The sequence below is a fragment of the Dermacentor albipictus genome, chromosome 2 (genome assembly GCF_038994185.2).
Source record: "Dermacentor albipictus isolate Rhodes 1998 colony chromosome 2, USDA_Dalb.pri_finalv2, whole genome shotgun sequence".
Taxonomy (NCBI): Eukaryota; Metazoa; Arthropoda; class Arachnida; order Ixodida; family Ixodidae; genus Dermacentor; species Dermacentor albipictus.
In genome coordinates, this window is record NC_091822.1 from 55,885,968 (window position 1) to 55,958,056 (window position 72,089).

Genomic DNA, 72,089 nt, shown 5'->3' on the forward strand with positions numbered 1-72,089 from the left:
AAATAGTCGCTGTAAAGTGCGTAAAATCTACGTGCTATAAAATTATGGCGATGATTAATGACGAAGACTGTGAAGATTAAGATGATGTGTAGTGTTTTATGGCGCAAGGGCCAGGTTTGGCCAAAGAGCGCCATGACATATGGTAGTGTTAACGATGTATTATGGAAGATGTGACTTGGCTGTAAAGTGGCCTAAAATAGTCGCTGTAAAGTGCGTAAAATCTACGTGCTATAAAATTATGGCGATGATTAATGATGAAGACTGTGAAGATTAAAATCCATCGTAAAAGAATGATGCATTGTTTAAAATATGCGAGACGTGAAATTGCTTACAGGACTACAGCCTCGCCAGTCCCCTTGAACCACAAGGGCCTAGAGGCATGTGCTTATTCAAAATAATTATCGCAGCGACATCCTCAGAAGAGAGGAAGCGCTACGAACGTGTGGGGTTAATAACATGCAACACAACATCTTTCAAAAAACCTAAGACGGCGTTGGTGTGAAAGAGTGGTTCTGGGCCAAGTAACATAACAGGATGAAGGGGGATGTGGTGCCTGTATGCTAAGAGAAAATGTTTTTTTCTTTCAGGTTCGGCTTCCCGACACCCCAGTAGGACGTGGAGGACGGTCAGCCTCTCCCCGCATCTACCACAGGTTGGAGGCTCGTTTCCCGTGAGTAAAAAGTTGTGTGCCAAAAGTGTGTCTATTCTTAGGCGGCAGAATAGCACATCTGTCCGGCGGCATTTTGTTACAAAAGGCCAGAAACCTAATTGTGGCTTTATTACATGCAGTTTATTATTGATTTCTTCGTCCCACATGCGTTGCCAGTGGCTTCGTAGTTTCCTTCTTAAGAAAGGCTTCAGGTCTGTGACAGGGACCGAAGCAGTAGGATTAACTGCATGCAATGAGATTGATGTGGCCATCTGGTCGGCTAGAACGTTTCCCTCGATGCCCCTATGTCCAGGCACCCAGCATATGCTCACATGTTGGTTAGATACATATGCTTTGCACAGTGCGGAGTAGAGCTCATTAAATACTGGATTTTTGTGATTACAGAAAGACATCAAGGCCTTCACAACACTGAGGGAGTCCGTATATATAATTGATTTCTGGAGTTGTGATTTATTTATATGCTTTACGGCCGACAGCAGTGCGTAGGCCTCAGCCGTAAAGATACTAGTTTCCGGGTGCAGTACGTCGGATTCCGAGAAGGATGGACCGACGGCTGCATAGGATACCCCGTCGCGTGATTTTGATGCGTCTGTGTAGAACTCCGTGCAGGAGTATTTGTGCTGGAGTTCCCGGAAATGCATCTTGATTTCAATCTCTGGAGCATGCTTTGTGACTTCCACGAACGATATATCACAATGTATGAGCTGCCACTCCCAAGGAGGTAGCAGCTTGGCTGGATGCATTAGGCGAAGCTCGAGGAGTGGAACGTGTATTTCTTCGCTAAGCTCCCTCACACGCAGCGGGAAAGGCTGTCTTACGGACGGACGATTGCGAAAGAGTGTAGCACATGTCATGTCATTAGTGGTATTATAACAGGGATGTTGGGGGTTAGAGTGGACTTTCAGAAAATATGTATGGCTGATGTATGTTCTCTGCAGTTGAAGTGACCACTCATTTGATTCTACATATAAACTTTGTATGGGACTCGTTCTGAAAGCGCCATTGGCCAGTCGGATTCCTAGATGGTGGACTGGGTCTAGCATCCTTAGTGCGCTTGGGGCGGCAGAGTGGTAAATCACGGCGCCATAGTCTAGTCGTGATCGAATGAGGCTTTTATAGAGATTCATTAAGCACTTCCTGTCACTAACTACCCCACGTAGTCTGGGATAGAAGTTTGATTATGTTCATTGTTTTTAGACACTTTTCTTTGAGATGTTTAATGTGGGGGACGAAGGTGAGTCTGTAGTCAAGTATGACACCTAGAAATTTGTGTTCTTTGTTTACAGGTATCTGTTGTCCACGCAGTTCTATGCAAGGATCTGGGATAAGTCCTCTCTTTCTTGTAAAAAGAACACACGAGCTTTTGTTAGGATTGATCTTAAACCCATTCTTGTCTGCCCACATTGACACTTTGTTCAGGCCATGCTGTACCTGTCTCTCGCAGACTGCGAGGTTACAAGATTTGAAAGCTATTTGAATGTCGTCCACGTAGACAGAGTAAAAGATGGCGTGTGGTAGTGAAGCACGAAGCGTGTTCATCTTCGCGATAAAGAGCGTGCAGCTGAGCACGCCTCCTTGGGGTACACCCGTTTCTTGCGTAAAAGGACGTGAGAGTGCATTGCCGACTTTTACCCGGAAGGTACGATTTGACAGATAGCTTTTTATTATATTAAACATATTACCGTGGATGCCCATTTCTGACAAGTCTCTTAAGATTCCGTAACGCCACGTCGTATCGTACGCCTTCTCCATATCGATGATGTGTGGTTTTTTGTGGCGCAAGGGCCAGGTTTGGCCAAAGAGCGCCATGACAAGTGTTAATGTTGACGGTGTATTATGAAGATGTGGCATGGCTGTAGAGTGGCCTAAAAATATTCGCTGTAAAGTGCGTAAAATCTACGTACTATAAAATTATGGCGATGACTAATGAATACTATGAACATTAAAATCCATCGTACAAGAATGATGCAAAATATAAAATGTATAAGATGGTAACATTACTTGGAGCACTGCTGCCTCGCCAGAGCCCTTGAAAACAAGGGTCTAGAGGCATGTGCTATACCAAGGAGCTATCACAGCGGCGTCCTCTGAAGAGAGGACCCGCTATGAACATGTAGGGCTAAAAACATGCAAGACAACATCTTCCAGAAAACTCAGGACTGCGTTGGTGTCAAATAATGGTTCTTGGCCGAGTAACATAACAGGATGAAGGGGGATGCGCTGCCGGTAGGCTAAGGGAAAATGTTTCTTTCTTTCATATTCGGCTTCCCGACACTCCAGGAGGACGTGGAGGACGGTCAGCCTCTCCCCGCATCTACCGCAGGTTGGAGGATCATTTTCAGTGAGTAAATAGTTATGCGTGCCAAATGTGTGTCCTATTCTCAGACGACAGAATAGGACATCTGTTCGGCGTGATTTTGTTACAGAGGGCCAGAATCCTAACTGTGGCTTGATCACGTGGAGCTTATTATTTGTTTCCGCGTCCCATAGGCGTTGCCAGTGGTTGCGTAGTTTCCTCCGTAAGAAGGGCTTCAGATCCGTGACAGGAACTGCAGCGGTGGGATTAGCAGAATGCCATGCAACTGACGTGGCCATCTGGTCCGCCAGAACATTACCTTCGATGGCCCTATGACCTGGCACCCAGCATATAATCACATACTGGTTAGATGCATATGCTTCACATAAGACGGAATAGAGTTCAATTATTACAGGATTTTTGTGCTTGCAGAACGATATCAAAGCCTTCACAACACTTAGGGAGTCCGTATATATAACTGATTTTTTGAGTTTTGATTTCCTTATATGCTTCACGGTCGACAATATTGCGTAGGCCTCAGCCGTGAAGATACTAGTTTCCGGATGCAGTGCATCGGATTCCGAGAAGGATGGCCCGACGGCTGCATAGGACACCCCGTCATGTGACTTCGATGCGTCTGTGTAGAACTCCGTGCAGGAGTGTTTGTGCTGGAGTTCCCGGAAATGCATTTGGATTTCGATATCTGAAGCGTGCTTTGTAACTTGAACGAAAGATGTGTCGCATTGTATCAGCTGCCACTCCCAAGGAGGTAGCAGCTTGGCTGGATGCATTAGGGGGAGCTCGAGGAGTGGGACATGCATTTGATCACTAAGCTCCCTCACACGCAGCGAGAAAGGCTGTCTTACGGAGGGACGATTGCGAAAGAGTGTAGCATATGTCATGTCATTAATGGTATTAAAACAGGGATGTTGTGGATTTGAGTGGACTTTCAGAAAATATGTTTGGCTAATGTATGTTCTCTGCAGATGAAGTGACCACTCATTCGATTCTACATATAAACTTTGTATGGGACTCGTTCTGAAAGCGCCTGTGGCCAGTCGGATTCCTAGATGGTGGACCGGATCTAGCATCTTTAGCGCGCTCGGGGCTGCAGAATGATAGATCACGGCACCATAGTCTAGTCGTGATCGAATGAGGCTCTTATAGATATTCATTAGACACTTCCTGTCACTACCCCACGTAGTCTGGGATAGAAGTTTGATTATGTTCATTGTTTTCAGACATTTTTCTTTAAGATATTTAATGTGGGGGACGAAAGTGAGTCTGTAGTCAAGTATGACACCTAGGAATTTGTGCTCTTTGCTGATAGGTATTCGTTGTCCACACAGTTCTAAGGAAGGATCCGGAACCAGGCCTCTGGTTCTTGTAAAAAGAACGCAAGAGCTTTTGTTAGGATTGATCTTAAATCCATTCTTGTCTGCCCACACTGAGATTTTATTGAGGCCATGCTGTACCTGTCTCTCGCAGACTGCGAGGTTACAAGATTTGAAAGCTATTTGAATGTCGTCCACGTAGACAGAGTAAAAGATAGCGGGTGGTAAGGATGCACGAAGCGTGTTCATCTTTACGACAAAGAGCATGCAGCTGAGTACGCCACCCTGGGGTACCCCAGTTTCCTGTATAAATATACGCGACAGTGCAGGACCTATTTTCACTCGAAATGTACGGTTCTCTAGGTAGCTCTCTATAGTATTTAACATGTTCCCGCGGATACCTAGCGCGGAAAGATCGCGCAGGATTCCGTACCGCCAGGCTGTGTCGTACGCTTTTTCCATATCCAGAAATACAGATAAGAAAGATTGCTTGTGCACGAAGGCATCGCGAATGCTCGCTTCGATCCGCACAAGATGGTCGATTGTAGATCGCCCTTCACGAAAACCACATTGAAATGGGTCAAGCATTTTACTGGACTCGAGGAGATGCACGAGACGGCGATTGATCATTTTTTCAAATACTTTACAGAGGCAACTTGTCAGGGCTATCGGGCGGTAACTTGCCACTGAGGAAGGATCTTTGCCTTGTTTCAAAACCGGGATCACAATGGCTTCTTTCCATGCAGTCGGGAAGTATCCCGCAGCCCAAATCGTGTTGAAAATTGTGACTAGTGTAACTTGGGTGTCTTTATGTAAGTGTTTGATCATTTCGTACATGATTCTGTCAGATCCCGGGGCAGAGCTCTTGCATGCGCTCAAGGCAGCTCTCAACTCGGCAATGCTAAAAGGACAATTGTATGGTTCATTCTGTTGGCATTTTCTCATGAGTGGTTTACATTCTTCTATTTGTTTATATTTCAGAAAGGATTGCGAGTAATGGTTGGCACTTGACACGCTCTCAAAGTGCTCCCCAAGTGAGTCCGCCTGATCTTGTAGGGTATCGCCTTCTGTGTTTACCAAAGGGAGTGCATGTGCTTGTCGCCCTCTTATCCTATTGACCCTGTTCCAGGCTTTCGCCTCATCTCTGAACGAGTTAATACTTGATAGAAACTTCTGCCAACTTTCTCGTCTGGCCTGTCGGCGGGTTCGCCTGCCTTCGGATTTTACTTTTTTAAAGTTAATAAGATTTTCCGCAGTGGGGGAGGCGCGTAGCAACCCCCACGCTTTGTTCTGATTTTTACGTGCGATCCTACAATCGTCGTTCCACCACGGAACACGCGGTTTGCACGACAGGCCATTTACTTGTGATATACATTTAGACGCAGCATCTATTATGAAGGCTGTAAAATATTCGACAGCAGCGTCAATTCCTAGCGAGGACATGTCATCCCACGAAATACAAGATAGAGTTCGGAATTTTTCCCAGTCGGCAGTGTCAATTTTCCACCTAGGAGTTTGTGGTGGATATTCCTTTACTTCAGGTGTTCTAAGCAGGATTGGGAAGTGGTCGCTTCCGTAAGGATTGTTCATAACTTCCCATACGATTTCAGGCAGTATACACGGGGAAACTAGGCTGAGGTCAATTGATGAAAATGTTCTGTTGGCGAGAGAATAATATGTGGGTGCCTTCTTATTCAGCAGGCATGCACCAGAAGAGAATAGGAACTGTTCAACAAGACGACCTCGCGCATCTATACGAGAGTCACCCCACAGGCTGTTGTGCGCATTGAAATCCCCAAGTACCACGTAAGGTTCTGGCAGTTCATCTATGAAGGATTGAAATTCATGTTTGCTTAGTTTGTAGTGTGGGGGTATATAAATTGAGCAAATAGTGATAAGTTTGTTTAGCAGAACAGCTCGCACTGCCACTGCTTCAAGGGGCGTTCGTAGCTGTAAAGGTTGACATGCTATACTTTTATGGGTGAGAATGGCCACACCACCGGATGATGCGACGGCATCATCGCGATCTTTGCGAAAACTTATGTACTGTCGGAGAAAGTTTGTGTGTTTGGATTTTAAGTGTGTTTCCTGTAAACACAGCACTTTGGGATTGTGTTTATGGATAAGTTCTTGAACATCATCAAGGTTTCTAAGAAGACCTCGGACATTCCACTGAATTATTTGTGTATCCATTTTTAAAGTAAGTTGGTGCTGTGTGTACGGAAACTGAAAGATGTCTTAGATTACAGAGCTCTTTCGAGGCCCTGTAATCGGGGTTTTGCCCTTTCTGGAGCGTTCGAGGGAGCCTCGCCGCTCCTTAGGCGCTTGGCGCGCCGTGAAGACAGGTGTAGTGTCCATTGCCTCGTGTGAGGTGCCGGACACGTGCTCTTGCGAGCGAGAAGTTACTAGAGAGGGTCCCACCTTGGAGGGCAAGACCCCTGCGCCCACCAGCCCGGAGGTCGATGGGGTTCCCTGAGGGATTTGGCTGCGCCGGCTGTTGCCAGCGCAGGAAGGGGCCGGGGAGGCCGGGGAGGCCGGGGCAACCTCGGTTGCGCCAACCTTCGGGGTCGGTGATCCCTCATTCAGGGTTGACGGAGCAGCGCTAGCTGCAACCGCCGTGGGGGCAGACGGCGTAGCTGCCGACTCACTGCCTGTGGGTCGGACAGCCGCCGGAGGCCGTTGTGACGCTGCCCCCTGACGCGCCACTTCGGCAAAGCTTTTCTTTGGCAAGTATGCTACCCGCCTGCGTGCCTCTTTGAATGATATGTTTTCCTTTACTTTGATTGTGACTATGTCTTTCTCTTTTTTCCAGGACGGGCACGACCGCGAGTATGCGGCGTGCTCGCCTTCACAGTTTACGCAATGGAGGGTGTTCACGCAAGCTTCAGAAGTATGTTCGTGTGCACTGCACTTCGCACAGGTTTGACGGCCTCGGCAGCTCTGCGAGCTGTGGCCGAAGCGTTGGCATTTAAAACACCTAAGGGGATTTGGCACATATGGCCGAACACGGAGCTTGATGTACCCGGCCTCTACAGACTCGGGCAGAATGCTTGAGCCGAAAGTCAATATAAGGTGTTTGGTCTTGATTTCTTTGCTGTCACGCCTGATCTTAATTCTTTTAACATTGATAACGTTCTGGTCACTGAAGCCCTCCAAGAGTTCATCCTCAGTGAGCTCCAGCAAGTCATCGTCCGAGACAACACCGCGGCTTGTGTTCATGGTACGGTGCGGGGTTACTGTTATTTGGGTCTCGCCAAATGCGACAAGTTTCGGCAGCTTTTCATACTGCTTCTGGTTTTGGAGCTCCAAAAGGAGATCGCCACTTGACATTCTCGACACCTTATATCCTGTACCGAAAACTTCGGTCAAAGACTTGGAAACAAGGAACGGTGAAATGGATCGCACTAGTTTGTCTGGCTTTTCTGAGTGAATGACGTGGAATCGAGGGAAGTTGTGGACTTGTCGTCCGAAAAATTGAAAGAGCTCTTCGGTGCGCCCTCGTTTCTGAGGGCGATCAGGAAGTTTGGGGAAAGTGGTTTCCATGAAAATGTATAAAAATTCGGCAACAGCGCCGACCACCCACCACGGAGCCCAACGAGGGGACGCGGCAGAGCTTGCATGCAAGTCTGCACGACGCCAGCCGTACGCCGCCACTATAACCAAATATGGTGTACCCAAGATTGGATAGCCACACAGGGTTAACCCTTGCCGCCAAGAAGAAGGAAGTAAATAGAAGAGAGAAGAAGACAGGAAAGATGTAAAGTGAGAGATAAAGACGAAGGTTTGAGAAGAGAGAGACAGGAAAAGGCGACTACCGATTTCCCCCGGGTGGGTCAGTCCGGGGGTGCCGTCTACGTGAAGCAGAGGCCAAAGAGGCGTGTTGCCTCCGCCGGGGGGCCGTAAAGGTCCGAGCACCCGGCATTGGCTCAACCCCCAGGATCCCCCTTTCCCCGGACACGGCTAAGCCGCGCACGGCTACACGCGGGAGGGTCCAACCCTCGTGTGCTCGGGTCCGTGGTGTCGCAACACACCAAACGCCTGCTTGCGCAGACGCCCCTGCGGGGTCTCCATATCGAGGAATATGGATAAGAAGAATTGTTTGTGTACAAATGCGTCCCGGATATTTGCTTCTACTCGTACAAGGTGGTCAGTTGTGGAGCGTCCTTCTCGGAAGCCGCACTGATAAGGATCAAGAATTTAGCTCTGTTCAAGGAAAAAGATGAGTCGCCGATTTATCATTTTTTCGAACACCTTACAAAGGCAACTTGTGAGGGCTATCGGGCGGTAACTTGCCACTGAGGAAGGGTCTTTGCCTTGTTTCAAAACAGGGACTACAATGGCTTCCTTCCACGCGGTTGGAAGGTACCCTGCATCCCAGATGGTGTTGAAAAGTGTGAGTAGTGTAAGTTGGGTGTCTTTATGTAAGTTTTTGATCATTTCATACATGACTCTGTCAGATCCCGGGGCAGAGCTCTTGCATGCGCTCAAGGCAGCTCTCAACTCGGTAATGCTAAAAGGACAATTGTATGGTTCATTCTGTTGACATTTTCTCATGAGTGGCTTACATTCTTCTATTTGTTTATATTTCAGAAAGGTTTGCGAGTAATGGTTGGCATTTGACACGCTCTCAAAGTGCTCCCCAAGTGAGTCCGCCTGATCTTGTAGGGTATCGCCTTCTGTGTTTACCAAAGGGAGTGCATGTGCTTGTCGCCCTCTTATCCTATTGACCCTGTTCCAGGCTTTCGCCTCATCTCTGAACGAGTTAATACTTGATAGATACTTCTGCCAACTTTCTCGTCTGGCCTGTCGGCGGGTTCGCCTGCCTTCGGATTTTACTTTTTTAAAGTTGACTAGATTTTCTGCAGTGGGAGAAGCGCGTAGCAACCCCCACGCCCTGTTCTGTTTTTTACGAGTGATCCTACAATCGTCGTTCCACCATGGGACACGCCGTTTGCAGGCCAAGCCTTTTACTTCTGATATGCATTTATATGCGACATCTATTATGAATGCTGTAAAAAATTCGACTGCAGCGTCAATTCCTAAGGAAGACAGGTCAGCCCATGAGATACTAGTTAGAGATCGAAATTTCTCCCAATCAGCTGTCTCAATCTTCCACCTAGGAGCGTATGGTGGATATTCGTTTTCTTTATATGATCTTAGCAGTATAGGGAAGTGGTCGCTACCGTAAGGGTTGTCCGTAACTTCCTATTCAAGTTCAGGCAGTACAGACGGGGAGACTATACTAAGATCTATTGACGAAAAGGATCGGTTTGCAGGAGAGTAATATGTGAGCTCTTTCTTATTGAGAAGGCACGCTGCAGAAGAGAAAAGGAAGTGTTCAACAAGGCGACCTCGCGCATCTAAACGAGAGTCGCCCCACAGGGAGCTGTGCGCATTGAAATCGCCAAGAAGAGCATAAGGTTCTGGCAATTGATCGATCAAGGAGTGAAATTCATGTTTGTTCAGTTGGTAATGCGGGTGTATGTAAAGGGAGCAAATGGTGATGAGTTTGTTTAGTAGGACAACTCGAACCGCCACTGCTTCAAGGGGCGTTTGTAGCTGTAAAGGTTGACATGCAATACTTCTATGAGTAAGAATCGCAACACCACCCGATGATGCGACGGCATCATCGCGATCTTTGCGAAACGTAAGATATGTACGGAGAAAGTTTGTGTGTTTAGATTTTAAGTGTGTTTCCTGTAAACACAGCACTTTTGGATTATGTTTGTGGATGAGTTCTTGCAAATCATCAAGGTTTCTAAGGAGACCTCTGATGTTCCATTGGATGATTTGTGTATCCATGTTTGAGGTGAATTGGTGCTGTGTTTACGGAGACGGAGTGGATGCCTTATAATACAGAGCCCTTTCGAGGCCCTGTAATAGGTGTTTTGTTCTTTCTGAAGCGTTCGAGCGATTCTCGATGCTCCTTAGCCGTTTGCTGCGCCTTGGGGACAGGTGTAGTGTCCATTGCCTCGTGTGAGGCGCCGGACAAGCGCTCTTGCGAGCGAGAGGTTTTCAGAGGGAGTCCCGCCTTGGAGGGCAAGACCCCTGCGCCCACCAGCCCGGAGGTCGATGAGGCTCCCTGAGGGATTGGGCTGCGCTGGCCGTTGCCAGCGCTGGAAGGGGCCTCGGAGGTAGGGGCAGCCTCGGCTGCACCCACCTTTGAGGTGGATGGTCCCTTCTCCTCGGTTGACGGAGCAGCGCTCGCTGCAACCGCCGCGGGGGCAGATGGCGTAACTGCCGACTCACTGCCTGTGGGTCGGACAGCCGCCGGAAGCCGTTGTGACGCTGCCCCCTTACGCGCCACATCGGCAAAGCTGCTCTTAGACAGGTATGACACCCGCCTACGTGCCTCCTTGAAAGACATATTTTCTTTGACTTTGATTGTCACAATCTCTTTTTCTCTTTTCCAGGACGAACAGGCGCGCGAGTATGCGGCGTGCTCGCCATCACAGTTTACACAATGTGGAGTTTTCTGGCATGTTTCGGAGGAATGTTCAGTGTCACTACACTTGGCACATGTCAGCCGGCCTCGACAGTTCTGTGAACTGTGGCCGAACCTTTGGCACTTAAAGCATCTGAGAGGATTGGGCACGTATGGCCTAACACGAAGTTTGATATAACCGGCCTCGATGGACTCGGGGAGGACACTTGAACCGAAAGTGAGTATCAGGTGTTTCGTATTGATCTCTTTACCGTCTCGCCTGATCTTAATTCGCTTAACATTTATGACGTTCTGTTCACTGAAGCCCTCCAAGAGTTCAGCTTCAGTGAGCTCTAGCATGTCATCGTCCGAGACAACGCCGCGGGTGGTGTTCATGGTACGGTGCGGAGTTACTGTTATTTGGGTCTCGCCAAATGAGACAAGTTTCGGCAGTTTCTCGTACTGCTTCTTATCGTGGAGCTCCAAGAGAAGATCACCACTTGTCATTCTCGACGCCTTATATGCTGTTCCAAAAACTTCAGTTAAAGACTTCGAAACAAGGAACGGTGAGATGTTACGCACTAGTTTGTCTGGGTTTTCTGAGTGGATCACATGATATCTAGGAAAATTCTGGACTTGTCGTCCGAAAAACTGAAAGAGATCTTCGGTGCACCCTCGTTTGTGAGGGCGATCAGGGAGTTTAGGAAAAGCGTTTTCCATGAGTACAGTAGGGTTTTCGGCCGCGATGCCGACCACCCACCATGGAGCCCAACAGGCAGGAGTTCCTGCTAGAGAAACCCTGCCAACGCCAGCCGTACATCGCTGCTATAACTAAATACAGCATAACCAAGGCTGGCTAGCTACACAAGGTTAACCCTTGCCGCCGGGAAACTAGGAAGTGAGGAGAAGTGATAAGAAGACAGGAAAGATGAAAAAGGCGAGAGAGAAAGACGAAGATTGGAGAGGAGGACAGGAAAAGGCGACTGCCGATTTCCCCCGGGTGGGTCAGTGCGGGGGTGCCGTCTACGTGAAGCCGAGGCCAAAGGGGTGTGTTGCCGCCGCCGAGGGGCCGTAAAGGTCCAAACACCCGGCATTGGCTCAACCCCCAGGATCCCCTTTTCCCCGGACACGGCTAAGCCGCGCACGGCTACACGCGGGAGGGTCCAACCCTCGTGTGCTCAGGTCCGTGGTGTCGCAACACACCAAACGCCTGCTTGCGCAGACGCCCCTGCGGGGAATGTGTATGAACTTAGTGATAGCTCTTGCATGTTAATGTGCACACAGTTGGCCTGTGAAAGGTATCATGACATTGCACACATCAGCTCCTGCATGCCAAGGAGAGAAAAATTGTTAATGTCTCTTCACAGAGTAGGTAGCATTTCTGTTTTAATGTCTCTGGGCAGTTCCTGCTATGTTGCAGACCTACCCAACTTGCTTGAGAAAGACTAGAACAAGTGGTAGTCCATTCAATAACAGGCAAGTCAACAGCAGTTGACATTGAAGAATTAGTGTACCATGTAGTTTGTTGTCCCTTTTTTTGTTATTTGGGAGGGTGGAAGGCTCCCCTAGAATACCTTGGCTTTCTTTCTTTGATGTCAACCACTGCTGAGTTGCCTTAACTTCACCTGTGCCATCACACCCTCCTTTAGTACCGTCTTACTCTTACATAGAGCCCATTTACTTAACCTTTACTTCTTTTTTAGATCACCACTTCCAGATATGTTCCACATGTTTCACTGCGTAAAACAACCTTTCTTGTTCTAGCTTTAGGTATATGCAGTTTGAGCGAGCGCATGTGTGTTTAATCTGAGCCTTTCGCTAATTATGCATTATTACTGCCTTGTACATAAGTTCTTCACTAACCTGGAGCATATTTGTTTTCCAAGCTTCATTTAGATGGCCTTCTCTGTGTCCTGCATACATTAGAAGCCCTAAAATCCTCTAATTTATGAGACAAAGGTGGTTAGATACCCAGATCCAGCCGATCTCCAATGAATCTGAATCGCCAAAACATCTTCAAGACATGATTGTTTTGTTATATTAATATTAGTATTGTATTGTTATATATTGTTAGCCAGTTCAGTGGCACCAATCAAGAACAACTCTTCTTTAGCTGAAGTGTGCAATTTTTACACTGCCCACATTCTATTATTTATTTGTTTGTTTGTTTACTTAAATGACAATGGTGTAGGCTGCCTTTAGAAGCTCCAGCAGAGCGATTACATAGTATGACCAGAATGCATATTTTCCCTTCAAGAGACTATGAAGAAAAGCACAATTAATAAGATAAACATTGCAAATACACATGCTGTGCATAGTAGCAACGCAATAGTCTTGATGCTGTTACATTTCCTGTCAAAAAGATAGCTGCAAAAGAGGGCTCAGTACACAAAACAAGTGTATCAAATTACCAGTGCATCTGGACTGCAAATAAAAAGGATTTGGGAGTGCTAGAGTTGACAAGATCTTGTGAAAGGGTGTGCCATTAGCTTATTGGTTGAATAATGAGCTATAAACATTCTGTGGTTCTTGCCTATGGCACTAAAAAATGACAATGGTGTAGGCTGCCTTTAGAAGCTCCAGCAGAGCGATTACATAGTATGACCAGAATGCATATTTTCCCTTCAAGAGACTATGAAGAAAAGCACAATTAATAAGATAAACATTGCAAATACACATGCTGTGCATAGTAGCAACGCAATAGTCTTGATGCTGTTACATTTCCTGTCAAAAAGATAGCTGCAAAAGAGGATGGATGGATGGATGGATGTGTGTTGTTTAGTGGCGCAAGGGCCAGGTATGGCCAAAGAGCGCCATGACTGATAATGTTGTGTTAAGCGCTGATTTGTGAGTGGCGATGGTGGGATGTAACATGGCTGTAAAGTGGCCTAAAATCAATCAGTGTCATGGAAACGTAAAATAGTATATAGCATAAAATTATGACAGTGATACATGTAGTGGTCTGTGGATATAGTACGCGTGATAAGTGATCATGGAGCTAAAATGCGAGAATATGTAAATAGCACTAATGCCTCCGGGGGGCCTTTGAGCCCAAAGGCTGAGAGGCAGGTGCTTTCTTTTATTGCACCTACCGCAGCAGAAACCTCTGTTAGAGGCTGTGCTACGGATTTCCTGGGGCTATAATATGAAAACTATCTACATCTTTTAAAAATCTAAACACGGATTCATGTTTGAAGAAAGGTTCTATACCTATAATCATTTGAGGATGGAGTGGAATTAACTGCCGATGTGGTAATGGAAAATGCTTTTTACTATTAGCGTCTAATTGAGTGCATTGCAGCAGGATGTGAAGCACGGTAAGTGGCTCACCACATTTACCACACATGGGGGGATCGCCACCGGACAAGAGGTATGCGTGTGTGCTGTATGTGTGTCCTATCCTGAGTCTGCAAAGTGTTACTTCTGTGTGACGGTTCTTTGATACCGGCGGCCAGTTGCCAAGATAAGGCTTGATAACATGTAGTTTATTTTCTGTTTGTTTGCCCCACAAGCGCTGCCAGAAATCTCTTAGGTTTTTTCTTATTGAGGGTTTGAGGTCCATTACAGGGATAGTCGTGGAAGTGTCTGCAGCGTTCGCGTTCACGGATGTGGCTAACTGGTCCCCTAACACGTTTCCATCTATCTCTCGGTGCCCCGGCACCCAGCATAGGACGATATGCTGCTTAGACGCATAGTTTTTTAGCAATGCTGAGTAGAGAGAAATAATTACAGGGTTTTTATATTTCTTGACAGTTTTCAAAGCATTTACGACGCTCAAGGAGTCTGTGTATATAACTGCCTTTGGGATATTAAATTCTTTAATGTGTTTAACAGCAGCCAATATCGCGTAGGCCTCTCCTGTGAAAATACTTGTGTTAGGGTGCAGAACACCAGCATCGGAAAAGGATGGACCGACCGCTGCGTAAGATACGCCAGAATTACACTTCGATGCGTCTGTAAAGAATTCAGGAGAGGAGTATTTGTGCTGTAATTCGAGGAAATGCATTCGTATATGCGCGACAGGCGCGTGCTTTGTAACAGTTACGAAAGATATATCACAGTCTATTGGTTGCCACTGCCACGGCGGGGGCCGTATAGCAGGGGACATAGGGTGGTATTCAAGCAGTGGAACCCTTGTTTCTTCAGCCATGTCTCTGACACGCAGTGAGAAAGGCTTTGCCACTGTGGGCCGGTTGCGAAAAAGTTGACAACTGGACAAATCGTTTATGGTGGAGAACGCGGGTTGCTCACTGTTTGCGTTCACTCTCAGAAAATACATGAAAGAGGAGTACGTTCTCTGCAGATTAAGTGACCACTCATCCGATTCAACGTAAAGGCTTTCCACTGGGCTTGTTCTAAAGGCGCCTGTGGACAAGCGAATGCCTAAGTGGTGGACAGGGTCTAGCATCTTCAGAGCAGTTAGAGTAGCCGACTGGTAAACTATGGCTCCATAGTCTAGTCGTGTGCGTATGAGGCTTTTATACAAGTTCATGAGACATTTTCTATCACTGCCCCAGGTTGTGCGTGAGAGCACCTTTAAGATATTCATTGTTTTCATGCACTTGTCTTTAAGATATTTTATGTGCTGCACAAAGGTTAGCTTCGCGTCTAAAATTATGCCTAAGAATTTATGTTCCCTGTTTACGGGCAGACGCTCACCATGCAACACAATTTCAGTATCAGGGTGCAGGCCTCTTTTTCTGGAGAAAATGACACAGGTGCTTTTTTGTGGGTTCAATCTGAACCCGTTCTCATCAGCCCATTTGGAGACCCTGTTAAGACCAAGCTGGACCTGTCGCTCACAGATTGCAAGAGAACTTGACTGAAATCCTATCTGCACGTCGTCAACATACGTTGAATAGATGTTATGTGGTATGTGTAGACGAAGAGAATTCATTTTAACTATAAAGAGTGTGCAGCTGAGCACCCCGCCCTGCGGCACTCCAGTTTCCTGTACAAACTTCTGTGACAGAACACTGCCCACTCGAACACGGAATGTCCGATTGGACAGATAACTTTCTATAACATTGAACATATTTCCGTGTATACCTAACTGTGAGAGGTCTTTCAATATCCCAAACCGCCACGTTGTATCATAGGCTTTCTCCATATCTAAGAATACTGATAAGAAAAACTGCTTATGGACAAAAGCTTCACGGATACGTGCCTCGATACGTATGAGATGGTCAGTGGTGGATCGACCCTCCCGAAACCCGCACTGGTATGGGTATAGGAATTTGTTTGATTCTAGGAAGTGTAGTAGGCGACAGTTAATCATTTTTTCGAATACTTTGCAGAGGCAACTTGTTAATGCTATAGGTCTATAACTTGATACAGAGGAAGGGTCCTTTCCGTGCTTCAGTATTGGAATTATAATAGCCTCCTTCCAAGCAGAGGGAATCTCGCCGGAAGACCATATAACGTTGTAAAGGGAAAGGAGGGTTTTCTGTGTTTCGGATGGTAGTTGTTTTAACATCTCATATATTATGCGGTCGGAACCTGGGGCGGATGTATTACAGCAGTTCAGTGCTGCCTGCAGTTCCGCTATGCAGAATGGTTCATTGTACGGCGCACTTTTTGCATATTTCCTTTCTAGCTTTTGGTTCTCTATTCGTGTTTTGTACTTTAGGAATGTTTCGGTGTAGTATGAGGAGCTGGATATGTGTTCAAAGTGTGTGCCAAGAAAGTTGGCTTGATCTTCCAGGCTTTCTCCGTGACTATTTACTAAAGGCAGGGAATACGTTTGTTGTCCATTAACCTTTTTCACTCTATTCCACACTTTTGTCTCATCTGTGTACGAGTTGATGCTTGATATAAACTTCGCCCAACTCTCTCGTCTTGCTTGCCGGCGCGTTCTCCTTGCCTGGGATTTGACATGTTTAAAGTTTTCCAGGTTTTCAGCTGTAGGAGAATCGCGAAATATCGCCCACGCTTTGTTCTGGTTCCTCCGTGCTTGCCTGCATGCATCGTTCCACCAGGGAACACGCCGCTCGGAACCCATGCCGCTCGTTCGTGGAATACATTTACAGGCGGCATCCAGTATAAAAGCTGCAAAATATGCAACAGCATCATGTATGGGTATACCAGACATCTCAGTCCACGTCATGTAAGTAAGAGTTCGGTACCGTTCCCAATCAGCTGAGTCAATCTTCCACCGAGGGACCAGCGGGGGAAGTTGATCTTGTTTCGGCGTAGTTAGGATTATTGGGAAGTGGTCACTCCCATACGGGTTGTTAAGCACATTCCATTTAAAATAGGGTAAAAGCGTCGGCGATAAAATGCTAAGATCTATGGCAGAGTATGACTTGTTGGACAGGTTAAAATATGTGGGCTCCTTCGTGTTCAAGAGACATGTTCCGGAGGAAAAAAGCACCTGTTCAATGACGCGACCTCGCGCATCACAGCGTGAATCGTCCCACAAAGTACTGTGTGCATTAAAATCGCCAAGAATAAAATAGGGGTCCGGGAGCTCATCTATTAATGATTCTAAGTCGCGTCTGTGAAGGTGATGATGTGGTGGTATATAAAGAGAACAGATTGTAATGAGTTTACTTAAAAGTACGGCTCGAACGGCCACGGCCTCAAGGGACGTTTGGAGCTTTAGATGCTGACACGCTACACTTTTGTCAGCAATAATAGCTACACCGCCAGATGCTGCGACAGCATCCTCGCGGTCTTTGCGAAACGTAACGTGCTTTCGGAGAAAGTTTGTGTGTGTAGATTTTAAGTGTGTCTCCTGTAAACACAGCACTTTTGGATTGTGTTTATGGATAAGTTCTTGAACATCATCAAGATTCCTAAGTAGACCTCTGACATTCCATTGAATGATTTGTGTATCCATATTTTAAATTTAATTGGTGCTGTGTTTACGGAAACGGAAGGGATGTCTTAGATTACAGAGCCCTTTCGAGGCCCTGTAACCGGGGTTTTGCTCTTTTTGAAGCGTTCGAGGGAACCTCGCCGCTCCTTAGGCGCCTGGGGCGCCTTGGGGGTAGGTGTAGTGTCCATTGCCTCTTGTGAGGCGCCGGACACATGCTCTTGTGAGCGAGAAGTTACCAGGGAAGGTCCCGCCTTGGAGGGCAAGACCCCTGCGCCCACCAGCCCGGAGGTCGATGGGGTTCTCTGGGGGATTTGGCTGCGCCGGCCATTGCCAGCACTGGAAGGGACCTGGGAGGTTGAGGCAGCCTCGGCTGCACCCACCTTCGGGGTGGATGGCCCCTTTTCCTCGGTTGGCGGAGCAGCGCTAGCTGCAACCACCGTGGGGGCAGATGGCGTAACTGCCGACTCACTGCGTGTGGGTCGGACAGTCGCCGGAGACCGTTGTGACGCTGCCCCCTGACGCGCCACTTCGGCAAAGCTTTTCTTTGGCAGGTATGCAACCCGCCTGCGTGCCTCCTTGAATGATATATTCTCTTTTACTTTTATAGTTACTATTTCCTTTCCCTTCTTCCAGGAGGGGCACGACCGCGAGTACGCGGCGTGATCCCCGTCACAGTTTACACAGTGGAGAGAGTTATTGGAGAGAGAACACAGTGGAGAGAGAACACAGTTGGAGAGAGAACACAGTGGCGTGTTCAAGGGCACTACATTTCGCACATGTTTGGCGGCCTCGGCAGCTCTGCGAGCTGTGGCCGAAACGCTGGCATTTGTAACATCTCAAGGGATTTGGCACGTATGGTCTTACACGAAGCTTGATGTACCCGGCCTCGATTGACTCGGGCAGGACACTTGAATTGAAGGTGAGTATTAGGTGTTTGGTCGCAAGTTCTTTTCCGTCTCGCCTCATCTTGATTCTTTTGACGTTTATGACATTCTGTTCGCTGAAGCCCTCCAAGAGCTCAGCCTCAGTGAGCTCTAGCAAATCATCGTCGGAGACAACGCCGCGGGAGGTATTCATCGTGCGGTGCGGGGTTACTACTACTTGGGTCTCCCCAAATGATACTAGTTTAGGAAGTTTCTCAAATTGTTTTAGGTCGCGGAGCTCCAAGAGGAGGTCACCGCTAGCCATCCTTGACACCTTATATCCTGGGCCAAAAACTTGGGTAAGAGACTTAGATACAAGGAACGGGGAGATTGTTCGCACTTGCTTAGGTGGTTTTTCTGCGTGGATCACATGAAAACGGGGAAAATTGTGGACTTGACGTCCGAAAAACTGAAAAACTTCTTCGGTGCGCCCTCGTTTCTGAGGGCGATCAGGTAGTTTAGGAAAAGCATGTTCCATAAGTAATGTTGGGTTTTCGGCCGCGATGCCGACCACCCACCATGGAGCCCAACAGGGGGACGTGACAGGAGTTCCTGCTAGAGAAACCCTGCCAACGCCAGCCGTACATCGCTGCTATAACCAAATACAGCATAACCAAGGCTGGCTAGCTACACAAGGTTAACCCTTGCCGCCGGGAAACTAGGAAGTGAGAAGTGATGAGAAGACAGGAAAGATGAAAAAGGCGAGAGAGAAAGACGAAGATTGAAGAGGAGGACAGGAAAAGGCGACTGCCGATTTCCCCCGGGTGGGTCAGTCCGGGGGTGGCGTGTACGTGAAGCCGAGGCCAAAGGGGTGTGTTGCCGCCGCCGAGGGGCCGTAAAGGTCCAAACACCCGGCATTGGCTCAACCCCCAGGATCCCCTTTTCCCCGGACACGGCTAAGCCGCGCACGGCTACGCGCGGGAGGGTCCAACCCTCGTGTGCTCGGGTACGTGGTGGCGCAACACACCAAACGCCTGCTGACGCAGACGCCCCTGCGGGGAGCTGCAAAAGAGGGCTCAGTACACAAAACTAGTGTATGAAATTACCAGTGCATCTGGACTGCAAATAAAAAGGATTTGGGAGTGCTAGAGTTGACAAGATCTTGTGAAAGGGTGTGCCATTAGCTTATTGGTTGAATAATGAGCTATAAACATTCTGTGGTTCTTGCCTATGGCACTAAAATTGTTTTAATGTGTTAAGGCTATTACATTTATTGTGTTTGTCACAATTTATTAGGTTGAATGTAAGAGTGAAGTCTTATTTTAGTGCAGTTAGTGCTCAACATCTGCAAATTATGTAATTTATAGCAAGCTTCTAGTGTCTGGTATCTGTTACTGAGATATGTGTGTTGTATGCCTTACCTGTAAACCTAAGTGCTTTCTTTCTATGCATTCTATGGTACTTATGTCTGTCTGTGTGCTGGTCCTAGACGGCACTCATGTATGTGAGCAAAGGCCTCATAGTCTTGTTTATCTTAGCTTGGTCACACTGTGCAATGCTTCAAGCGGTGTTCAATAACCAGAACTTTTTCATCGCCGCTGTGAAAACATATGGGCTATGTACATTATAGCTCATCTTAGAATCAACAGTTTCGAGTCGTTGCAAGTTCATCAGCTTGCCAAATGTCTACATTGTCTATCTTGTACTTAAAACTAGCTACTTTGTCTTATGTCTAATTACCATGTGTGCGCATTTTGTGATGCTTAGAGTAATCCTCAATGATGGGTGACATTCGCTGTTTATCACTACCAAGTACTTGCTTAATATTGGATTGGTCATCGAGAGACTGAATGCTTTAGCATGATAGTCATTTGGAAAAAGAAGAGAAAGCAACATCATGTGGTAGATAGAAGAGATACATTGTTCTGATAAATAAGAAAAAGAAGTAGCAGTTGATCACATAATTTGCTTGTTTTTCCCTTTTTCAATTCATTGTGGCTGTTTGAATGAAGAAAATAAAAGATTTGGAGCAGTAGTTTTCTTGGTGATGGACCATTTTCTTTAACACCGCTACAACTAATTTGACACTGAATATATTGCAATTTTTCATTTTCAGCAACTTCATCCTGAAGCTTATTCTTGTGCGTCATATAAAAACCTCAATACATGATGGCTCAAAATTGTGCTGATTGCTAACTATCCTCATAAATGTCTCCCAAGTTTCACTCCTCCTGTAGCAGCCTACCTGTAATGTTTTATCACCGAAGCTAGTACAAACAGTGATTTATCTGTTTTGGTAGGCAGTATTCTTTAGTGTGGTAGTTGGTGAACAGATTATATATAGCATTAGCACGAAAATTTGCCTTTTATTTCTTCCATATCTTTGGGATACTTTCTTGAGGCCATCTACTGGGTATCTCAAAGAAAATCAAGTGCAGCAGAATATCTTACGGTTAATTACAAACATATAGGTTTGTTTCAAGGTTACTAAGAACCTGCTAATTGCCTTTATAGTTACGTTAGGCACCATGTAATTGGGAACTTGATGCTAGCAGGTATGTACAACATGCCTATTTGATGAATAATTGCATAGGTCACTGAAGTTTTGACGTTTACTTACAAATTTGAGGCAAACTTCATTGGTGTCTTACTTGATTTCTCCCCCCATAAAACAACTTTTTTATACATAATGGGAACATCAACTCATTTTTCTTTACTATCTTTGAATCTGCAACTAAACACAGAGTGTCTATCATATAACCACACCTGAATCCTGACTGGCTTTGATTTTGTTATGACATTATGCCACCCAAGACTGGAAATTAAGATGTTTATACATAGCTCTCATTTTTACTAATTAGCTTGTCAGTAATGTGATGTATGCCTGAAATCCACCCAGCCACGAATATATGTTACCAAAAAAATCATACCTTTTCATAACTAAAATTCTATAATTTTAATATTTACTTCAACTCCTCATTAAAAATTTCGTATAAAATGTTCTCAAGCATATTTCTGTAATTGTAATAGGAGCCATATCAAAACTAATATGAGACTTATTAGGCTAATAAAAGTTTCAACAAGACTATACAACCTAATGAAACTTATAGAACACTAGTAGGATAATACAAATGTCAACAAGACTAATACAACCTAATAAGACTGATAGAACACCTATTAGGATAATACGAATTTAGTTCACTAATAAGAATAATAAGACTGACAGAAGGATGTATTAGACTAATATAAATGCTAATAGGTGCTGCACCAAAACTGATACAGAACCTATTAGACCTATAGAAATTTCTACAAGACAAATAGAACACTAATAAGACCAATAAAAAATGTATTAGACTAATACAAATCTCTATTAGAATTTTTGCTAGGGATGAGAGCTCAATTATTTTGTGTACTTTGTTGCTATCTGACCACCTGGCGGTCATTACTAGTCAGATGATGAAAATTTTTATATTTTTACACTTCCAGAGTGTTCATTTTGATAGGTGAATTCACCTTGAAATGCTGCATCAAACAGTCATATTTCATGTGATATGAATTGTGATGTGATATGTTGAATTACGAATGTGATATGATATGTTGTTTTATGAACAGTGCATTATTTATGTCATGGGCACTTTGAATGTTTACTTATTCTTTGTAATTTGGTTCGATCTTAGCACCTGTTGGTTGCTCTAGTCATGTGATGAATGTTTATTTTGAAAGATTGTTTTTAACTTCGTGTGTGAGCGCGATATTTATGGCTTAATGTAATGTAAATTGTAACACGCACCAATGTTATGCAAATTCGTAAGTGTCATCATGATCATCATCATCATCATCAGCCTGGTTACGCCCACTGCAGGGCAAAGGCCTCTCCCATATTTCTCCAACAACCCCGGTCATGTACTAATTGTGGCCATGCCGTCCCTGCAAACTTCTTAATCTCATCCGCCCACCTAACTTTCTGCCGTCCCCTGCTACGCTTCCCTTCCCTTGGAATCCAGTCCGCAACCCTTAATGACCATCGGTTATCTTCCCTCCTCATTACATGTCCTGCCCATGCCCATTTCTTTTTCTTGATTTCAACTAAGATGTCATTAACTCGCGTTTGTTCCCTCACCCAATCTGCTCTTTTCTTATCCCTTAACGTTACACCTATCATTCTTCTTTCCATAGCTCGTTGCGTCGTCCTCAATTTGAGTAGAACCCTTTTTGTAAGCCTCCAGGTTTCTGCCCCGTAGGTGAGTACTGGTAAGACACAGCTATTATATATTTTTCTCTTGAGGGATAATGGCAACCTGCTGTTCATGATCTGAGAATGCCTGCCAAGCGTACCCCAGCCCATTCTTATTCTTCTGATTATTTCTGTCTCATGATCCGGATCCGCAGTCACTACCTGCCCTAAGTAGATGTATTCCCTCACGACTTCCAGTGCCTCGCTGCCTATTGTAAACTGCTGTTCTCTTCCGAGACTGTTAAACATTACTTTAGTTTTCTGCAGATTAATTTTTAGACCCACTCTTCTGCTTTGCCTCTCCAGGTCAGTGAGCATGCATTGCAATTGGTACCCTGAGTTACTAAGCAAGGCAATATCATCAGCGAATCGCAAGTTTCTAAGGTATTCGCCATTAACTTTTATCCCCAATTCTTCCCAATCCAGGTCTCTGAATACCTCCTGTAAACACGCTGTGAATAGCATTGGAGAGATCGTATCTCCCTGCCTGGCGCCTTTCTTTATTGGGATTTTGTTGCTTTCTTTTTGGAGGACTACGTTGGCTGTGGAGCCGCTATAGATATCTTTCAGTATTTTTACATACGGCTCGTCTACACCCTGATTCCGTAATGCCTCCATGACTGCTGACGTTTTGACAGAATCAAACGCTTTCTTGTAATCAATGAAAGCTATATATAAGGGTTGGTTATATTCCGCACATTTCTCTATCACCTGACTGATAGTGTGAATATGATCTATTGTTGAGTAGCCTTTACTGAATCCTGCCTGGTCCTTTGCTTGACAGAAATCTAAGGTGTTCCTGATTCTATTTGCGATTACCTTAGTAAATAACTCTAACTCTTAGTAAATAACACAAACGCTTACTCCTATCTTATGGGAATGGACAAGAACCTTATGTGCGACTCCTGTAGGTGCGAGAAAACTATCGCGCACCTATTATGTACCGGCCCTCGTTACAACATAGAACGCCTCTGTCTGCAGACAACTTTAAACAGACTGGACTCGAGGCCGTTCTCCGAGTCAAAGATACTCGGACCGTGGCCACACCTGCCACTGGCACGAAAAGCGATTCGTGCACTAGTACAATACTTGAAGTGCACCGGCTGGAGAGACCGCTTTCAGTGGTCTCTTAAACACTCGGTGCTCACTTTCTCCCTCTTTTCCTCTTTCTATTCACCTTCACATAATCCCCAATGTAGGATGGAAAACCAGGTGTTCGTCTGGCTGACCTTCCTGCCTTTCCTGTACTTGCTCTCTCTCTCTCTCTCTCCGCTGGGGGGCCTTGAAGGTCCGAACACCCGACATTTGCTATACCCCAGGATCCCCCTTTCCCCAGAAACGGCTAAGGCGTGCATGGCTACGCGCGGGAGGGTCCAACCCTCACGCGCTCGGGTGAGTGGTGTCCCAACACACCAAACGCTTGCTCACGCAGAGGCCCCTGCGGAACTGTCCAGAAGCGACACCGGTTCCTCTCGGCCATGCTAGAAATGTGCGTTCGCGAATACGACGCAACCATGTAGGGCAACTCTGGACTGACGGCAGTTACGCCACGACTACAGCCGGTAGTGCGGCACACCGCCGTCTGGGTCCTTGTGCATGCTTCCCAGCGGGTATTCTGCCCTCTACAATTTACGCAATGGATGCTGCTCTACGATGGCGACTCGACGGACGTGGTGCTGAGGATCGCACGGGAGGGTAGCCTCAGTGTGCACGTTTGGAACTATAGCTCAGCGGTGGTTTCGCCTTGAGGATAAGTTCCAGCTTGGCCTGCGACGTCCTGGCGTGTAAGAATTGTGCGCTGATTTACGATGTGACGATTCTGAAAAAGCTCGTTTAGGCGCCGTGGAATACAATTCACCACTGTTGGCTCACGTAAGTTTAAAAAACGCTGGTTGTACGAATATGCGATTAGCATACGCAGCGCCTTGGAACTTTTGTTAGCCGGCAGTGACCCATTACATTCCACTGCTCCTAAACGACATCGCAATGTGATTGCTTGCTCGCATGCTCGCATTACCTGCCTTATCGCTATTTCAATTCCTTCTTTACCAATTTACAAGGGGCACATTATTTCCCATAACATATATATGCAGAGCATAGATTTGCGTGCAGCGGTGTGAACGGGCAGAAGGAAGCCACTCCATGCATGAAAAGAAAAGCGTCAAAGCAATGACAAGTAGCATGTTTTGTCCCTCTTTCTTTCTTGTACCGCTATGTGCGGTTTTTCTTTATCTTCTAAACATACAACACAGAAACGCCTTAAAACGTGGCAAAAGCGCAGGTGTTGCCTGCGTCTCGACTGTACACACGTGTACGGATCAAGCTGTCTAGAACGAGTTCATCCGTAACGAGGACCCGCGTCACTCCAGGGAAACAATGCACCCGCAGGTTTTTATTTTTTATTTTTCTTGCGTGTCCGAGATTCGCTCCCGGTATGTCGGCGCCGCACAAGCTGCGTCGAAAGTACGGCATAGAGAAACGTCGAGAGCTTCCTTCCCGCCGAATGCGCAGCTGTTCACCGCGGGTGGCCTTGTCGCCTCACGACTCTCCGAGCAGGCATGCAGAGAAAACGCGGCAACAGTCGTGTAGTACACACACAGACACGACGCATCGGCGGGCGACTGTGTAATGCTTCTCGTTAATAACAGTTCTCCACGGAGCAAGGTGCTCATTGCAAGCCGCCTATCGTCCGCAGCTATTTGGCTGCCGCTGCGTCCAGACGAGCAGCCGTCGCGAAGCGAAGATGGTCCGCGCAGTGCGGTCACTTCTTTGTTTATTGCTCCTGCCGCTGACGGCATTGGGATCATGGCAGACGCCGGTTGTGTCGAGTTGCTTTGGAGCTGACGGCAGTAAGTATATTTGATTGAGTTTTGATGAATCCATTGTAGTGCAAATAATACAATCACAAACTACAGTATGCAGCACACGACGGCCTCTATAGTGCCCTGTCTTCTGTTCTTCCTGTCTGCTTTGTTGGCGCCACAATGGCTTGCACAGGTATCAACCCCAACTTTCCAGGCAACAATTCTCCTTGGTTGTGTTTTCTGGCCGCGGAGCATGTCCTCCAATCAACGATTGAAACGTTCGTTAGCTTTGCTGTACATTGACTCTTGAGCACAGCTTACACCTGATCGTCACTGCCGTTTAGAATGCATGGGAGGGAGCCGAGAGCTAAAGCCATGCAAAGAAATGGGCTAACAGCAGAACCGCGTGAAGTGCGTTCGTTACGGTAAAATATTCCTACTAAAATGGTCTCCCCGCCAACAGAGGCGTCCTAAAGTCAGCTCGACATTCATATGTAACTAAGCAAATTGTAAAAATCTATGTGCATTTTAACGCAACGCTCGTGTGCGTCGTACACTTTGTGTTTCGTTCCTTTTGCGCCATACAGATATGCCTGCATTTCACAGCGAGAATGTTAGTGCGACTAGAAGTAATCGAAAACGTCTTAGATGCGTGTTTCCCTGGTGTCCTCGTAGAAATAAGGGAAGCACCGAGATAAAATGTGGAGAAAATGGGTGAAATGCTCGGCGGGATGTGCGGGAAGATAATGAAATTTTATTAGGGGACGAATAAAAATCGCTAAGTGAAAATTTCTGAACACTCGTTTTCTACTTGTTTGGAGGCCTTATAAGAAACGCCAGAAAGCTCCCTCGGTGTCCTGCGCGAAACAAATGTAGCAGAGACTTTACATAGACAAGACACAGGGGAGGGGGACACATATTGCTGATGTGCAACGAAACTTTAAAGCATTCAGGTTAATAAATGGACTAGTAGCGTACGGTGAGGAGCTAGTTGGTATGACATTATGAGGACAAAGAAAAACTGCGCAAAAAAGAACAAGACAGAGAAAGAACCACACGACACAGGCGCAGTGTCGGGTGTCGGGCACAGGCGCCTGTGTCGTGTGGTTCTCTGTCTTGTTCTTTTTGCGTAGTTTTTCTTTGTCCAAATAAATGGTTTTGTGAACAATTAATAAATACTTATTTCATGCTGCTTAAAAGGCGTTATACGAAGTGTATTCCTTATTTGCCCGGTATGCCGAGCGAAGTAAACAGAGCACCGAGTTTAAATTTGGTAAAAATCCGGGACACGTTATGACCGACGTGTGTGCAAAATGACGGCGTTTGTTGTGAAGTACCTGTGTAAGTGCTCGAAAGCGTTATGCTCGCAGCGATTATGCGTGTTGCGTCCCAGCGTCTTGGGTCAACTAAAGGAGGCACCCAGTTTGCTCTGTAGGAACAGGGCGGGGGGGCATGGTTGGGGTGATCACGCTATGAAGTTTAATGCCTGGATGAATTACGGGCTTTACAGGTATTTAATGAATACCCGCATTCTCTCTATTTTTCAGGCGTTATACGAGGCGCGTAGTTTTCCCTGGTGTACTCAGAGAACAAACCTGTCAGCTAGTTCACATTTGGTGGAAGTGCAGTATAGGTTACCGGTGTTTAGAAAAATACAATGTTGGGATACTTTGGCGCATAGCTGTCGATGTTTGTGAAAGGACGCCGAATGGGCGCTCTCTCTGTGCAGTTTTTACCATTGTTAACCTTTGCGCCACAAATATCGATGGGTTATGGGTGAGACGTGCAGCCAGATCGCCTTTGCGTAGCTTTTCGAAAGCGTTAATGCAGCCGTTATGCGGCAGTGTTGTGGTATATGTGAACGTGGCACCGTTACCATTTTTGATGAAAATGGGGGAAATGTTATGGCTCATTTATGGCAAACCTTAAGGTTTGTGGGGTACTTGCGGGATTTTCAGTATACTGAGAAATTTACAGCTTGAAAGCGTTACGCAAGCACAATATATACGCCTGTTCTCACGTTGTCCTCGGTAAAAGAAATCTGACCTCTAGTTAAAACTTGAAGGAAATAACAGGCAGCCTATTTTCGGAAGTGCGGATTGTATACACAATAAATACAGAAAAAAAAAGATTCTCCGACGATTGCGACGCTCCCTAATGCGAAATTTGAGCGCAGCTCCACACGTGTGTTTGCAGGTCGCGATGTATTGGCTGGCGCGGGCAATCTGTCCCGTGCGGCACATTGCAAATGGAGCGAAGCGTGGCGCGACTGCCTCGCTAGTCTGGAGATCGCGAGAGGCAGCGCGTGGGTGACGCGTGGGCGCTATTCACTGCAGCCGCCGCCGACAGACCTTCCAGACGACGCGCGCTACTGTGGCGTCATCTCGTAGCTATCGTCGCCCCAGTACGCTTTTCTTCGCATGCTTTCGCCGTACCCTCCTCAGCTTTGCGTCGCGTGGTTCGGCTGCTCCCTTTTTCACCGCTTCCCGGTTCGCGTCTTTCATCTCCCGCCGCGTTCCGCATTCGCTTTCATCTTCGCTGTGCTCGTTCGCTCGGTTACGCCGACGCACGCTGCACGAACGGGCGCCTAGGAGCTGCGCTCTAACAATCTGCATACGGACACGGGAAAGCAAGTGGAACGCACACACGCAGAGCTAGTTATATTAAGAGTCAAAAGCGCGCTGTACTACATGCTTATCGCAAACCGCTTCCCAGATCACGTACAAGTCGATTATCTCCCCCTCCCCCCCATAAAAAAGTAATAAAAATAAAAAATACAACTAATTAGAATTAACCTTAAATTCCCGAAGTCACAATCTTGACAAAAATACCTAAAAATGTCATCACTTGAGCAGGAATTACAGTTTTGCCAGATATCAAAGCAATCGGAGAATTGTGATTAAGCAAACCATCCATGTCGTTGTATGTTACAGAGTTGGAATTGAGAGCCGACACCGCGAGGCGCAAGATGGGCCGCAAGGCTCTGTCGTCGGAAATCTTGTAGCGCACCTGGCGTTCCAAAACTCAAATGAGTAAAGGGAGCAGGCACGGGCAGTAACAAAACTATTCGGAATGTGCTTGCTATTCGATTCAGTTTGTTTCTGCCACTGTTCGATCCCTAATGGATTTGGTTTCAAAAATAATATTCCGACACCACCTATCCAATCTCAACTTGAATTCATACAGCTTTTCTCAAGGTAGAACAGTCCGTAAGAGTACCTGACAGCCAATCGCGCTGTTGGACATGCTGTTAGCGAAATCTAGCGGCCAATAACAAACGGCCCTTATATGAAACAAAGGGTTGGTTAATTTCGCCCCAGAGATTCACGGCAACGAATTTCTACGGGGTTTATTGCGCTGACCTACGACAAGTACAGTTACGTGCGAAATTTTTTCAAAACGTTCGACATGATATCGCAGCGATATACCGCGGCTTTTGTTTTGGTATATCTCCCCTTCCTACATTGCCCTCAATATTTTCCTGCTTGTCTGATCTTTGTATGGCCACGAAATCACTGGCTCGAAATGCCCTCCGCTAGTATAGTTCCTTATGACGTAATAGTTCTGTGGAAACCCGCAAGGTGGAGAGAAGTAATTAATAAAGGAAAAATGGAGACATCCACTCAAAAGTAGCTAAGTGCTACAAGGGAACCCATACAGGTACGGGTTTCCTTTGTAGCACTTAGCTACTTTTGGGTGAATGTCTGCATTTTCCCTTTATTAATAGTTCCTTATGTGTTACTAAATAATCGGCAGATAATGATTACTTGGCCTTTCCCTCGGTGGATTATTTCTTTAAAGAATATAGTTATTCAAATATCCGGCGCCTGCTTCACATGGAAGTTAAAGATATATGTTTAGTCTGCGAGCGTTTCAAATGTTCCTCCTTGACTTGTTTTCACGGAAAATGGGTATAAACTTTTTACAGAGGGATTCCTTTTATCATTTTACACTGGTCATGAGCTGTTCAGAATCCTAACGAAGTTGATAAGCAACGCTTGGCCGAGCTTTGCAATTTTTTAGTAGTCCGTGCCCAAAATAGTAAAGCCAAGCATTGAGAATTCTCGTAACAGATAACCATTTGTGGCAACTAAGCTCGAGCTCCGTACAGTTGTAGGGACAGGTGCTTTGCCGTAAATGGGAAACCATTAGTCACCAACGCGGCCATTGTCAGGGTGTAAGAAAGCAAGAAGTGTTTGTTTAAAAGAACTCCGCCTGCACGCATTTTATCTTCCACACGTGTTCTGGTTTTCCAGGCACTTATCCGGTTCGGTTCAGTGCAGTGAGGGTATCGAACGCCATTTATGGTCAGGACATGACTATGACGTTCACAATAACAAGCGACGACGAGCTCGGCGACCAGCCAACGGCGACGATAGACGTGCTGAAGCCCTCCGCCTACGATAGGTCCTGCCAGAAAAACTTCGGTTCGTGGTAAGCAGACGAGAACTTCAGAAGGCTCAGAACTAAAGCTATTCACGGTGGTCTTCTCTTTTAGCCCCGCAAAGTGCGATCGTAAGAATGCGGTGTACGTATTCGGTTCGTTATATTATTGCTGCTACTAGTGTAAGTTCACCAAACGTTCCCATTTAGGTGAGACAGGTCGTCTCACTGCCCAGACCAAACTGTGTTTTTTGTCACGCTTCCGTTGCGCTGTCTGCACCAAGCTACAGAACAACGCATGTCTGTAGCCAGTGCTGTTATGGCTTGTTGCTTCACTGCACCCGAACGCAACTTCTGGCGTCGAATCCTTCGCGTAATTTGTTCATGGGGTGTATATAACGTCCCAAAGCTATATACTAGGGCTGTGAGATAGAGGGGGGGGGGTGCTCTGGATTAATTTTGATAACGTGTGGTTCTGTCTCGTGAACGTAAGTCTCCATATATACGAGTGGTCGATGGATCGCTATGGATATACAGCGGATCGCTTAGTAGCGGGGCAGAAGCGGTAATGGTTTTGCATAAGTGCGCTTTCACTGAAGCAACAAGCGGCGCGCCACCGCAAGCTCTATCTCGTTCTTTTAGAGCGATGCACTTTTGGAAGGTGGCGTGGCCTGGGTCAAAGGGTGACCCCACCCTGAACGGCGGCGCTGCTATACTCGCGGACAACTTTCTGTGGCTATGAAGGGAAAACTACGGGGGCGGAGCACTGCCAAACGCTGGCGGTCTACTTGACGCGGTAACATATGTGCAGAAGCACATGTGTTACTGCGTCAAGTAGACCGCCAGCGTTTGGCAGTGCTTTTGGTTGCACGGAACAGACGCTGAATCGACACAGCTTCATGGTGCGACGGCTTCGCATTTGCCCAGACGGGGAAGAGAAAAACCGCAAAATAAGTAAACTTTTACATTCAGTGGTGTGTTTTGTCTTATTTACCTGTTGCTAACAAGGTGTTCACGTCTTCTCTTCGCCAGCTTAAACTAACATGGATGAAAACGCGGGACTCATCCAAATCGCTCTCACTTGTGCGCGCTTTGCCTCCGCAACTTTCCCTTCATAACCAGAGAAAGTTGTCCCTGAGTATGGTGAGGAATCCTAATCTTTCTAGACACGCTGCGCCAACTAGTGCCGCTGCCGAGAAATCCCCGCGCAGCCTCTGAGACTAGAGGCATGGCGCGCCGATGCCTGCAAACGCTGAGAATTGTTCCCCCGTTTGCCGCACACCCAGCTTCACATACTCAGTGACCCAAGTTGACGAAATGTACATTGAAGAGCGTCACATACCCAGTGGATTCATGGCGCAGCTCCCTAAAGCGATGGCGTGAAACACGTCTCATGTGCAACTATGGAGCAGCCAGCTAAAGTTTTGGGTTGGTGTCCTTGAGGAACCCTTGCGACGTGGTTCGATTCCACCCAGCGTCGCATAAATTTAAAGCAAAGTATTCGTCATTGTAGAGTGGAAAATTCCCAGGGGCGTATGCCTAGTTGCCCAAGTTGGTGTCAACAATGTTCATAGAAGAGTGGCACACACATACTGGCACATGCACGGTGCTCCAAGTGGGTGTCATAGAGGTTCATTAAACAGCGGTACCTACACAGTCCCGCATCTGCAGTAACCCATATCGACGTGAAAGAGGTTCGTTGAAGAGCGGCACATGTGTACACATTGTCGCACACTGCTGACCCAAGTTGGTCTGACGGTTGGTTTCGAACCATGTTCCCTCAACACAGCAACCAGATACGCTATCCATTTGACCATGGAGTGCCGAGTGACCAGCTGAGCGGGAGAACTGCTAAGCCTGTTTCACATGCAAGCGAAAATGCTCGCGATTCCTGCCGCCGCGAAGGCACTAGCGGCTAGAGCGGCGAGTTTCGGGCAAGTTGGAATTTCACCGCGGCGGCAGAGCGGCAGCACCGCTTCCGAACCAATGACGGCCCGCCTCGCCACGTGACCAGTGGAGGACTGGTGCGGGAAAGCCTGCGCATAGGACGATGTTTATTTACTTGCTGCTTGCTAATATCAACTGTGGGGATTCCCTCTCTGAATGCCAGGGAGACATCCTGAATTTGTATCCCCGATGTCATTTACCTGGAAGAAAGCGCAGGAGTAAATCTGGCGTACTCGGATCAGCGATTTATCAATGAAAGGCGGCGAACTACCTAGTACCTAATAGTCATTACAAGTCTTGCGCGTGGCGGTATGGGTTCCAGCACAATGAAGGACTTCGTGAGGGGCCATTTAACAAGGGCATGGAGCGCCTCAAGCTTTTCTGCCAACAATTCATAATAATCCTGAAAACAGTCGGTGTCGGCGTTCATGAGCAGCGGCATCTGTACAAAAATATTGCAGAGTAAAGTACTGTTTCCGTGCAAACACAACCCACCGCGGTGTGGAACTCGGATTCCCCCTTCCGATTTTCCCAGATAGGTCTCACCCACCAGCGCTGTAACCCGGAGTTTGAACAAAGCCTTTTTTTTTAAAGGCGAGCAAAAGGAGATGCGTGTAAGAATCATCATGTGGCGCACATAAATCCATCTCCGTTGACACCATGATCGTGGTTGACACGCTAGCGTTTGTTATGTCAGAGTTTGCGCGCCGCATATGCGCATTTTTTTTTTACAAACAAAACACAAAAGATGAAAAGTAAGCACGATTTAGATACTTAGAACGCAGGATATGTATCTATAAAATAAATATTTGAGATGTAGGGACGAAACAATGCTTATGTTGGTAGTCGCAACTACTGAAACTGGCTGAAAGTCCCGCGTTTTTTGCCAGCAACATTGATATTCACAGCGGCGTAAAACGCGCGGCGCGAATGCGTGTGAAACGAAACCTCGCGAAAAGCTTCGCAGCACCGCGCCGCTGTTCGCTCCATTCGCTCAATCGCTTGCATGTGAAGCAGGCTTTAGACACAAACATACGAAGATAGCTAGCCTAGTAAGTGCGTGAAGTACCCTAAAATGCTAACGAATTGAAAAAGAACGGAAAGCCATACAAGTTCCTCATTTTTATTCGTTTATTTCACAATGATTAGCTGTCATTAAGGTAAAACCCGACTGTAGAACGTTGATTCATTATCGTTACTACGCATTGTAATAAAATGCAGCAGATCCAACGAGTTGGAATCTATATACAGCGAAGCTTTGTGTCTATGCAGAAAGAGTCAAAACACAAGTAGAGACACACCCACACATGCGCGCACAAACACACACACAAGTGCGGGCCAGACAAATTATACCAAGCCTTTTCTTAAGCGGAGGTACTGACTGCTAATGAGCACGACGGTCGCCTTGAACGCACCATGGTTTCAGAGGCAGCGTACGCATACCTACGTAGCGCAATTTGAATCTTTTCTATCCGCAAGGAGCGCTTACTTCCTCATTACTCTGCAGCCCCGGAATCGCGATGGCGAGCTTTCTGGTTCTTTTGTTTTACTTACCCCCGCACGACCGGAGCCAATGTGGTTGCGTGGAGGCGAGTGTCATCTGCTGGTTTCTGCAAGGAAACCAGCGGCGCTGTGGTTGGTTGGCCCATTCGGTAAAGGAGCAGCTTTTTAGGAGCAGCCAGATCGCAGCACCCACGGTCACAGAACCCAGCGAGGTTCGCAAAGAAAAGCTTCGCGTTTAAAACGTTTTACCCCTAAAACGCGCTAGTTTGTCCCATGGCGAACACCTTAACTCTAAATGAGTGCTTGCATGATATTTTTGAACGTTCATTTCTGTTAATGCGTTAGTATTCTTAGGGTACCCCCGCACTTTCCAGGAGGCTATCTATCTGTCTCTGTGTTTGTATCTGTATCTATGTTTGTATCCGTTTTCCCGTGTACCTGAGTCACTGGGCATACCCGTCTGTGTGCGAATGGCTGGCGCATCGTGCTGCTGTGCTGAGGTAAAAGGGTTCGAAACCAGCCATGGAACCAACTTGGGTCGCTGAGTATTCGGCAATGTGTACACACGTACCACTCTAAAACGTATCTCTTTCACGCCTACATGGATCACTGTAAGATGCAGAACTGGGTAGGTACCATTGTTCGAAAAAACTCTTTGATGTGGACCACTGGGTATATGCCACTCGGTCCGTGCTGGTGTTCATGAACCTCTTCGTTACCAAAGTTTAGTGATTGGGTATATGCCAGTCGGCCTTTGCGGCCCTTCAATGAAGGTTGTGTTGAAGTTCTTGGCGACGCATCGAAAACGACGGCGAAGCACGTTAAATATATGCAAGCACGTGTGCTCGTGCAGTGAAGAAAAATAGAGAAGACAAACACCTACGAATAAACAAGCGCCACAAAAGAGCGCTCATCGAATCGGAAAATAACGCGTGGCTCGAGAAGCCTACAGAACTGGATGAGACTACATCGGCAGACAGACGGAGCTGAGAATCGGAGCATGGAAGACGCGTTGGCACGGGTCGGACGTCAACTTGGCGTTCGGGAGGCCAACGATCTTATACTTAGCAGCTAGTAACCCAATTTCAGCATGATAAACTACTTTTTGAAAATGTTCTGTCAGTTCCAGTTAAAAGAAGGAGCGCCGTAGCTCTGCTACGCTGCTCTGAAAACAGCTAAAGGAGAAGGCATCGTGCCTAGTATCAGCGGCGAAACTCCGTATGGTAAGGGATTCATGAGCGTGAAAGGGGTCTGCTTCAAAAAGCTTTAGTTCGCCCGTCTGTCAGGAGTGTTAGCCATGACACTGATCTTTTGCACCATTAAGGGCACGAAAATTTTTACTGTGTACCTACCACGTGACGACTTTCATTATTGAATTGTTATGCGTCTTGTCGGATCAGCAAATGTGTATCAATGCTTTAGTATAGCAGCAGTTGCTAGTAAGGGCCTTCGCAGTCTCTTTCACTTGTCATTTTCAAGCTGGTTTTCCTAGCGTTCACTGTACGTTTTTGTGCATTCTCAAATATAACTGAGCAGTGTGCACGTTCTTGCACCAGATGAAATGTTGTAAACTGCGTGTATCTATCCTGCATATTTTGTAAAAAAGCGCAAGTAAGCATCGTGGTTTTCTTCCAGTGAATATCCTATGTGTGACCTGTCTGGAAACAGGGAATCTAATGACTTGATGGATTCCATGGACACAGAATGTCCGATTCACCCTGGCGTGTACACAGTGACAATCACAGCGACCGTGCCAAGTGCGGTGGACCTTAGGAAACGCTTCAAGGCGAGTGCGAAAAGAAATAAAAAAAACAATCTAAAAGTCAAAGTTGAGTTCATTTATTTGCTGCTTTTTTAAAAGACTTGCAGAGGCGACGAGGAAGGAGATGAGGCTGTCTGTTTGGCTAAAGCCACAGAGCATAATGCAGAAAAATTGCGCAAGCTACAACAGCTAAGGGCAAGTATTATGAACTTCTAACATTATCGTGGCGTAATGTGCGAGTCATACCTGTAACAGAAAGCGCACAAACAGACACAATCGCACGAGTCTTCTTTCCCTCCCTTGTAATTGTGTCTATTTTGGCGCTACCTTCTGCTTATATAATGTTATAAACATGTTGTTGAAGCTTTTACAGGTACTGTTTGATAATAACCTTGCGAAAATTTTAACTAATAGGGCCACGTGGCTGTAGCAGACGGATTTTCAGAGCACGGCGCCGAGGGCAACAGATCCGTTGGTTCGTGGACTGATGGCGCTGGTATTTTGAACCCTCATTTCTCTCTTTTCTGTGGTGCTCGATTTAGAGCACAGGCCTGTTGTGCCGCTAGGGCAGCACTTCGAAGCCACCGGTCAACACAGCACAACAGCACATTTCAACAGCACATTTCACGCCGCTGCTCTCGGCTTCGGGTAGCTGCAAACCAGAGCATCTCCTATAGTGAATGCACATACGGGGCGACCATTTCTAAGCTCTCCGAAATTTTTAAACATAGACTGTTGCAAATGACCTCATTCTGGTCCTTAGCTGCATTTTTAAAAGCGGCCGACATTACTTGCACGAGAAATCGAAACATATCTAAGTAATGTACAAAAAGTTACAAATTAACTTAATCAATTTACGCCACATGTTGCAAATTACGAATTCTATCCGGTCAGTTAGCGAGGCGCATCCACTTGGAAGGAATTTCCAGAATGGCACCAACATTCAAATGTGCGCCATCAAACTCACCGTAAAGATGCACTGTTCTTCCACTTAGTTTTTAACAAAAAGCTATGCATTGAAGCTCAAAAGTAACTGCAAAGCCCATGTAGAATCTAATATCTCGAATAATACGCCGAAAGTGGTGACATCCTGAAATTTAATTTCAAGTGTATACGTCTTGCAAACGCACTGGCTACAATCCCAAAATTACAATGTGTGCCGTAAGTAATCAATTATGAAGTTATATAGTGAATTTTTGTGAATTAGTTGAAGATGTGTTTCGGTTTCTCGTGACAGTAAAATGTCCGCCTCTTTGCACATGGCAGCTCAAAGGCAAAAATTACGCTATATGCCACAGACGATTTTTAAAAATTCCATAGAACTTAAAAATTATCTCCCCGTATAATGCTGCTTCATATTGTGTGCTTGGGTGGAAATTTTGTAGAATCACGTATATGGGAGGCTGTGTCGCATGCACAGTACATATGCCATAAGCGTTTCAATGACGGCTGTCTCTAGTTAATAAATATAGGAGAACCTAAGGACAATGACGCTTTTCGCAGGGCAAGATTTGCAACATTGCGCTTACAAAAAAAGCAAAACATTTTTAAAATCGCCTATCACAGATAGCAAAATTTTAGTTCTTGAGTTTGATTATAGAAATAGGCTGACATCATTTGCAAGGAAAATATAAATATATAACGAACTTATTAAAATTTTTGTAATGACGCATTTTGAAAGAAGTATCTTACAAGACAGATAAATTTACGTATTTTAACTGGTAAGTACCCAAAGTGTAACCGCTTAGAACAAATTCGCAGAATGGCACCAGTTTTCGCGATATTCAATGCGTAAGCATTTCTGTGCCTACCCAACGAAGAAACCTGTCCGACACGTATGACGAATCACTATGAAGAAAATAATGTATAAATCGTTGTTTCTATGAAGGCTTCGGTGAAATATTTGGTGATGGTGGAATAAAATCCATCTCCAGAACTGCATGCAGAGCCGAGTTGGTGCATTGTAGCCATTCGGAAAATTCCTGTTTTGTTAAAATTTAAATACAAACACGCCACATCCCCGTTGCGTTTCGGTGTTCAGGGGATGCGCCTTCCATTGGGGCGTTCCTTCAACGACCGTAATGCCACCGATCTATGAGCGCTCATGCGCTTCGCGTCGCGCAACATAGACCGATATGCAGTGAATTACTTCATAAGGATGATAAGGAGAGATGGGAGGATATATGGGTCTCATCACGGTTGATAGTGGTTCTACGCGGATGGATAAGGTGCTAAAGAGCTCTAAGGGCTTATAATGATCCGATCAAATCTGGTAATGTTAATAAGCATTGACAACAGTTGATAAGGGTGGGATCAAGTCTGATAAGGGTCGGATCATGTCCAATAAGGTTGATAACGATAGGTAAGGGTGGCGCCCCCTGCTACGCTTCCCTTCCCTTGGACTGGATTCCAAGGGAAGGGAAGCGTAGCAGGAGGCGGCAGAAAGTTAGGTGGGCGGATGAGATTAAGAAGTTTGCAGGGACGGCATGGCCACAATTAGTACATGACCGGGGTTGTTGGAGAAGTATGGGAGAGGCCTTTGCCCTGCAGTGGGCGTAACCAGGCTGATGATGATGATGATGAAGGGTTGCGATATGCCGCGCACCTAGGCCATGAGGCGTCACAGCTAGGCATGCGCCTTGGCAACGGCGCAAGCATTATCACCCTTTGGTTGACGTAGTAGTTCTGCGGAAACCCGCAAGGTGGAGCGAAGTAATGGATAAAGGGAAAATCAGACATCCATCCGTTCGTAACAATTGCTACAAAGGAAACCCATACGGGTTTCTCGAAAGAAAAGCCTCATAGTTGAAGAAAAATTCGTTCTGGTCCGGGACTCGAACCCGGGACCACCGCCTTTTCGGGGCAGCCGCTCTACCATCTGAGCTAACCAGGCGGCTAGCAGATGGCAAAGCGAAGTCGAATTTGTCGACAACACGAAGCAAAGGCAAGAGTTTGACGTAGTAGTTCTGCGGAAACCCGCAAGGTGGAGAGAAGTAATGAATAAAGGGAAAATCAGACATCCATCCTTTCGTAGCAATTGCTACAAAGGAAACAAACGTTTCCTTTGTAGCAATTGTTACGAACGGATGGATGTCTGATTTTCCCTTTATTCACCCTTTGGTTGTACTCAAAAAGCGCCGACAGCTAAGGTGGCGCGGAATTTCATTTCTGTAACATAGGACCGGGCAGTTCGCTCGCCGCTGTAAAATTGATGGATTGCTTTCGCCCCACCGTTGCGCTGCCCTTCCGTCAGACATGACGTAGACTGGCGACGAGGATAGGATGCTGCCAGCAAGGAACAGCCATCTGCCTGACAGCAATGGAATTCACCTTCTGATGGATTGCGCTCGGAGAGTAGAGAAGCAGCCACGTTGGACAGTATGGCGTAGGCGACCACGAGTCTGCAGCTAGGGCAAGTAGAACGTTTCGAAAATTATACGAGTGACTGGACTAGCTACGAAGTGCGTGTGCAGGCGTACCTTCGCGCCAATGATGTTCCGGAGGAGAGGAAGGTAGATGCGTTCATCAGCATATTGGGTCCACAGACGTATTCGCTCCACAAGTCGCTTCCCGCTCAAAATTAGCCGTCCTCGAAGTCACTATAAAGCTTGTACGAACTGCTTCGTAAACATTTTGGCCCTTGAACGGTCCGTCATAGGCGAGCGAATGAAGCTTCATCGCCGAGGGCAGAAGGAGCACAAAACGATACCACAGCACGTGGCGGAACTATAGGCATTGGCGCAGAGATGAGAGTTTGGTGCGTTTTCTGACGAGTCACTTCACGACAGATTTGTGAGTGGTTTGCTCAGAGTCGACAAGGCACTTGTTTTTGGAAGACAAGAATCTAACGTTTCGGCGAGCCATTGACCGTTCAACACTAGAAGCTGCACTGGCTAACGCTGCAGCTGTTCATTCGAAGCCTCAAAGAGAGTTCGGGCTGTAGAAGTTGCCTACGAGAAAAACCACGAATTGAGGAACTATGCTCACACTGCCAATGCGTGTCTGCACGTCAGTGCGACGTCTTTTTTTTGTTGCAAAAACAAATGGCGCATTCAGAAAGCCTGCCTAAGGCGGCAAAGAAAATTGCAGCCGAAGCGGAAGTGACAGTACAGAACGTTTAGGTGTTACCACCATCAGAATCACCCCTGCAGAGTGTTGCAACTAAAGAGGTAGAAACAGGAGACCCCGTCAAGCTCGGCTTAACCATCGAGGGTATTCCTGTGCAACTGGAGCTTGATACGGGCGCCGCCGTTTAGGTAATGTCACTGGGTCAGTTCCGCTCACATTTTTCGACAGCACCTCTGAAGGAAACTGAGTGGACGCTCAGGACCTGTGCGAGCGAACCTGTGAAGCTATGTGGTATTTCCTAGAGTTGAGCACAACGACCAGGGCCAGCGATTCCCGCTGTAGGTGCTTCCTCAGGATGGTCCAGCTTTGTTCGGGTGCAACTGGCTTCAGCAAGTGCACATTGATGGGAAGCAAGTTTGCGGCCTGCAACAGCTACATTGTGCGCCATCACTCAGCGTTGAACGAGTGCCCGAGCTAAAGCCCTTGCTTGGCCGCCACAAGGGCCTCTTCAAGAACGAGTTAGGCACCATCCGAGATGAGAAGGCAACACTTGTTTTCAAAGATGGGAAGACATCAAAATTTTTCCAAGCTCGAAGCACTCCATTTTCCCTAAAGATTTAAGCTCTGCTACCGGTAACGAGCAGCGAGTACGCCCCTGCGGTGGTGCCTGTTTTGAAGCGGGATGGAGCAATAAGAGTATGCGGCGATTCGACCCTTCTAGAAGACGTCTACAGTTGGGCTTGCTCAAGCCAAAAGTTTGTCTACAATCCGGTTTGTACAAGCTGAGCAATAGACCTAGCACTCCGCAAGCGCTCCTGAAGCCAAGCTAATGTTCCCTCCGTATTCTTCTTGGGGGAAGTTTTGACAAGTTAGTGGTTAGACTATGCGTAGAACTCCCGTATGAAGGCTTATTCGCTTGCCCGAGAATATATGCAATTTGCACATGTAAAAGAAAAGGTTAACTGATGTATGTGTTAATAGTACGCTATTGCAGATCATTGGTACTGGTATGCTTTTTTGGAAGCAGTGTCATTCAGGATTTCTAGTAAATGTACATCTATTGAATACGACTGGTTTTAAGTTAAAATTAAAGCACGCCACAACCTACTAATCCGAAACAATTCAGTATTGTGAGCTAAATGCGTACTTTTGCAAATGCATTAAAGGCATACATCATTAAAAGCCCCTACTTCACATACTTAAATAAAATATGTGAAGGTATAAGAGAGCCTTTGTATGACACGCAGACATGTGCACATATGGCAGCCGTGTCACTTCTGCATCAAAATGAAATTATTCACGAAGGAATAGTATTACAACATCATAGCACTTTGCAAGTGAACAGCACTTTAGGAATCTGGGCACAGTGCTAACACAGGAAAAATACATGCAGCACACACAGGTGTTGAATAAGGCACATTGAAAACACATGTTGTAAAAATATTGGAAAATGACTTTCCATAGCTAGCATTTCATAACAATGTTTAGAAGGCAAAAAATCTGCAAAATACAAAATTTTATTTTTGGAAATTATGTACATCTCCTTGCCTTGTATTGATTTTGACTAGCTTTATATATAGGTTATGAAATACCTGTCACGTTTAACATTGATTAACTATTACGCATAGTTATGAATGGCATGTCTAGAAAAACTGACGCCGCAACCGCATCCTAATAAGACTATGGTACATAACGAAGGAGGATGAAGAAAGGCATGTCAGATGGTCGCAGGTCCAATGGCTTTTAATATTCTGCGCCAGTCAAAAAAAAAAAGGGAAAACAATTCAGTGCCATTCCACTCCGTGAAAGTGGGTGACCAGCCAAGCTGTTTAGCGAACGACACATAGGTGATCCAGAGTACGGAGCAAAGGTACGAACATATTTAATGTCCTAATCTGTGGTCGTCGTGGCGGTATAGGTACGGACACACATTCGCATGCCACCTCTCTTATTAAATGTGTCCGTCATGTAAGACAATGAATGGCTCATACTCCCTTAAGCAATGGCGCCTACCCCCGTAAACGCGGCCTCCCCATTACAACAACAGAAGTGAAATTTTACACTTCGGCAACGGACAGCGGCAACGGAGCCAGCTGTGAAAGACGACGACGCTCGAGTCATTTCTGCTGATGGTAGTTTTTTGCACAACACAGCCAGCTGTGGAAGATAACGACAACGACGAACGTGCGAGAAGTGGCACTAACGCGTTTGCGCGGCTAGCACCGAGAATTTTTTAAGAATCCTTTTTGAAAAAGTTGTACAAAACATTTTTTTTTCAAAAACATCTGCTCTTGCCCTTGTGTCTGGGACCTCTTAGGGCCCCACACGTGACAAAGGTAGATCAAGGGCGCGTTACAGGTCCCCGAGCCCACAGGGGCATGTGCCGTTGAGCTTGGACCCTTTCTGCGCTATCTGCCGTATATCAGCGGACATGATGACTTGTTTTTGTTCAACATATCGGGGGGAGGGGGGCACATTTATTTCCACTTAGCACAAACATGATTGAAAAATAATTTCCACTTAGCATAAACATGATTAAAAAATAATCTCTACACATTAAAAAAATAGCGATGACTATCTAAAAAAGATACTCTTCCAGAATGACAGCTGTGAAGTGCGTATAGCTCTATAGTTTCTGTATTGCACGCACCATTTTCAGGCAATATAGACCTCAGACTCTGCCCACGCGGCACTGCGGAAAAACCCGTCACCAGCGCCCCCATCGAAGCCTTGGCGCGAACTGAGTAGTGCAAGGAGAGCTGTCCGCTAGCGAAGGTGCATAGGCCACAATGGACCCTTCTCTTTGATGATGATGTATGTTGTTTTGTGGCGCAAGGGCCAGGTTTGGCCAAAGAGCGCCATGACTGGTGGTAGTGTTAAGGATGTATTATGGAAGATGTGACTTGGCTGTAAAGTGGCCTAAAATAGTCGCAGTAAAGTGCGTAAAATCTACGTACTATAAAATTATGGCGATGACTAATGACGAATACTATGAACATTAAAATCCATCGTACAAGAATGATGCAAAATATAAAATGTATAAGATGGTAAAATTACTTCGAGCACTGCTGCCTCGCCAGAGCCCTTGAAAACAAGGGTCTAGAGGCATGTGCTATACCAAGGAGCTATCACAGCGGCGTCCTCTGAAGAGAGGACCCGCTATGAACATGTAGGGCTAAAAACATGCAAGACAACATCTTTCAGAAAATTTAGGACTGCGTTGGTGTCAAACAAAGGTTCTTGGCCGAGTAACATAACAGGATGAAGGGGGATGCGCTGCCGGTAGGCTAAGGGAAAATGTTTCTTTCTTTCATATTCGGCTTCCCGACACTCCAGGAGGACGTGGAGGACGGTCAGCCTCTCCCCGCATCTACCGCAGGTTGGGGGATCATTTTCAGTGAGTAAATAGTTATGCGTGCCAAATGTGTGTCCTATTCTCAGACGACAGAATAGGACATCTGTTCGGCGTGATTTTGTTACAGAGGGCCAGAATCCTAACTGTGGCTTGATCACGTGGAGCTTATTATTTGTTTCCGCGTCCCATAGGCGTTGCCAGTGGTTGCGTAGTTTCCTCCGTAAGAAGGGCTTCAGATCCGTGACAGGAACTGCAGCGGTGGGATTAGCAGAATGCCATGCAACTGACGTGGCCATCTGGTCCGCCAGAACATTACCTTCGATGGCCCTATGACCTGGCACCCAGCATATAATCACATACTGGTTAGATGAATATGCTTCACATAAGACGGAATAGAGTTCAATTATTACAGGATTTTTGTGCTTGCAGAACGATATCAAAGCCTTCACAACACTTAGGGAGTCCGTATATATAACTGATTTTTTGAGTTTTGATTTCCTTATATGCTTCACGGTCGACAGTATTGCGTAGGCCTCAGCCGTGAAGATACTAGTTTCCGGATGCAGTGCGTCGGATTCCGAGAAGGATGGCCCGACGGCTGCATAGGACACCCCGTCATGTGACTTCGATGCGTCTGTGTAGAACTCCGTGCAGGAGTGTTTGTGCTGGAGTTCCCGGAAATGCATTTGGATTTCGATATCTGAAGCGTGCTTTGTAACTTGAACGAAAGATGTGTCGCATTGTATCAGCTGCCACTCCCAAGGAGGTAGCAGCTTGGCTGGATGCATTAGGGGGAGCTCGAGGAGTGGGACGTGCATTTGATCACTAAGCTCCCTCACACGCAGCGAGAAAGGCTGTCTTACGGAGGGACGATTGCGAAAGAGTGTAGCATATGTCATGTCATTAATGGTATTAAAACAGGGATGTTGTGGATTTGAGTGGACTTTCAGAAAATATGTTTGGCTAATGTATGTTCTCTGCAGATGAAGTGACCACTCATTTGATTCTACATATAAACTTTGTATGGGACTCGTTCTGAAAGCGCCTGTGGCCAGTCGGATTCCTAGATGGTGGACCGGATCTAGCATCTTTAGCGCGCTCGGGGCTGCAGAATGATAGATCACGGCACCATAGTCTAGTCGTGATCGAATGAGGCTCTTATAGATATTCATTAGACACTTCCTGTCACTACCCCACGTAGTCTGGGATAGAAGTTTCATTAGATTCATTGTTTTCAGACATTTTTGTTTAAGATATTTAATGTGGGGGACGAAAGTGAGTTTGTAGTCAAGTATGACACCCAGAAATTTGTGTTCTTTGTTTACAGGTATCTGCTGTCCACGCAGTTCTATGCAAGGATCTGGGATAAGTCCTCTCTTTCTTGTAAAAAGAACACAAGAGCTTTTGTTAGGATTGATCCTAAATCCATTCCTGTCTGCCCACGTTGACACTTTGTTCAGGCCATGCTGTACCTGTCTCTCGCAGACTGCGAGGTTACAAGATTTGAAACCTATTTGAATGTCGTCCACATAGACAGAGTAAAAGACGACGGGTGGTAGTGAAGCACGAAGCGTGTTCATCTTCACGATAAAGAGCGTGCAGCTGAGCACGCCTCCTTGGGGTACACCCGTTTCTTGCGTAAAAGGACGTGAGAGTGCATTGCCGACTTTTACCCGGAAAATACGATTTGAAAGATAGCTTTTTATTATATTAAACATATTACCGTGGATGCCCATTTCTGACAGGTCTCTTAAGATTCCGTAACGCCACGTTGTGTCATACGCCTTTTCCATATCGAGAAATATCGATAGGAAGAACTGTTTATGTATAAATGCGTCCCGGATATTCCCTTCAACACGCACGAGATGATCGGTTGTGGAGCGCCCTTCTCGGAAGCCGCACTGATAAGGATCAAGCATTTTGCTCTCTTCAAGGAAATGAATAAGTCGCCGATTTATCATTTTTTCGAACACCTTACAAATGCAGCTTGTGAGGGCTATCGGGCGGTAACTTGCCACCGAGGAAGGGTCTTTGCCTTGTTTCAAAACAGGGACTACAATGGCTTCTTTCCACGCGGTTGGAAGGTACCCTGCATCCCAGATGGTGTTGAAAAGTGTAAGTAGTGTAAGTTGCGTGTCATTGTGTACGTTTTTGAGCATTTCATATAAGATTCTATCAGATCCTGGTGCGGAACTCTTACATGCGCTCAAGGCCGCTTTCAACTCGGCAGCACTAAATGGGCAATTATAGGGTTCATTCTGTCGGCATTTATTGATGAGTGGCTTGCATTCTTCTATTTCTTTATATTTCAGGAATGTTTGCGAATAATGGTTGGAGCTTGATACACTCTCGAAGTGCTCCCCAAGTGAGTCTGCTTGTTCAAGCAGGGTATCGCCTTGTGGGTTTACCAGGGGGAGTGAATGTGTTTGCCGCCCTCTAATCCTATTTACTCTGTTCCAGGCTTTGGCCTCATCCCTAAACGAGTTAATACTTGATAAAAACTTTTGCCAGCTTTCTCTTCTGGCCTGCCGGCGGGTTCGCCTGCCTTGTGATTTTACTTTTTTAAAGTTAATAAGATTCTCTGCAGTGGGGGAGGCGCGTAGCAACCCCCACGCTTTGTTCTGATTTTTATGTGCGATCCTACAATCGTCGTTCCACCACGGGACACGCCGTTTGCAGGACAGACCATTTACTTGTGATATACATTTAGATGCGGCATCTATTATGAAGGCTGTAAAATATTCGACAGCAGCGTCAATTTCTAGCGAGGACATGTCATCCCACGAAATACAAGATAGAGTTCGAAATTTTTCCCAGTCGGCAGTGTCAACTTTCCACCTAGGAGCCTGTGGTGGATATTCCTTTTCTTCAGGTGTTCTAAGCAGTATTGGGAAGTGGTCGCTTCCGTAAGGATTGTTGTTAACTTGCCATTCGAGTTCAGACAGTAGTGACGGGGAGACTAGGCTAAGATCTATTGAAGAAAATGTTCTGTTTGCAAGAGAATAGTATGTCGCTTCCTTCTTATTCAGTAGACAAGCACCAGAAGAGAAAAGGAACTGTTCAACAAGACGTCCTCGCGCATCTATACGAGGGTCGCCCCAAAGGTAGTTGTGTGCATTGAAGTCGCCTAGAACCAGATAAGGTTCTGGCAATTCATCTATAAAGGACTGAAATTCATGTTTAGTTAATGTGTAATGTGGGGGTATATAAAGCGAGCAAATAGTGATGAGTTTGTTTAGCAGAACAGCTCGCACCGCCACTGCCTCAAGGGGCGTACGTAGCTGTAAAGATTGACATGCTATACTTTTATGAGTGAGAATCGCCACACCACCCGATGATGCGACGGCATCATCGCGATCTTTGCGAAACGTAACATAGGTACGGAGAAAGTTTGTGTTTTTGGATTTTAAGTGTGTTTCCTGTAAACACAGCACTTTTGGATTGTGTTTATGGATAAGTTCTTGAACATCATCTAGATTCCTAAGTAGACCTCTGACATTCCACTGAATGATTTGTGTATCCATATTTTAAATTTAATTGGTGCTGTGTTTACGGAAACGGAAGGGATGTCTTAGATTACAGAGCCCTTTCGAGGCCCTGTAACCGGGGTTTTGCTCTTTTTGAAGCGTTCGAGGGAACCTCGCCGCTCCTTAGGCGCCTGGGGCGCCTTGGGGATAGTTGTGGTGTCCATTGCCTCTTGTGAGGCGCCGGACACGTGCTCTTGCGAGCGAGAAGTCACCAGGGAAGGGCCCGCCTTGGAGGGCAGGACCCCTGCGCCCACCAGCCCGCAGGTCGGTGGGGTTCCCTGGGGGATTTGGTTGCGCCGGCCATTGCCAGCACTGGAAGGGACCTGGGAGGTTGAGGCAGCCTCGGCTGCGCCCACCTTCGGGGTCGATGGCCCCTTTTCCTCGGTTGGCGGAGCAGCGCTAGCTGCAACCACCGTGGGGGCAGATGGCGTAACTGCCGACTCACTGCGTGTGGGTCGGACAGTCGCCGGAGGCCGTTGTGACGCTGCCCCCTGACGCGCCACATCGGCAAAGGTTTTCTTGGGCAGGTATGATACCCGCCTCCGTGCCTCTCTGAAAGTTATGTTTTCCTTGACCTTGATTGTAACGATTTCCTTTTCTTTTTTCCAGGAAGGGCACGACCGCGAGTACGCGGCGTGCTCACCATCACAATTAACACAATGCGGAGTGTTCTGGCACGTTTCAGAGGAATGTTCTTTGTCACTGCACTTGGCACAAGTCAGCCGGCCTCGACAGTTCTGTGAACTGTGGCCGAAACGTTGGCACTTAAAACATCTGAGAGGATTGGGAACGTATGGCCGAACACGAAGTTTGATATAACCAGCCTCGATGGACTCGGGAAGGACACTTGAGCCGAAAGTGAGTATCAGGTGCTTCGTCTTGATCTCTTTTCCATCTCGCCTCATCTTAATTCGTTTAACGTTTACAACATTCTGGTCACTGAAGCCCTCCAAGAGTTCAGCCTCAGTGAGCTCCATCAGGTCATCATCAGAGACAACACCACGGGTGGTGTTCATCGTGCGGTGCGGGGTTATAATTATTTGGGTTTCCCCAAATGACACTAATGTTGACAATTTGTCATATTGTTTTTGATCGCGGAGCTCCAAGAGGAGATCACCGCTTGCCATCCTCGACGCCTTATATCCAGGACCAAAGGCTTCAGTCAATGACTTAGAAACAAGGAAGGGTGAGATAGTTCTTACTGGTTTATCTGATTTTGCGGAATGGATAACATGGAAACGGGGGAACGATTCTTTTTGGCGGCCAAAAAATTGAAAGACTTCATCGGTGCGCCCTCTTTTCTGAGGGCGATCAAGTAATGGAGGGAAGGAAGTAGCCATGTGTGGACGTGTAGTTTTCGGCAGCAACGCCAGCCACCCACCATGGAGTCCAACAAGGGGACGCTGCAGGGTCTGAAAAACAGGGCCTGCTAACGCCAGCTGTACGTTGCCGCTATAACCCAATATGATATAACCAAGGTTGGCTACTCACACAAGGTTAACCCTTGCTGCCAGGAAGGTCGGAAGTAATAAAGAAATGAGAAGGAGACATGAAAGGTGGAAAGTAAGGAAAAGACGAAGGTTGTAGGGAGAGAGAGACAGGAAAAGGCAACTACCGATTTCCCCCGGGTGGGTCAGTCCGGGGGTGCCGTCTATGTGAAGCAGAGGCCAAAGGGGTGTGTTGCCTCCGCCGGGGGGCCTTAAAGGTCCAAACACCCAGCCTCAGCTCAACCCCCAGGATCCCCTTTTCCCCAGACACGGCTAAGCCGCGCACGGCTACACGCGGGAGGGTCCAACCCTCGTGTGCTCGGGTCCGTGGTGTCGCAACACACCAAACGCCTGCTTGCGCAGACGCCCCTGCGGGGACCCTTCTCTTTCATTTGAAGTTTTTGGAACAGGATATAAGGCGTCGAGAATGACAAGTGGTGATCTTCTCTTGGAGCTCCACGATAAGAAGCAGTACGAGAAACTGCCGAAACTCGTCTCATTTGGCGAAACCCAAATAACAGTAACTCCGCACCGTACCATGAACACCACCCGCGGCGTTGTCTCGGACGATGACATGCTAGAGCTCACTGAAGCTGAACTCTTGGAGGGCTTCAGTGAACAGAATGTAATAAATGTTAAGCGAATTAAGATCAGGCGAGACGGTAAAGAGATCAACACGAAACACCTGATACTCACGTTCGGTTCAAGTGTCCTCCCCGAGTCCATCGAGGCCGGTTATATCAAACTTCGTGTTAGGCCATACGTGCCCAATCCTCTCAGATGCTTTAAGTGCCAAAGGTGCGGCCACAGTTCACAGAACTGTCGAGGCCGGCTGACATGTGCCAAGTGTAGGGACACTGAACATTCCTCCGAAACATGCCAGAAGACTCCACATTGTGTCAACTGTGATGGCGAGCACGCCGCATACTCGCGCGCTTGTTCGTCCTGGAAAAGAGAAAAAGAGATTGTGACAATCAAAGTCAAAGAAAATATATCTTTCAAGGAGGCACGTAGGCGGGTGTCATACCTGTCTAAGAGCAGCTTTGCCGATGTGGCGCGCAAGGGGGCAGCGTCACAACGGCCTCCGGCGGCTGTCCGACCCACAGGCAGTGAGTCGGCAGTTACGCCATCTGCCCCCGCGGCGGTTGCAGCTAGCGCTGCTCCGTCAACCGAGGAGAAGGGACCATCCACCTCAAAGGTGGGTGCAGCCGAGGCTGCCCCAACCTCTGAGGCCCCTTCCAGCGCTGGCAATGGCCAGCGCAGCCCAATCCCTCAGGGAGCCTCATCGACCTCCGGGCTGGTGGGCACAGGGGTCTTGCCCTCCAAGGCGGGACTCCCTCTGAAAACCTCTCGCTCGCAAGAGCGCTTGTCCGGCGCCTCACACGAGGCAATGGACACTACACCTGTCCCCAAGGCGCAGCAAACGCCTAAGGAGCGTCGAGAATCGCTCGAACGCTTCAGAAAGAACAAAACACCTATTACAGGGCCTCGAAAGGGCTCTGTAATATAAGGCATCCACTCCGTCTCCGTAAACACAGCACCAATTCACCTTAAACATGATGATGATGAGTTCTACACAGATGCATCGAAGTCACGCGAGGGGGTGTCATATGCAGCCGTCGGTCCATCCTTCTCGGAATCCGATTTACTGCATCCGGAAACTAGTATCTTCACGGCTGAGGCCTGCGCAATATTGTCGACCGTGAAGCATATAAGGAAATCAAAACTCGAAAAATCAGTTATATATACGGACTCCCTTAGTGTTGTGAAGTCTTTGATGTCGTTCTGTAAGCACAAAAATCCTATATTAATTGAACTCTATTCCATCTTATATAAAGCATATGTATCAAACCAGCATGTGATTATATGCTGGGTGCCTGGCCATAGGGGCATCCAGGGTAATGTTCTAGCGGACCAGATGGCCACATCAATTGCATCACACACTGTTAATTCTACTGCTGCGGTCCCTGTCACAGACCTGAAACCCTTCTTAAGAAGGAAACTGCGAAACTACTGGCAACGATTCTGGGACCTGGAAACAAATAATAAGTTGCATGTAATAAAGCCAAAATTAGGTTTCTGGCCTCCTGTAACAAAGTCACGCCGGACAGATGTCCTATTCTGTCGCCTAAGAATAGGACACACATTTGGCACGCACAACTTTTTACTCACTGGAAACGAGCCTCCAACCTGCGGTAGATGCGGGGAGAGGCTGACCGTCCTCCACGTCCTGCTGGAGTGTCGGGAAGCCGAATATGAAAGAAAGAAGCATTTTCCCCTAGCATACCGGCAGCACATCCCCCTTCATCCTGTTATGTTACTCGGTGCAGAACCGCTCTTTGACACCAGCACTGTCCTAGGTTTTCTGAAAGATGTTGTATTACATGTAACTAGCCCATACGTTCGTAGCGCCTCCTCTCTATAGAGGATAGCGCTGTGATATTTGTTTCGAATAGCACATGCCTCTCGTCCCTTGGGTTCAAGGGTTTTGACGAGGCAGTGGTGCCCTTAGAAAATTTTAGCATCTCACATATTTTGTACATTGCATCATTTTTCCCAATACATTCTAGTGTTCATAGTATTCGTCATTAGTCATCGCCATAATTTTATAGCACGTAGATTTTACGCACTTTAGAGCGACAATTTTTAGGCCACTTTACAGCCAAGTCACATCTCCATAATACATCGTCAACATCACCACTTGTCATGGCGCTCTTTGGCCAAACGTGGCCCTTGCGCCATTAAACACCACATATCATCCAATTCACCTTAAACATGGATACACAAATCATCCAATGGAACATCAGAGGTCTCCTTAGAAAACTTGATGATTTGCAAGAACTCATCCACAAACATAATCCAAAAGTGCTGTGTTTACAGGAAACACACTTAAAATCTAAACACACAAACTTTCTCCGTACGTATCTTACGTTTCGCAAAGATCGCGATGATGCCGTCGCATCATCAGGTGGTGTTGCGATTCTTACTCATAGAAGTATTGCATGTCAACCTTTACAGCTACAAACGCCCCTTGAAGCAGTGGCGGTTCGAGTTGTCCTACTAAACAAACTCATCACCATTTGCTCCCTTTACATACCCCCGCATTACTAACTGAACAAACATGAATTTCACTCCTTGATCGATCAATTGCCAGAACCTTATGCTGTTCTTGGCGATTTCAATGCGCACAGCTCCCTGTGGGGCGACTCTCGTATAGATGCGCGAGGTCGCCTTGTTGAACAGTTCCTTTTCTCTTCTGGAGCGTGCCTTCTCAATAAGAAAGAGCCCACATATTACTCTCTTGCAAACCGATCCTTTTCGTCAATAGATCTTAGTATAGTCTCCCCGTCTGTACTGCCTGAACTTGAATGGGAAGTTACCGACAACCCTTACGGTAGCGACCACTTCCCTATACTGCTAAGATCATATAAAGAATACGAATATCCACCATATGCTCCTATGTGGAAGATTGAGACAGCTGATTGGGAGAAATTTCGATCTCTAACTAGTATCTCATGGGCTGACCTGTCTTCGTTAAGAATTGACGCTGCAGCCGAGTTTTTTACAGCATTCATAATAGATGTCGCATATAAATGCATATCAGAAGTAAAAGGCTTGGCCTGCAAACGGCGTGTCCCATGGTGGAACGACGATTGTAGGATCGCTCGTAAAAAACAGAACACGGCGTGGGGGTTGCTACGCGCTTCTCCCACCGCAGAGAATCTAGTCAACTTTAAAAAAGTAAAATCCGAAGGCAGGCGAACCCGCCGACAGGCCAGACGAGAAAGTTGGCACAAGTTTCTATCAAGTATTAACTCGTTCAGAGATGAGGCGAAAGCCTGGAACAGGGTCAATAGGATAAGAGGGCGACAAGCACATGCACTCCCTTTGGTAAACACAGAAGGCGATACCCTACAAGATCAGGCGGACTCACTTGGGGAGCACTTTGAGAGCGTGTCAAGTGCCAACCATTACTCGCAATCCTTTCTGAAATATAAACAAATAGAAGAATGGAAGCCACTCATGAGAAAATGTCAACAGAATGAACCATACAACTGTCCTTTTAGCATTGCCGAGTTCAGAGCTGCCTTGAGCGCATGCAAGAGCTCTGCACCGGCATCTGACAGAATCATGTATGAAATGATCAAAAACTTACATAAAGACACCAGAGTTACACTAGTCACAATTTTCAACACGATTTGGGCTGCGGGATACCTCCCGACTGCATGGAAAGAAGCCATTGTGATCCCGGTTTTGAAACAAGGCAAAGATCCTTCCTCAGTGGCAAGTTACCGCCCGATAGCCCTGACAAGTTGCCTTTGTAAGGTATTTGAAAAAAATGATCAATCGCCGTCTCGTGCATCTCCTCGAGTCCAGTAAAATGCTTGACCCATTTCAACGTGGTTTTCGTGAAGGGCGATCTACAATCGACCATCTTGTGCGGATCGAAGCGAGCATTCGCGATGCCTTCGTGCACAAGCAATCTTTCTTATCTGTATTTCTGGATATGGAAAAAGCGTACGACACAGCCTGGCGGTACGGAATCCTGCGCGATCTTTCCGCGCTAGGTATCCGCGGGAATGTGTTAAATATTATAGAGAGCTACCTAACCGTACATTTCGAGTGAAAATAGGTCCTGCACTGTCGCGTACATTTATACAGGAAACTGGGGTACCCCAGGGTGGCGTACTCAGCTGCATGCTCTTTGTCGTAAAGATGAACACGCTTCGTGCATCCTTACCACCAGCTATTTTCTATTCCGTCTACGTAGACGACATACAAATAGGTTTTAAATCCTGCAACCTCACAGTCTGCGAGAGACAGGTACAACATGGTTTGAACAAGGTGTCACAGTGGGCAGAGAAGAATGGATTTAAAATCAATCCTCACAAGAGTTCTTGTGTTCTGTTTACAAGAAAGAGAGGCCTGGTCCTGGATCATTGCTTAGAACTGTTTGGACAGCAAATACCTGTAAACAAGGAACACAAATTTCTAGGTGTCATACTTGACTATAGACTCACTTTCGTCCCCCACATTAAACACCTCAAACAAAAATGTCTGAAAACAATGAATCTAATGAAACTTCTATCCCAGACTACGTGGGGTAGTGACAGGAAGTGTCTAATGAATATCTATAAGAGCCTAATTCGATCACGACTAGACTATGGTGCCGTGATCTATCACTCTGCAGCCCCGAGCGCGCTAAAGATGCTAGATCCGGTCCACCATCTAGGAATCCGTCTGGCCACTGGCGCTTTCAGAACGAGTCCCATACAAAGTTTATATGCAGAATCGAATGAGTGGTCACTTCATATCCAGAGAACATACATCAGCCAAACATATTTTTTGAAAGTCCACTCTAATCCTCAACATCCGTGTTATAATACCGTTAACGAGATGACATACGCTACACTCTTTCGCAATCGTCCCTCCGTAAGACAGCCTTTCTCGCTGCGTGTGAGGGAGCTTAGTGAAGAAATGCATGTTCCACTCCTCGAGCTTCGCCTAATGCATCCAGCCAAGCTGCTACCTCCTTGGGAGTGGCAGCTGATACAATGCGACACATCTTTCGTTCAAGTTACAAAGCACGCTTCAGATATTGAAATCCAAATGCACTTTCGGGAACTCCAACACAAACACTCCTGCACGGAGTTCTATACAGACGCATCGAAGTCACACGACGGGGTGTCCTATGCAGCCGTCGGTCCATCCTACTCGGAATCCGACGTACTGCATCCGGAAACTAGTATCTTCACGGCTGAGGCCTACGCAATATTGTCGACCGTGAAGCATATTAGGAAATCAAAACTCAAAAAATCAGTCATATATACTGACTCCCTAAGTGTTGTGAAGGCTTTGATATCGTTCTGTAAGCACAAAAATCCTGTCATAATCGAACTTTATTCCGTCTTATGCAAAGCATATGTATCTAACCAGCATGTGATTATATGCTGGGTGCCAGGTCATAGGGCCATCGAAGGTAATGTTCTGGCGGACCAGATGGCCACGTCAGTTGCATGGCATTCTGCTAATCCCACCACTGCAGTTCCTGTCACAGATCTGAAGCCCTTTCTACGGAGGAAACTACGCAACCACTGGCAACGCCTGTGGGACGCGGAAACAAATAATAAGCTCCACGTGATAAAGCCACAGTTAGGATTCTGGCCTTCCGTAACAAAATCACGCCGAACAGATGTCCTATTCTGTCGTCTCAGAATAGGACACACATTTGGCACGCATAACTATTTACTCACTGAAAATGATCTTCCAACCTGCGGTAGATGCGGGGAGAGGCTGACCGTCCTCCACGACCTCCTGGAGTGTCGGAAAGCCGAATATGAAAGAAAGAAACATTTTCCGTTAGCATACCGGCAGCATATTCCCCTTCATCCTGTCATGTTACTCGGCCCAGAACCTTTATTTGACACCAACACAGTCCTAAGTTTTCTGAAAGATGTTTTCTTGCATGTTTTTAGCCCCACATGTTCGTAGCGGGTCCTCTCTTCAGAGGATGCCGCTGCGATAGCTTTTTCGTATCGCACATGCCTCTAGGCTCTTGTGTTTCAAGGGCCCTGGCGAGGCAGCAGTGCTCCAAGTAATTTTAACATCCTATATTTTTCTACTTTGCATCATTCTTCTACGATGGATTTTAATGTTCATAGCATTCGCCATTTGTCATCGCCATAATTTTATAACAAGTTCATTTTACGCACTTTACAGCGAATATTTTAGGCCACTTTACAGCCAAGTCACATCTTCCATATTACATCGTCAACATTACCACTTGTCATGGCGCTCTTTGGCCAAACCTGGCCCTTGCGCCACAAAAAAACCACATATCATCATCATCACGGTTTCCTAAAAATCAAGGACCTGGAAAGCTTCTTCCGCCCATCCACGCTTCGGAAAGGAAGCTTAGCAGGGCGGAGTACGTGTACAATATAAAATAAAGTCTCAAGTGTTATTCCGGCGTGCTGCAACTCGCAAGTACAGAGAATCTAAGCATTTCAAATTGTTTCATATTGAATATGTCCTGAACACAAGACTTATTATCTCCTAAATTTTTATGCATTTTATCTTAATGTTCTGTCTCGAAATTATTTACAGAGAGTAAATCATTTCGTAGCCTTTTCCAGGGCAGCAAACAGAAAACGTTTCCAAGGCAACAAATAGCGTGCGATCATAACGAAAGTAAGCTTCCTACAGTGCCTACGCGCTGCATCTTCCTTTCTCGCAGGAGCTACAGCATCGCTCAGTACCTTAGTTTGAACTTTTTGCAGATGGTTCGAGCAACAAGCGCGCACAAATAAATGTAAATAAATGCGAAATTTTTTGCTTTACACATGTGCGTTATTTCGCAATTGCTCATCCAGTGCTCCTACAGCAACTTTATTGCTCACACTTGAAAAACGCAGTCGAGCAGGCTCAGCACATTGCGAAGCGTGGTTGTTGTATCGGCGAGGGACATACAAAATACTGAAAGTAGAAATGAGTTCGCGATGCAACGATGCTCTAGAACAGAATTTTTAATTTATAAACGAACCATAATGTTTGGTTAGACTGACCAGACAAATTTCTCCGTTCCACTTGTTGAGTCAAGCGGAGACGGAGGTCTGTTAAAAGGCGGAGATATCGATGGCACATAAGCAAGATGGTTCACAACGTTGTTTTTTCTGTTACCAACCAAGTGGCGGCTGCAGATTCTTGAGTTTTCGCTTAGTTACCACGGCCTTCCGTCAGGGCTACGCAACACAATTACAGAAGAACAAAATTGTCGCACTTCCTCATGCGAGCCGCTATGTTGTGGGGAATGCAAGTAATCCGATTACCCAACATGGTGAACGGCTCGTATCCAGCGCTCTCACCTTTTCCGTTCATACGATCGCGATGGAAATCGGTAAAACTGAACGTTGTTATTCCGTCCTTCACGTTCATGGCAATTTAGAACACAACAATAGCGTCGATTGCGGCGTTTCTTTGTAGCGCGCGGAGCTATCGTGGTTGCCGTCGTTTCCGCCATCAGTCTGAAGAGTGAGTCAGCAAGCGCTTTATGGCAGTTCGGCGGCGCGTTCGACTAGCGTAGAAATTCATAGCTCTCTGTCTGGTTGTTAAATGCGCAAAACGCTCGCAATATGGACCAAAATCTAGTCAAATCGTTGTTTCGCAGTCGCTAGCTACATAGGCAACTTAGCAAGGGAGTCGGGCTTCGCACTACTCAATTACTGCCTCTTCGCACCGGCAGGTGGCGCTACGCGTCTTGCAAAACTCCAGTCTGACGTCCATAGGACTGATTCCATGCTAGTTATGAAATTACAACATTTTAGGACCTCAATTAGCACTCACGATGCATAGCTGCTTGTTTTAAGCCTCGCGTTTCAGTGGTTGTCCTCGCAAGACTGAATGGCATAAAAACAAATACAACACTAACAAGCACTATAATTCAGGGACCAAATATATAAAAGTGCAGGCACGGGCATAATGCCAGAAGAGCGGCATAATTTACTCTATAATGTAAGATGCCTATTCAGGCTCGCCTAAAGGATCTCCCATGTTCTTTTGCTGCTTGGAAGTTAACAGTTATAGCTTGTTCTTCGCATCTCGTTAGCAAGTGACCCTAACACCACTTACAACTGCAATAACTGCATGTATTACTCTACTAGCTGTTACCAAAAGTTATCTGGCCATTATGAATAGGTATTTGAAGATCACTTGTGTCAGTTGACGCAAGGAGAGTTTAGAACTCAAAGACGACAGATCAATCATATACCATGCACTTATTCTTATGTAGAACCAACAATTTTATTGAGATGTAAACATGCACCACGATGCTGATTCAGTCAATAACATTAGCGTAGTTTAAATTTATGAATAAAACTAATTGAAAAATAACCTTAACGTAACATGCCGAATTCTTACCCGCTCGCAAACTGCAATTCGTCAACCAGGCGACTGGTGCTTGGCAAATGGCATGGGTCGTCGCATTTTCCCAAGTGGAATGACTTCGAATGTTTTCTGGAATACCAATTCAAACAATGCAAATAACAAACAGTATCAGTAGTTTTGGCTGACATCCCATTCATTGTCAGATACGAGCAGGCAATAAGTAACATTTGCGGAAAATCACATCTATGGAACTACAAGGGGGAGGTGGTTTTATAAGGAAACTTTGCATCCACCCAACTGTTGCTGTACTGGGTGGATCGCAATTTTCTATTTAAAATATGGACATTCTTTTTCCATTCTTATCACCATGAATTTTGGGAGTAAGAGTCACTGCGCTTATGCGTAGTCAAAGAACGGCCCTCTAAAGTGACCTTAGACATACAGGTCCGAGGCTGTTTTTCTGCCACTGGCCTTGATAAAATTTCCACCCAAACTGTCTGAAAGTACTGGGTAGGATACCCGCAGTAAAGCATCTGAAGTCCCAGACCCCTATAAGAGAGAAAGCAGTCGTGTGAGAACAAAAAAACATGACAGCAAAAATAATTCAAACCTAAAAGCACTAACATACGCAATGTGGCTGTTGCAACGGATGCATTAAGGCAGAAATGAAAGCCCAGAAAGGTAAGGCACAACAGCATATGGCACTGCATGATTGTGCATTGCAGAAAAATTATTATTGCAGCAACATATGCTATATATTATCATTATTTTAGACATTTTTTTCGCCTATTGCGTGCGCCGCCTATCGCTGCCTTCCAGCGCCTTGTATGTTCCAGCGTGGAACAGCACGCGTGATCTCGCAGACCATGGTCACTTTCTCGAATGAATTTAGTGCGCCTTCGTGTTCATTGTCAGTTATCCTGTTCTTAGACTTTTGGCCGTCGCATAGCCTTTGCACAGACCACAACCAGTATTCTGTTAATTCAGCTGGGGCTGTGGGAAATGGTTTTGTGCAGCTAAATATGACAATTCATCGTGTGAATAAGTCCTGCATGCTCATGCCCTTCATTGTGTAGGGTGCCTGGCGTCCGCTTAAGCTAAAGAAGGCCTCTACATCAAAAGTTGCGGAGCATTGCCAAGACAGGTCTTATAAAAAAACAAAGCTGCCTAGCAAACTAGGAAAATTTTAGTTTAAAAGAGATTCATTCGTACCGCCTAAAAAAAGGGGGGGGGGGGGCTTACAGCATCGCAAGGGATTCGGATCAGCAAATCTTGCACACCCCTCGAAGATGTGTTGATAAATAATCGTTTTCTTTCATGTTTCAAATACTGTGGTGTTCAAAAAGCGGTCGCGCTTTATTTTCTCATTGCAATACCCACAGTTGCAACAGAAGTTTGAAGGTCCCCTTATAACTAATAAGCGATTAAGTAAAAAAAAATACCTCGCACGTAAGACCTCGTGTTCCTGGGAAAGCTTTGGGCAGGCGGGCAAACAGAACAATTCTGCAGTGCCTTAGAGACGTGCGGTGTTAATCGAGCACGCGTACTGACCTATAACCTGCGCGGTACTGATAACACGTGCCGCATTGCCTCGCATCATGACCGGTCATGTGATCATTTCACTGAACTACATAGGTATGTAACTCTGACAAATAAACGTTCTTGTTTTGCCACTACCCACTGGCTACACTGCACTGCTTCGGAAGGACGTTTTAAACTGAACTTTATTCTTTTCAGGTCCGCAGCGTGACCAAACTAAAAAGGACGAAGCAGTAAAGGTGGACGAAGAGAGGATGAAAAGGAGGACGAGTCAGTTTAAAGGTGGCACTCTGGAGGATAGTGGTCAACTCTCACATCCTGTCGGCTGCGCCATTGTATTAAGGGACGCAGATAGGCTGCCGTCATCCAGAGCGCCGCCTTTATCATGATTAATATTCTTTCCTTCCTGCCTACGTCCGCTGTTCGCATGGTTCCTTTTTAGAATATACTTAAACTCTCAAGGTTAGCTTTTCGCCATTTTGCTCGTGTTCATCTGTTACTATAAATTTTAGATATCGTGCCCTGGATATGCTACACGAGAAGCTTGCATTATCAATACTTTGTGGCAAACCCCTTAGAAAAAAGTATGCCTACAAATATTGCCTTTTGGAGCTGGAAGGGTGAGGTTTGGGTGGGATGCAACATAGTAATCGCGTGCCGTGCTTTGGATGTAGCGATAACCAGGTTATCGAAATAAATCTCTAACGACGTCCCTCACCCGCAAATAGCTGACGTTACAACACATAATTTAATTTGAGCTTCACCTTTTTCCTTAGGGAAACTCGTGGTTTCTTGAAAACCGGGAATATTTGTTTACAACCCCTCATATGTCTTCAAAAGTGAGTGCTGCTGGTATGACGATTTCTAACTCTACCTTGTAATGACTTCGTGGTTGTCCAGTTGCGCACTAATCTTTCATTTTAAGAGTGATGCTTCTTGGCTAGCTGGAAATGCATACTGCACAGGGGCCGCGCGTTTTGAAGACAAGGACAAGACTAAGGCATACAGATAAACACACGGGAGCAATCCCGTATGTTCATCTGTGGATCTTATTCAGGGGGGTCCTCGTTTTCAAAGCAAACCCCGGCACATTATACGCTTACAGCAATCTACGGTGCGGCATCCAGATGACCTGACAAAGCGTGGCTGTGCCTGTTCATTTTTCAGAACAGTGTCCTTCCTGTCCTGCTGACTCTGCAGAATGGTGGGCAACCAGTCGGATGCAACGTCTTCTATATGACCATCTCGGAGTAGGGGCTTTACTACATTGAACGAATACGAAGATACTGCCTTCCTCTGTTCAAATCACCTATAGCATCCAAGCTGTAGTCACAGTGTACACATTTTTGTACGTCATTTGTTTTCACCATTTCTGTGCAGTAGTGACGAGAAGAAAGACAGACATTGAGCGTGGGTCAAATGATCTCTCTACTTGTCTAATGTGACTTCAGCTTCCAATAAAAATGTCCAGCTTTGTAGTCTCCTCTATAATGGCATCATCTTCACCATCATCATCATCATCATCATCATCATCTTATTTTATGTCCACTGCAGGACGAAGGCCTCTCCCTGCGATCTCCAGTTACCCCTGTTCTGCGTCAACCGATTCCAATTAGCACCTGCAAATTTCCTAATTTTGTCGCACCACCTAGTCCTCTGCCATCCTCCACTGCACTTCCTTTCTCTTAAATCCCATTCTGTCACCCTAATGGTCCAACGGTTATCTAATCTGCGCATTAAATGTCCTGCCCAGCGCCATTTTTCTCTCTTGATGTCTAGTAGAATATTGTCTATACCCATTTGCTCTCTGATCCAAACTGCTCTCTTTCTGTCTCTTAAAGTTATGCCAAGTCTTCTTTGTTCCATCGCTCTTTATGCGGTCTTTAACTTGTTCTCAAGTTTCTTTGTCAGTCTCCAAGTCTATGCCCCATAAATCGGCACCGGTAAAATGCACTATTGTATACTTTCCTCTTCAATGATAGCGGTAAGCTCCCAGTCAGGAGCTCACGATGTCTGCCGTATGCGATCCAACCCATTTTTATTCTCTGAATTTCCTTCTCATGGTTAGGGTTCCCTGTGATTAGTTTACCTAGGTAAATGTACTCCTTCACAGATTCTAAAGACTGACTTACAATCTTGAACTCTTGTTCCCTTTCCCGGTTATTTATGATTATCTTTGTCTTCTGCATATTAATCTTTAGCCCCACTCTACTCTCTCTGTTAAGGTCCTCAATCATTTGTTGCAACTCCTTCGCAGTGTTGCTGAATAGAACAATGTCATCGGCAAACCGAAGGTTGCTGAGGTATTCGTCATCGATCCTTACTTCTAAACCTTCCCAGTTTAATAGCTTGAATGCTTCTTCCAAGCACGCAGTGAACAGCATTGGAGAGATTGTGCCTCCTCGTCTGACCCCTTTCTTGATAGGTATCTTTCTACTTTTCTTGTGTAGAATTAAGGTGGCTGTGGAGTCTGTAAATATTTTCTAGGGTATTTACGTAAGCGATCTGTTCTCCCTGATTATGCAATGCCTCTATAACTGCTGGTATCTCTACTGAATCAAGTGTTTTTTTATATTCTATGAGAGCCATATAGAGAGGCTTATTGTACTCTTCGGACTTCTCGATAACCTGATTAATGGCATGGATGTGAACCATTGTAGAGTATCCCTTCCTGAAGCCAGCCTGTTTCTTTGGTTGACTAAAGTCCAGTGTTGCCCTTATTCTATTGGATGTTATTTTGGTATCACGATCGTCCAGCATTTGTCTTAGCAAAATTTCTCGTGTGAAGGATGTAAAGATATTACCTACGCCAATCGCTTAATATATAAAATTTTCATTAACATGCCGGTCCGCAGCGGACAGTAACATGCCGCGTCACAGAGGAGGTTATGCGCTGCTTACAGAGACCTCGCACTACAGGTGGAAAGTCGTCGCTGCTGGATTGAGTTCGTCATGAATATAAAGCGTACGCGGTTTCAACGACGCGACGTACCATCAACTGATGTCACGCGGCGCACTACTGATCGCGATCGAGCCTGATTTGGATATAGAAGCTTGCCAGTGCGATTGGCTCCCTTCTGCAAATTGAATTCGATCTGTGTCGGGCTCGAGCGCGATCTCCCTCCCTCCCTCCCTCCCTCCCTCCCTCCCTCCCTCCCTCCCTCCCCTCTCTCTCTCTCTCTCTCTCTCTCTCTTTCTCTCTCTCTCTCTCTCTCTCTCTCTCTATATATATATATATATATATATATATATATATATATATATATATATATATATATATATATATATATATATATGTATATATATATATATGGACTCGTATGTGTTTGAAGCGCTTAAGAGAGCTATACTGTCAGCGAAATTTGGGGACACGCAGCATGGCCCGGCCGCACGGCCGGAGATATAGTGCGCGTTAAATCAGTGTCTGCGCACTCCTTAATTCGTCTGATTGACTTGTGCAATGCAAAAAAGAAAAAAAAGTGATGTGTGTGTGCGTGCGCACGTGCGAACGTAATTAACAAAAGATATCAGCAGTTTTGCCCAAAGGGCTCCTCGGGCGATGTTCTACGTATATACACGCAGGCACGCGCCAATTTGGCGTGGCAGAGTACACAAGGCAACATATATCCTGCTTCAATGGCATTGCCGGCTTATAAGCGCTCTATAGCTGGCGCTGCACGGTCTCATGAAGCGATATGGTCGAGGAGTGGGAGGAGCGTTGCCTGTGGCGTATGCTCATCTAATTCGCGCACAGTGGGAAACAATCGCGACGCCTAGTGAAATGTACAGATCAGGTTAATTAAGAAAGCTTAATTGGCCCACTAGCTGCGTGCCCATTCTGCTCACAGCAGTGCATGCAGCAACCGATTGAGCAGGTGCGGAAAACATACCTTCATATGCTAGCAGTGCATGGAAAGCGACACCGAGGCGTTTTACCTTTAATTGATTAGCCTATCTTAGTGCACTGACGATGCGTTCACTTCGCCGCGTCCTTGTAGCCAAATGGTATCGGTCTCTGCATGGAGGTCCTCTCCGCATGGGAGTACCCCATGCGCCGTCGGGTGGGACCACTGACAGTGGACGTCAGTAGGGGGGACATCACGCCGACGGCGTTGTTGCGCCTGAATCATCCGTGTCGCAGCAAAAAAAAAAAAAGTTTCATTTTCATGTGCACTTAATTATTACGTGCATGACATTCGGTGTCAAGCTTCGATAGTGTTGTTGCATATCCCTTTTCATGAAATCATTACTTTGCCAGGCATCAGCGTTGACTATGTTTAGTGAACGAATGATGACGCAGAGAGGAGCCGCAGTCAACTCACACTTTTCGAAACAGAGATCCCGGCCCGTTAAACTCAAAACTGAAATGTACAAAAATTGAACTAATGGATGCGCAATAGTTCAAGAACAAAATTACAATTAATATCGCCAACATTGTGACTTTTGTAACGGAAATTAAAACAGGAAAACGTGATTTTGTGAAGTTAAGGCGCAACCAACAGCGCAAAGAAGTCCTACAGTTTGTGGCGGATAAACATTAGCTGCCCATTGGACGCGTCCATGAAAGGGCGCACCCGACCTACACGAAAGTCGATGAGACGTCATGCACATTGATTTATGTTACATTATTGTAGCCTTATTATCTGGGCCCAAGGGATGAATTCGAAACAAAGAACTCCGGTTTACTTGCCTGCGCGAGGCGATTCAGAAAATGATTTGAGAGATATGTACAGGATGAGAGGAAGATGAGTGTAGCAAAAAGGCAATCGGCGCACTTTCATAAGCGGCACACCTTTACGGACAAGGAGAATACAAATAATCAAGCTGTATATTCATGCATGTGAGGCGTTGGAACGGACTAAATGGTCACCCAAAATGGAACACAAGAGCCTTTCCAGCGAATTTATGGGCGTATGATGAAAGTGAAGGGCACGAACAAACGAGGAGTTACACACGTTTATGTTGCCCTTAATTTTTTATGAACCTGTGGTTGTATTTTACTCCTCATATGGCCAATAATCTCACCGACGTGTACATGTGCTGCGTCCAATGCCAAAATGCGCGCGAGCGATTTCGCGCAACGAAACAGAAACCGATCGAACATGCCCTCCGAAATGTGCCCGTGCGGTCTAAGGCAATATTTGGAGGTGAATGAATGAATGTGTATTGTTTAGTGGCGCAAGGGCCAAGTATGGCCAAAGAGCGCCATGACTGATAATGTTGTGTTAAGTGCCGATTTGTGAGTTGCGATGGTGGGATGTGACATGGCTGTAAAGTGGCCTAAAATCAATCCGTATCATAAAAGCGTAAAATGATATATAATATAAAATTATGATAGTGATACAACTAGATGTCTATGGATCTAGTACGCGTGATCAGTGGTCGTGGAGCTAAAATGGAAAAATGTGGAAATACCACCTAAGCCTCCGGGAGGCCTTTGAGCCCAAAGGCTGGGAGGCAGGTGCTTTCTTTTAGTGCAGTTATCGCAGCAGAAACCTCAGTTAAGAGGCCGTGCTACGGATTTCCTGGTGATATGACATGAAAACTGTGTACACCTTTTAAAAATGCGAACAAGTGTTGATATTTAAAGAGTGGTTCCATACCTATGATCATAAGAGGATGAAGGGGAATTTGTTGACGGTGTGGTAATGGAAAATGCTTTTTCCTATTAGCGTCTAATTCAGTGCATTGCAGCAGGATGTGAAGCACAGTAAGTGGCTCACCACATTTATCACACATGGGTGGATCGCCACCGGACAAGAGGTATGCGTGTGTGCTGTATGTGTGTCCTATCCTGAGTCTGCAAAGTGTTACTTCTGTGTGGCGGTTCTTTGATACCGGCGGCCAGTTGCCAAGATACGGCTTGATAACATGTAGTTTATTTCCTGTTTGTTCGTCCCACAAGCACTGCCAGAAAGCCCTTAGCTTTTTTCTTATTGAGGGCTTGAGGTCATTTACAGGGACAGTCGTGGAAGTGTTGGAGGCGTTCGCGTTGACGGATGTGGCTAGCTCGTCAGCCAACACGTTTCCCTCTATCTCTCGGTGCCCTGGCACCCAGCATACGACGATATGCTGTTTGGACTGATAGATTGTGCATAAGGCTGAGTAAAGAGATAGAATTACAGGGTTTTTATATTTCCTGACAGTTTTCAAAGCATTTACAACACTCAAAGAGTCTGTGTATATAACTGCCTTGGGGATATGAGATTCATTAATGTGTTTAACGGCAGCCAATATCGCGTAGGCCTCTGCTGTGAAAATACTTGTGTTAGGGTGCAGAACACCGGCATCTGAAAAAGATGGACCGACCGCTGCGTAAGATACGCCAAAATTACACTTCGATGCGTCTGTAAAGAATTCAGGAGAGGAGTATTTGTGCTGTAATTCGAGGAAGTACATTCGTATATGCGCGACAGGCGCGTGCTTTGTGACAGCTACGAAAGATGTATCACAGTCTATTGGTTGCCACTGCCACGGCGGGGGCCGTATAGCAGGGGACATAAGGTGGTATTCAAGCAGTGGAACCCTTGTTTCTTCAGCCATGTCTCTAACACGCATGGAGAAAGGCTGTGCCACTCTGGGCCGGTTGCGGAAAAGTTGGCAGCTGGACAAATCGTTTACGGTGTAATACGCGGGATGCTGACTGTTTGCGTTCACTCTAAGAAAATACATGAAAGACGAATATGTTCTCTGCAGATGCAGTGACCACTCATCCGACTCAACGTAGAGGCTTTCCACTGGGCTTGTTCTAAAGGCGCCTGTGGACAGGCGAATTCCTAAGTGGTGAACAGGGTTAAGCATCTTTAGAGCAGTTGGAGTAGCCGACTGGTAAACTATGGCTCCATAGTCTAGTCGTGTGCGTATGAGGCTTTTGTACAAGTTCAAGAGGCATTTTCTATCACTGCCCCAGGTTGTGCGTGAGAGCACCTTTAAGATATTCATTGTTTTCATGCACTTGTCTTTAAGATATTTTATGTGCTTTACAAAGGTTAGTTTCGCGTCTAAAATTATGCCTAAAAATTTATGTTCCTTGTTTACAGGCAGACGCTCATCATGCAACACAATTTCAGGATTGGGGTGCAGGCCTCTTTTTCTAGAGAAAATGACACAGGTGCTTTTTTGTGGGTTCAGTCTGAACCCGTTCACATCAGCCCATTTGGAGACCCTGTTAAGACAAAGCTGGATCTGTCGCTCACAGATAGCAAGAGAACTTGATTGAAAACCTATCTGCACATCGTCAACATACGTTGAATAGAAGATGTTATGTGGTATGTGTAGACGAAGGGAATTCATTTTTACTATAAAGAGCGTGCAGCTGAGCACCCCGCCCTGCGGCACTCCAGTTTCCTGTACAAATTTCTGTGACAGAACAGTGCCCACTCGAACACGGAATGTCCGATTCGACAGATAACTTTCGATAACATTGAACATATTTCCGTGTACACCTAACTGTGAGAGGTCTCTCAAAATACCAAACCGCCACGTTGTATCATAGGCTTTCTCCATATCTAAGAATACTGATAAGAAAAACTGCTTATGCACAAAAGCTTCACGGATACGTGCCTCGATACGTATGAGATGGTCAGTAGTGGATCGACCCTCCCGAAACCCGCACTGGTATGGGTCCAGCAATTTGTTTGATTCTAGGAAGTGCAGGAGGCGACAGTTAATCATTTTTTCGAATACTTTGCAGAGGCAACTTGTTAATGCTATAGGCCTGTAACTCGATACCGAGGAAGGATCCTTTCCGGGTTTTAGGATTGGAATTACAATAGCCTCCTTCCAAACAGAGGGGATCTCGCCGGAAGACCAAATAACGTTGTATAGGTAAAGGAGGGTTTTCTGTGTTTCGGATGGTAGTTGTTTTAACATCTCATATATTACGCGGTCTGAACCTGGGGCGGATGTATTACAACAGTTTAGTGCTGCCTGCAGTTCTGCTATACAGAATGGATCGTTGTACGCAGCACTTTTAGCAGATTTCCTTTCTAATTTTTGCTGTTCTATTTGTGTTTTGTATTTTAGGAAGGTTTCGGAGTAGTGTGAAGAGCTCGATATGTATTCAAAATGTGCACCGAGAAAGTTGGCTTGGTCTTCAAGGCTTTCTCCGTGGCTATTTACTAGAGGTAAGGAATACGTTTGTTGCCCATTAACTTTCTTCACTCTATTCCATACTTTGCTCTCATCTGTGTACGAGTTGATGCTTGCTATATACTTCGCCCAACTCTCTCGTCTTGCTTGTCGGCGCGTTCTCCTTGCCTGTGATTTGATATGTTTAAAGTTTTCTAGGTTTTCTGCTGTTGGAGAATCGCGAAATATGGCCCACGCTTTGTTCTGGTTCCTCCGTGCTTGCCTGCATGCATCATTCCACCAGGGAACACGCCGCTTGGAACCCATGCCGCTCGTTTCCGTAATACATTTACAGGCGGCATCCAGTATAAAAGCTGTAAAATACGCAACTGCATCATCTATGGCTATACCAGACATCTCAGTCCACGTCATGTGAGTAAGAGTTTGGTACCGTTCCCAATCGGCTGAGTCAATCTTCCACCGAGGGAGCTGCGGGGGAAGTTGATCTTGTTTCGGAGTGGTTAGGATTATTGGGAAGTGGTCACTCCCATACGGGTTGTTAAGTACATTAAATTTAAAATAGGGTAAAAGCGTCGGCGATAAAATGCTAAGATCTATGGCAGAGTATGACTTGTTGGCTAGGTTAAAATATGTGGGCTCCTTTGTATTCAAGAGGCATGCTCCAGAAGAGAAAAGCATTTGTTCAATGACGCGACCTCGCGCATCACAGCGTGGATCGCCCCACAAACTACTGTGTGCGTTAAAATCACCGAGAATCATATAGGGTTCTGGGAGCTCATCTATTAATGATTCTAAATCGCGTCTGTGAAGCTGATAATGTGGTGGTATGTACAAAGAGCAGATGGTAATTAGTTTATTTAAAAGTATGGCTCGAACGGCCACGGCCTGAAGGGCCGTTTGGAGCTTTAGATGCTGACACGCTACACTTTTGTCAGCAATAATAGCTACACCGCCAGATGCTGTGACAGCATCTTCGCGGTCTCTGCGAAACGTAACGTGCTTTCGGAGAAAGTTTGTGTGTGTAGATTTTAAGTGTGTCTCCTGTAAACACAGCACTTTTGGATTGTGTTTGTGGATGAGTTCTTGAACATCATCAAGGTTTCTAAGGAGACCTCTGATGTTCCATTGAATGATTTGTGTATCCATCTTTAAGGTAAATTGGTGCTGTGTTTACGGAAACGGAGTGGATGCCTTATATTACAGAGCCCTTTCGAGGCCCTGTAATAGGTGTTTTGTTCTTTCTGAAGCGTTCGAGCGATTCTCGACGCTCCTTAGGCGTTTGGTGCGCCTTGGGGTCAGGTGTAGTGTCCATTGCCTCGTGTGAGGCGCCGGACAAGCGCTCTTGCGAGCGAGATGTTTTCAGAGGGAGTCCCGCCTTGGAGGGCAAGACCCCTGCGCCCACCAGCCCGGAGGTCGATGGGGTTCCCTGAGGGATTTGGCTGCGCTGGACGTTGCCAGCGCTGGAAGGGGCCTCGGAGGTTGGGGCAGCCTCGGCTGCACCCACCTTTGGGGTGGATGGTCCCTTCTCCTCGGTTGACGGAGCAGCGCTAGCTGCAACCGCCGCGGGGGCAGATGGCGTAGCTGCCGACTCACTGCCTGTGGGTCGGACAGCCGCCGGAGGCCGTTGTGACGCTGCCCCCTGACGCGCCACTTCGGCAAAGCTTTTCTTTGGCAAGTATGCTACCCGCCTGCGTGCCTCTTTGAATGATATGTTTTCCTTTACTTTGATTGTGACTATGTCTTTCTCTTTTTTCCAGGACGGGCACGACCGCGAGTATGCGGCGTGCTCGCCTTCACAGTTTACACAATGGAGAGTGTTCACGCAAGCTTCAGAAGTATGTTCGTGTGCACTGCACTTCGCACAGGTTTGACGGCCTCGGCAGCTCTGCGAACTGTGACCGAAGCGTTGGCATTTGAAACATCTAAGCGGATTTGGCACATATGGCCTAACACGGAGCTTGATGTACCCGGCCTCTACAGACTCGGGCAGAATACTTGAGCCGAAAGTCAATATAAGGTGTTTGGTCTTGATTTCTTTGCTGTCACGCCTGATCTTAATTCTTTTAACATTGATAACGTTCTGGTCACTGAAGCCCTCCAAGAGTTCATCCTCCGTGAGCTCCAGCAAGTCATCGTCCGAGACAACACCGCGGCTTGTGTTCATGGTACGGTGCGGGGTTACTGTTATTTGGGTCTCGCCAAATGCGACAAGTTTCGGCAGCTTTTCATACTGCTTCTGGTTTTGGAGCTCCAAAAGGAGATCGCCACTTGACATTCTCGACACCTTATATCCTGTACCGAAAACTTCGGTCAAAGACTTGGATACAAGGAACGGTGAAATGGATCGCACTAGTTTGTCTGGCTTTTCTGAGTGAATGACGTGAAATCGAGGAAAGTTGTGGACTTGTCGTCCGAAAAATTGAAAGAGCTCTTCGGTGCGCCCTCGTTTCTGAGGGCGATCAGGAAGTTTGGGGAAAGAGGTTTCCATGAAAATGTATAAAAATTCGGCAACAGCGCCGACCACCCACCACGGAGCCCAACGAGGGGACGCGGCAGAGCTTGCACGCAAGTCTGCACGACGCCAGCCGTACGCCGCCACTATAACCAAATATGGTGTACCCAAGGTTGGATAACCACACAGGGTTAACCCTTGCCGCCGAGGAGAATGAAGTAAATGGAAGAGAGGAGAAGACAGGAAAGGTAAAAAAGTAAGAGATAAAGACAAAGATTCGAGAGGAAGAGATAGGAAGAGGCGACTGCCGATTTCCCCCGGGTGGGTCAGTCCGGGGGTGCCGTCTACGTGAAGCAGAGGCCAAAGAGGTGTGTTGCCGCCGCCGGGGGGCCGTAAAGGTCCAAACACCCGGCATTGGCTCAACCTCCAGGATCCCCTTTTCCCCGGACACGGCTAAGCCGCGCACGGCTACACGCGGGAGGGTCCAACCCTCGTGTGCTCGGGTCCGTGGTGTCGCCACACACCAAACGCCTGCTTACGCAGACGCCCCTGCGGGGTATTTGGAGGTGAACACATCAGTCAATATTATTAATATTATTTTCATAAACTATTTAAGCTAGGACGGCAAGGCCATAGCAAAGTACAGGAAGTTACAGGAACCTTTCGTTGTAGGGTGTCTGTGACGTTGTACGCGGGCGGAGACAAAGTTGTAGCCACTCCGTGGTTGTAGCCGTAGCCGCGTAGGTGTGTGTTGAGGCGCTGTTGTTGCTATTGCCGCGTGTAGAAAGAACGATAAGAATGCTTGCTTACCTAAAATACTGCGACAACTACCGCGCGATATTGCCTGTGCGGCTCATAAAGTCCTTCGAGCCAGAGGACGACGAAGACTTCTCAAAGTCAAGAGAAGTCCAGGCACACTGGTGTAGCGAAGACGGCGCTACTGAAGGGTACTACCCGGCCTTTGTACATGCCCTGGCAGGTAAGTAAGCCTTGCTTCCCTATGTTTATATTGATACACTGGGCAAGTTTTGCGTCTTCTGTAGTCTCCGTCGATGCCTGGCTGTCTGTCTAACGCTTTCTTGGTCCACGGTTATCTTTACAAGAAACTGCGAAGCTAGCAAAAACTATCGTTGGGCTTCATAATGGGGCCTTGCAGAAATTTCGTTCGAAAGCGGCAATGTGCCTCACTTTTATGAGATCAGGGAGTGCCTGACATGCATTAGTATGTGCAGTGTTAGCATAGTATCACAGGGCATAAATGTGTTGTCACATGTGCACTACGGTATTGTATGCTTGGGTTGATGTTGAGCAAATGTGCGCCGCGTGCGTCGTTGACATTATCACATCATCACAACGGATGGACGTACACATCTTGAGCCTATTTGTGTTTTAACAGCTGCTTTTCGAAGTGTTTATGCATACGTAGACAGACGCAAACCAGTTGTCACAGCAAGTTACTAATTTTGCATGTCCAAGACATCCGCGTCAAGGCCTAATTCCTGAGCCTAAAGGTTGTTTCCAAACAGGTCTCAAGATCTGTTTGCAAAAAGATATTTAAAATTTTTATTGCGATAGCAATTATATGGACACTCCAAGCGAATTGCCGTCGATTTCGTCGGGAGGTTCATATATATTTAGGTACATGTATGCTATATGCCATGCTATATGACATGTGGTATAAGCGGTTTATATTGTGACAACATTCTATCGCTAAGGTTGCTTATACCAGGTCTTCCATCCGTTACAAAATTATTCCTAAAAATATTGAGAATGGCAGCCCGCGAAGAATTTCGTGAAAGGCAATGCTGACATGCATGCTTTTTATCTTAAGCCTTCTCGGACAAGGCTGCTCTCGGACTACCAACAGGCACACGCACGGATCGGCTTCTCGCCTTAGGAATCTACATTACCTTTGAAGAGCTGAGGATCGCGGCCCTCATGTCTCAACAAGAAAGTCTGTAGGAAGGTGCTAGATGGCTTAGGGTATCGCATGTGGCCACAGTACAGCAATAAGGAACTACCAATATCCGTCCCCAAATCCACACCGCGCCTGTGCCAAAACATGAATGCCTTGTACTGCCGTATGCGTGACGATGTAATGGCCAGACAACTTGCAAAACAGTACGAAATGGACCCAGACACACTTTACACGGACACGGCCCACTGCGCACACATGGCTTTTCATAAACCACCGTTGGCTCGGACCGTAGGCCAGGTACATCCACCTGTGCCTCAGCCAAGTCCAGCTTGGGAAACATGGCAGGCGCCTCAGCCATCGCCCTCGCAATCAGAACCAAAGAAGACATGAAGCAGGGATCATTTATCCTCATGGACTCGCCAATAGCGTGCTATTATTTAAGTAGCGCCTGCATTCCTGCATGTGGCGTCTGCCCCTTGGGTGCAGCAATAAACCAGGAACACAGTAACACATGGTGCCCGGGACACATTGCAGCTACAGGAAAAGACAGTGGACAGTGCTGCCACAGCTATCGCATACCGAGCTGTCCCCCATACAGGCACCTTCCTCCCACCACTGGTGCCCCTCACTCCCCAGGATGCCCTAGAACACCAGTGTAGGGAAAGTGTACCTGCCGCCACACGTTCACCTAAGTATAAGGGAAGCATATGAGTGGTACTGCCCGCAAACGAGTACATGCCTGCACTTACGGTTGAAACTTGCCATCCACCTACCTCATGGCATGCGTGGGCTCTTGCCCGAGATGTGGAGGTCAACCAACTTTCAGCCACATTCCCTGGGAATGTGAGCTCAGATCACGAAAAATTTTTACGCCTCACGTTCTAGTGCAAGGTTGTGCAAGAAGATTGTCGTAATGGTGTTCAGCAGATAACAGCATCATTCTTAATTTTTCTTTTGCACGTCTGTGTGCAACTGCATGGTATTGTTGACTGTAGTTAAATGTGACTGTTGACACTGTGCTGCTGTTTCGGTTTTAGACACCCTGGACGGCCTCAACACAAAACTTAAAAAAATGAGGGAATCATTTCCTCGATTGATAAAAGTTCAGGGAGAGCTGCCGGCGTCACGCAAGCACAGAGTGAGTATTTCTAAGCGCTATAATAATATGATAGTCTAGTCATTACTTGGCCATTTTATCTCGATACCACCACTTGCATGCTGTTTATGTGGTGTTCAGAGTTAAGCAATATACCAGTGAAATAATTGTGTACTGAAAAAAATTGTGCAGATACCATTTGCTGTGAAAATCCATGTTATGTAAAGCATTTGGCAAGGTGCCTGGCTATCCAGCATTGTTTGGAGTTCCACAAAGGGAAGCCTGGTGGACGAACATGTTTTTTGTAAATTGAGTAGTGTGTGGGGGCAGTGAGCATGTATCTGTGTGTGTGTGCAGAAGCAGCATGGCGATAACCGTGTTAAAAAGATCGTGAGCCAGCAATGCCATGATCGGCCATTGCCGGCTATTTGCCATGACCTTACGACATGGCGATTATTGTTTTCTACACAGAGGTAGAGGGTGAACTAATTGAGAGAAGCACTGATTGTGCCATGATCAGGGACTGTGTTATATAATCATACATACTTAAGGCTATGTAATGCAGGGTCTGGAAAATTATAGCATTTGTATTCCGGTAAGGAAATGGTAAAATATGATTAGCCTAGGCAGTCA

General features: G+C 46.4%; 1 protein-coding gene and 1 non-coding gene across 4 annotated transcripts; one reads left to right on the plus strand and one right to left on the minus strand.

Moving 5' to 3' along the window:
* Positions 1-25,114: 25,114 nt before the first annotated feature.
* Positions 25,115-59,377, plus strand: LOC135901824 (uncharacterized). 3 transcript variants are annotated; one of them, XM_065431673.1, is made up of 6 exons: positions 25,115-25,490; positions 29,702-29,879; positions 34,914-35,064; positions 35,140-35,235; positions 58,676-58,738; positions 59,067-59,377. In XM_065431673.1, exons 1-6 carry the CDS (start codon positions 25,385-25,387, stop codon positions 59,151-59,153), a joined length of 681 nt encoding a protein of 226 aa, XP_065287745.1. In that variant the 5' UTR covers positions 25,115-25,384; the 3' UTR covers positions 59,154-59,377. The 3 variants fall into 3 exon arrangements, with proteins under 3 accessions (XP_065287745.1, XP_070389700.1, XP_065287746.1); XM_070533599.1 differs by lacking the exon at positions 58,676-58,738 and having other exon boundaries at positions 59,072-59,377; XM_065431674.1 differs by lacking the exon at positions 58,676-58,738 and having other exon boundaries at positions 25,118-25,490.
* On the minus strand, positions 37,859-37,933 carry TRNAF-GAA (transfer RNA phenylalanine (anticodon GAA)). Its single transcript has one exon. It is a non-coding gene; the product is annotated as a tRNA-Phe (tRNA).
* Positions 59,378-72,089: the final 12,712 nt, after the last annotated feature.

Excerpts from the sequence above, each read along its gene's own strand:
- LOC135901824 (XM_065431673.1), top strand. The coding sequence starts at position 25,385 with ATGGTCCGCGCAGTGCGGTCACTTCTTTGTTTATTGCTCCTGCCGCTG. Across the intron at positions 29,880-34,913 it reads CAGAAAAACTTCGGTTCGTG|TGAATATCCTATGTGTGACC; the intron begins GTAAGCAGACGA and ends GTTTTCTTCCAG. Across the intron at positions 58,739-59,066 it reads CCCCTCATATGTCTTCAAAA|AACAGTGTCCTTCCTGTCCT; the intron begins GTGAGTGCTGCT and ends TTCATTTTTCAG.